Raw genomic sequence first — 59,995 nt, forward strand, 5'->3', positions numbered from 1 at the left:
TCTGTCAGTTATAACCAACAGAAAAACCAACACTACTTAAAAAATTTCCAACCAGCCAGGGCTGGCTGGCTGATTGCACGTGGCCAGCCCTTTGGCCCTTTCATATTCTGTGGGGCCCACGAGCCCTTTGGCCTAGCCTTGGTTGGAGACGGTTTTCGGGCTATTTTTGGTCCTCTGTACTCTTCGGTTGGAGATGTCCTTACATAAAAAAGTGAAGAACGAAGACTCATGTAATAAAAGATAAGTGACAGATGTTGGAGTTTTTTTAGTAGAAATCTCATTCTACTAGAAGTCAAGTTTTCCGATGTTGGGATCTTGACTTAATTAGATCGTTGAATTTTGGTGAAACGGACGTCCAACGAATTACAAGCACAAAGTAGGGACAAAATTCTGTTTTAAGAATATTGCGGTACATAAGCCTCGATCATTATTTTATCTGTTTAAAGTTAATTTCATTTTGTTCATATTATTGAGTTGCATTTATTATTAGTATATTCAAATTTATTTATATATGTAAATTGTCATCAACTGTTGATAAGCATCCAACAACAGATGCTTAGAACCTTCAGCGGCCTAGCGAGCAGTTATATAAGAAGGAATAAGATACAGCAAATCTATGCCATTGCCTTGCGGGTAAGGAGTTCTTGGAAATAGCTTCAAAACCAAATGTGAAACTGTCGTCTCGGGTAAATCTTGTCTCTTTTTTTCACTAACAATCTAATCCGATACTAAACATGTTATTGTTGTCAAGTGTAAGAAATGAAGAGCCATGAATAAGTTGAGAAAGGGAAGGCTAAGTTTGTTATTCATTCCCTTCAGTGTATGAAATATACGGTTTTTCTTCTGCTTTTCTCTTCCTTCTCTGCTTTCTTTTATGCTTAACATGGTATTTGAGATTTTATGCTTAACATGGTCTTTGAGTCACATTGATTCATGAGTGAAGTAAAGGCGAATTTATTAATGGATCCGGGTGGTCTTGAAACCTTATGAAAGCTCTGAGAAGCACCAGTGAAGATCTTTAAGGACCACCCGATGGTCTGAATATGTGCTGGTTTTAGAACTCTATAGATTGCAGCGCAACAACTAGCATAGGGTTAATGAAGAAGATGAAGAAGTCTTAATTCAAAAATGGTACTCTTACCATTGTACTATTATTTGTATCATATCTCTAATAGATATGAAACCTACATGTGTTGATGGGCCAACCCTACCTCCACTAGAAAGATGATAAAAATAAGTGCTAAGTGTAGTATTACTCGTCTTAATTTTGTTTTTAATGATTTGGCCAAAACAGCATGGTTTTGGGTAGGCCATTCTAGAAAAAAATTAAAACTCTCTTTCGTCTACAAACCCGAGGCCCAACTATTTTTCGCGCGATTCCCTCATTAATTAACACAAATCCCAAATCCACCCCTCCAAACCTAATCCCAACGGTAACCCACCACCATCAATCCAACTCTCTCCACCATCACATGAGATTTTATAATTTTTGTCTTATGTGTATTAGATGAAAATATTTATATAATTATTGTGATATGGTTTGTTATTTTTTTTACTAATTTGATCATATGCTGGTTAATTCATATATACATTTTTATGTCTTCATTAGTGAATATGATTTATTATTTTTTATTCTGAATAATTGACTTCGGTTTTATCAGTTGCAGTTGCGTTAGTGAATAGTACATTTTTCGCTATAAATATCATTAAGCATTCACTCCTCAACAAAGTAAAAAATTAATGGTTAAGTGATAGTTTAATTGTGTAGTAAGATTTTTTTTTTTCTTGTATCGATAATGAAATATAATGAAACGTTTTCGAAGTATGAAACCTTGTCGTAGACAAATTTAGTATTTGTATTATCATGGTTTAGGAATGAAAAGTATTTATTGTTAAATTTTTTTTTTTAAAAGTTAATTGTGTCTAAGTTGTATTTGAAACTTTTATATTAGAAACACCCGATATTGAAATTCTAAATCCACCACTAGCGTGAAGTTCACATGCGGTAGCGAGGGGAAGGAGAAGGCGGAGGGATCAATGGGTTCACTTGACCCCAAAAACTCTATATAATTCCAACATAATTTTTGCTACAGATCCCAATACCCTAATAAGAACTTCCAATAATTAGCTTCAGTGTAAGTTTTATGCAATAGTCTTCGTGCGTTTAAATTTCTTATTTGATTTCCATTATTTCTCAACACTCTATTCATCAATAGTCTTTCATAGTAAGTTCAATCAATTGAGAGGATTGATGAATAGACTTTCACAAAAGTTGTATTTGTTCATGTGTGGAGGGAGGCCAATATTGTGGCAAATGCATTGGCTATTTTAGGGTTAGTTTGGGGTTTGTGTGTTGTGAAAAAAAAAAAAAAGTATTGTTTTCATAAGCAAGAGTTTTCTGCTGGTTTGGATCCATGTTTTGAAAAAAAAAAAGTTTTTTTTTATTTACCAAACACAATTTTAGCTCAAACTTTTTTTAAAAACGACTTTAAAAAAAAAAAATCAGAAATGCCAAACCAGTCCTTAATGGTTGTGATTGCTTAAATGAAAATAGTCTAATTACTTAGTGAAAGTTAATATGTGATTATAATTGTTATAATTTGGTTGTATATGTTGATATAAGTGATGACATTATCAATAATGATATAGTGCAACGACAAATCCAAAATATAACAACCAATCATGAATTATAAATGTAATTTTATAAATAATATCTCATATTATTCCAACTCTAAAAGTTTACTTGTCCAATCATACTCCATATTTCACACTTCAAAATTAAATATTCCAACAAAATTCTATTTTCTAGTTCTATTTTTATTTGGGGTGTGAAATCCACACACTCCTTATTAATTTTTGTTTTTTGATCTTCTTTAATTCATTCGATCCAACAACTAAAAATTAAGAGGGTGTGTGGACATCACACCCCTTTTATTTTTGTGAAAATATTCTGCTTCATTTATAATTGCACTCACACCTCATCCTCTTTCTCATTTTATTTTTCACCTATAGGCTTAAATTAAAGATCTTAATAGAAAGTGGCTTGTAACTCAGTTGGTTAAGAGTATTCTCTCTTGCACTCATTTAACCACAAGATTTTATTAGTTTATATCTAAAGGATTAAAATATTATCCTATCGTTTGTAAAAAAAAAAATCTTTATTAGAAATTTGTAATCGTATAATTTTCTTGAGAGAAGGAATGTTTTTATTTTAAATTATGATAGAATATTAGTTAAAATGCAAAAATGATTGAAGGAAAATAAGATTTCTTTAGACCAACTCTAGGGGGGAGTTGCCAAATGCAAAATTTGGCAAACAAAAGACAAATTTTATGTTGCGAAACTGTTTTTCTCCCCCAACCCTGCAATGCTAAAATTTAGCACCTTAGCTATTTTAAATGTCAAACAAGTAGTTTAGTCTCAAATTTCTTTTGTTAACTTTTTTTTTTTCCAATAAATTTTGTTATCTTAAGTTATTTTTACGAACATTTTAACTTAAAAAATTTAAATTGTGACAAGAATTCAAAATTGCACAATTTGTGACAATATTGACTTCAATGTTGAAAATAGGAAATGTTTGCAAAAAAAAACAAGGAATATATTATATATGCTGCAATAACATGACCAATAGTTCTAAAACTTGGGTGCTCAACTCACCATACGTTTGCGCGAGCCTCTGGGTGGGCACGTGCCTCCGAGCGCATCCACATCAAGCCTAGTCACACCATTCAAGTGCTTCTGAATGGTGGGAACCGTTAGAAATAGCAACTTGAACAATAGTTCTAAAACTTGGGAATGTAGAAATTGAATTTTTAGCACCAAATGGACTTGGGTTGGGATAGGATTTGGTTGCTAAACTCTTAAGTTTAGAGTCGAGCTCTTTCAACTCCATATATGGAGCTCAAAAAAAAAAAAAACTTGTCGGACCTTGTGTGTTTTAGAGTATGACTCGAGAGCAATTTTACTCCAAAAGTCTTTGCTTGAGGAACAAGAAACTAATTTTTCTTTTAATATTTTATTTTCAGGAGAAAAAAAGAAAATCTTGTTTCGAAAACAATATGGAGAAATCAGCAATTGCTGCTAGATTATTGCTTTTGTACATTTTTGTCTTCTGCCCTCAATTAGGGGTTCACTCATTTGCCACACCTTCTAACATCCAAGGTACTAAATATATTTTTAAAGTTTCATTGGTTCTTCGAGTAACTTACATGATAATAAATTTAATAACAAACAGTTATCGTTATATAATCTTGTTTCCCTCATCTTTTTATTTATATGCTGCAGATTTTAGCTACTTGAAATTTGTACGTAACGCAACTGATCTACCATTGCAAGAAAAATATGACTACATTGTGGTTGGAGGGGGCACGGCAGGGTGCCCATTGGCAGCAACTTTATCCGCAAATTACTCCGTGCTCCTCCTAGAAAGGGGAGATATTCCCACAGCATATCCAAACGTGTTGAGTAACGCTGGGATTCTTGCAAATTTCATGCAAGAAGATGACGGTAAGACGCCGGCCCAGAGGTTCACATCAGAAGATGGTGTAGCTTTTGTAAGAGGACGGGTCCTAGGCGGGTCAAGTATGATCAATATTGGTCTTTACTCAAGAGCCGGCAGTGAATTCCTCAAGAAATCAGGAATTAAATTGGACATGAACTTAGTCAATAATTCATATGAATGGGTTGAAAACACTCTAGTGTTCCGTCCGAATTTATCACACTGGCAATCTGTTGTGAAAGATGCATTGTTAGAAGCTGGTGTTCGTCCAGACAATGGACTTACTTTGGATCACATTCAGGGAACTAAAATCACGGGTACGATCTTTGACGATCGTGGAAGAAGACATGGTGCTGTGGAACTGCTAAATAAAGGACATCCAAAAAACCTGAGAGTTGCAATTCATGCCGCAGTAGAGAGGATCATTTTCTCTTCCAAATCATCAGGTATGCTAACATTTGATATATACAATTAAAGGCCATTTAGATTTCCATCCTTCGATAACACGAATTAAGGTTTTCCTTTTTTTTTTTTTTTCATTAAATCCATTTTAGATTGGATTTTGATTGGACTTTGATTTTGATCTTGTATGTTGCGTACATATTACTGTGAATATACATACGTGTAAGTACGTTAATATGTTTCGACCGAAAAACAAAAATCAAATCTATCAGGGCGTTAAAAAAAACTCCTTGATGTATTTGAAGAATTTGAATCTATTCTATATATTTAATAACTTGTAAATTAAATATATGTTCAATTCTACTATCGGTTGAATGCAGGTTTGTCAGCTAAAGGAATCATATACACTGATTCCTATGGGAGGTCTCATCAGGCATTGATACGTGGTAAAGGTGAGGTTATATTGAGTGCAGGGGCAATTGGGAGTCCTCAACTTCTGCTACTTAGTGGTGTTGGCCCGAAGTCCTACCTTTCATCTCTTAAAATCCCAGTTGTTCACCCACAACCTTACGTTGGGCAGTTTATGCGTGACAATCCTCGTAATTACGTTACCATTTTGCCCCCATCTGAACTAGAACCTTCTACTGCACAGATTGCTGGTATCACAAGTCATTTCTATATAGAGACTGTGTCCGGCTTGCCATTTTCTACTATGGCCTTTAGTCTTTTCCCTAATCCAACTATTCCCATGACGATAAATTCAACTTTCGGGCAAATTGTTACCAAAAATCCAGCACCCTTGTCCTATGGTTCTCTTAAACTGCAATCATCCTATGATGTCAAAGTCAGCCCAAATGTCAAATTCAACTACTTTGCAAAGAAGGCAGACCTTTCTCGTTGTGTTAGTGTTGTGAGAAAAATGGGTGATTTATTAAAAACAAATGCATTGAAACCATTTAAAACTCGAGATTTGCCAGGCGAAGATGGTTTTAACCTTTTTGGACCGCCTTTACCAATGAACCAGTCAGATGTTGCATCTTTTGAAACATTCTGTCGAGATACAGTAGCCACATTTTGGCACTACCATGGTGGATGCCTCGTCGGAAAGGTAGTTGATGGAGATTTCCGGGTCAGGGGGATCAAGGCATTACGTGTTGTTGATGGATCTGTGTTCAAAAGTTTATCACCAGGGACCAATCCTCAGGCCACTCTTATGATGTTAGGCAGGTATGCATGCTCATGCATTCAAAGAAAACCATAAGAAATTACCTGTACATAATACATAATATCTACTAAATCCTCCGAAATTATTTGTTTATTTTGTTTTCCTTTTTTTATAAGAATATATTGGTGTTGTTTTCCCACTCCAAATTTTGTTCTTTGGGCAGGTATGTTGGCCTTCGATTGCTGGAAGAAAGATCAGCTAGCAAGGGGCGTTGATCATAATTGAAGATTATGGTTAATTTGTCATGCAATAAGTTGAAGATTATTGAACAAAGTTTAGTGTTATGGTTTTTACTTAAGACAAACTTAGTTAATAAGGTCATGATGTAACTCAAGACTCAAGTGGTACTGGATGGATAGAATAATTGAAAATCGAAGCTAAAGGCACATTAGTTTAGGGAAATTGGTTCAAAGACCCTATTGCAAAGCCCTCTTCCTAAAATTCAATATGTATCCATATGTTGTCCAAACGTTAAGATTTTATTAATATTTTGTTGAGATTTCATTGATATGTTGTTGATATTTTGTTGATATGGATAAACCCCAAGTAAAAGCAATTTCCTCAAAGAAAGCTCTTATTGAATACATTTTTGAAGTTAGGCTGTTTTTTATTGGTATTAGTTTAATACTGTTTAACATTGAGTACATGTTCATACAAAATATACCAAATTGAAGTTGGGAGTGACAAGATTACGATTTTACCTGAATCGAGGCCAAAATGTAGTCGAATGTGGCTGGAAAATGGCCTGGAAGTCTCTGCCTGTTTGGGCTTCTTCAAATCCATGACAGATTCGAGCATTCAAAGCTAAGATCTCGGTCCAGGGATGGTGATGAATTTTTTGGCGGTGCTAACTTCATCCAATTTAACAAGGGTTGGCCGGAAAACACATCGGGAAACCTACAACTCGTCGGGAAAATTGGAGCCGTGAGGTCCCATTCGAACAACGCATAGCTAGAGAGGGAGGGAGTACAGAGAAATAGAGACTGGAATCAATAAGGAGTTTGACCAGGAATGAGAAAGAGACATGAATTGAGAGGTCTAAGAGGAAAAAAAGAGGGAGAGGGTGGGACGATGAGAGAAGAGGAAAAGAGTGGGAAGGAAATGGTAGGAAAAAATGAAGAAAAAGATAAGATCATAATAAAATATTAATAATTTATATATTAAATAATATAATATTATAATTTGTTATTATCCAGCTTCTTAGTCCAATACTGCACCAAACGCTTCACTAAGTTAGTCCAGTTTAGTCTAGTCTAAGCCAGTCCAGCTTAGTCCTTGAAGCTAATCCAGTCCGAGATAGTCCAGCGCAACAAACGCCCCCTTAGTTTTGTCCCTTTTTTTTCTTCTTTTTAAATTGTTTTCAATCAACACTTAAAAAACTCTTTGTCAGATGAAATAATTTTTTCGGATCAAATAAGGATTAGTCGCCTAACATTTTAGCCGATGAAACAAAGTCTTTGGGTAAAGGAGCGTTCACCATCCTTGCCCGACGAATATATCTTGCTCGACGACATAGTTGCGTCAAGTTTCTAGAAATTAAATACTTTAGCCAGACGAAGGCAACTGTTTAACAAAAATAAAATAAAAATACAACAAAAGTTTCGTCAGGTAAAGCCATTATTATTTTTTATTCGAAATTAAAATTATTTAAATATATTTATATTAAGGAAGTTTTAACGAAAAGCCCACGGTACTGTTACTTTAATGAAAAACCATATTTTTACACTAAAAAGTCAATTCTGGTACTATTCATTTTACCCTTTATTTTGTTCTTATCATTAAAACCCAAAGTTTTCAAACTATTTTCATTAGTTTTTCTTTATATTACTCTAAAAATATTATATTAAAAATAAAATATTTCTTTCAATTTATGTAGCAGAAATTAAACTAAAGTACAACTAATGGGGTGGCTAGTGAAATGGTGCCTGAAGATCGCTCAAATGCTCGGGAATGCAAATGTGAGAACCTGTCATTGCTTCTCAGCAAATTGTACTATTGCTGTGGTGGCTAGTGGAATTGTGCCTGAAGATTGCTCAAATGCTCAGGAATGCGAATGCAAGAAGCTGTGATTGCTTCTCAACAAATTGTACTTTTACACTTAATGTAATGGATAGTGTTCACGGCATATTAAAAATTTTCTCGTAAGAGACAAGGTAGTTGGAAGTTTTTCTTTACAAGGTGTTTGGCTAAATTTTTCTTTTTAGGTTTGAATTTCGGAGATAAGCGAATTTCATATTTAGTATGACTTAATACACTAAGAAATCGTGTTTGTCTAAATTTTCCTTCAAATTAATTTATGTTTGTTACTATACCAATATAAGCTCTCATGTGGACCCGAATGCAAGGGATCCTCTTAGGCCATCTCCAACCGAAGGAGGGTCAGATGGCTCGTTTTAGCCCTATAGCCACTCAAGAAATTAATATTTTAATGAACAGTGACATACCATATTTCTTACCATCTCCAATTGAGGGGCCAGAGGGCCATAGGCCAAACATAGTCATGTGACAAAAAACCATCTCCAGTTGAGGGGGCCAAAGGGCTATAAGCCAAACATAATTTATTATTTTAATTTAAGAACTACATCAACTTAAATTTAAAAACTACAACAACTTAAATTTAAAGTCTATAATCATCATCATCATTATCCGCCATTGTAGGATTATAGTCTGAGGTCAACAACTCCAGTCGGGCCATAATATCCCTTTTTTTTTTTTTTATCAAAATATGCCTTACTCATTAAAGTGTAATATGAAGTGTTCCTTTGCATATTCCTATCATCCATCTTTTTTTGTATTTGTTTGGCCCGTTCTTCATGCCTACAGTTCATTTCTTCTGCGGCAATGGCATTTTGCTTCGCCATTAATCACAAAGAGGCCGCCATTTCCTATTGAAAGGCGTAACCATCCTTTGCCTTACCCTTTTCCATCAATTTTCGGGCCTTGTTTCGTCCCATAGCCCTAGGTATGGAACCTTCACCAGGAGACAGATTTTATACCCTTGTTTCTTGAATGGTAGGAGATCTATCTTCATCCCCATCTGCAGTTAAGGATGCATTTCCGAACACCGGCATAGGACCAACTCTTTGTTGAGGTGGATCTTCAAATAACACCCACCCTTTACAAATTTCCCAACAACCATGATGATTAAAGGGTTTCGAGTTGTCCTCCATATACAATTCCTCCGCTTGGCGTACCTAGAAAATACAATTACAAAAATTAAAGGAAATTAATTTACGAAATTAAATGTAATATAATTAAAAATTTAAAATAAATTGTGAAAATACTTACTTCGTCGTAGTAATTGGCGCCGCTTTCATGTCTACTTGCGGCCTTTACCAGTACTTGATGTCATTTATTCAAACTTGGATGAAGATGTTTCTTCCATCTTGAAGAACAACTCTCGTGGTTTTGGGTATTCAGTGGAGTGGTGTCTTCGTAGAACTCATAGTATTTTTTTGGACGTACGAGTTCAAACACCTTCACTTGTTTGAGAACTCCCCATCACACTATCTTTCGAGACCAATCTATAAGCCCTGAAAAGAGCTTCAACTTCTTTTCGGGTTCAAGCCCTACCTTTCATTGCAAATGTGACCATTTGAAAATTATTGAAATATTGAAGGAAAGATTATTGGAAGATGTAAGAGAACAAAATGTGAGGAATTGAAATACAATGAAGTAAGATAGTATGGAATGGTGAAAATTATGTGAGAAATGGTGTAGGAATGGCTTAGGTATTTATAGGGAAAAAAACTGGAAATTTTTAAAAAAATTTTGTTAGGAAAAAAAAAAAAAAAAAGAAATCCAACAGTCACCTGGCGTCATGTTGACGCCAGTCGTTGGATTCAAATGCTTGGGCTGGCCTGGGGCTAGCTGGCTGGCTCCTTTAGGCCAGCTAGTTGGCATGTTTTCCCTTTTTTGGCCCGATAAGGCCCACGAGCTCTTTGGTCTAGCTCTCAGTTGAAGACGGTTTCATGTCATTTCGGGCTATTTTCGACCATCTGGTCCGATTGGTTAGAGATGACCTTATGTGTGTCCTTGGAGCGGATACGACACAACTATCCTTACCCAAGACTTTCTTTAATTCCAAAACAATCTATCTTTCTTTGGACTAAAGAGAAACTCTGTCTTGGACTGATTCATATGAGAGATGATTTTCACACCCTGCTTTTAGTCTCTCACACACCGTGTTCGTTTTTTTTTTTTGCCATCAGAATGAAACAAAAATAGCGGCAATTAAACAGGCGTTTGTGAAAGGTTAAAAAGGGTTTGTTTATCATTTCCATTTTCATAAACGCTATATTTTAATATAAACATGCCAAGTAATGAGTGCAACCTGTCACTGAAAAATGAAACGATTTGGCAGAACTATGGGGTTTTCACTTCCTTTGTCGAAAAGCTCTGAGACAAAAGACCAACCTGAAGCCTATTTTTGTGGTCCAAATATGACATGCAAAGTATTGTGCTGCAACATCCAAAAACTAATACAAATTTGAATGGTAAATCTGTCCTCACCAATCTTACTATATCTGATGCTGAAATGAATTCTTAAATTTGTTCAGTCTCGCAATCTGACATTGGATGAAGCAACAAAAGAAGATTTATCAGCGGCCAATCGACACTTAGCAGTAACCGAAGCCCGCTGTGTCACCTACAAAAACCACATTCAGGTCAGAGTTAGCCGAGGAAATAAACCCATGCATAAGAAACAACAGTCGAATTACAATGTGAAACCACCATACAGCGACAAGCAACAGTTGAGTTACATGCTATGTATGATGTCATAATTTCCTAATATACAGTCTTCATACTAATCTATCAAGTTCGAAATTGATTTGTATCGTTTAAGCATATACTAAATGATTACTATTTTCAACAATGTAACTGACCTCAACATCAAATTATTAAGCAATGTTCTTGAAGGAATTCGAATATCTCGCAGTCTGAAAGCTGTGTATGATTCAAGATAGATTTGCATAGCAAGTAAAGTTTTAAATGCATGCCTTGTTTATCTTCTCCGTTTCCTAAGCGGTTTCCACTTGTTTAGCATAAATACTACTCCCTCCTTCAATGAAGCCTTCCTTCCTTCTTTGAAGTTCCACAGCTCAGGTATTATATAGCGTCCACTGGGATTATAGTCATTCAATTCCATCAAAGCAGTTGTCACTGCCTTGTATACTTCATCACCCAGCTGATTCTTCAAATCCTTCAATTTGTCATCATTTTCATCAATAATTTCCTGTACCCACATCCAGCATAACCCAGTTAATGGAAAGTAAGAGCAACAGGAATACCTCAATCGTTATAAACCACTGGCACTCATTATGAGTTGAACTGTTATGACAAGAGCAACATGTACACGATAGTCGTCAACAATGGTATTCTATGTATTTATTCATCGAAAGGAACCAACAAAGATTGCTTGATTTATTGAATGTATACCTTAGGCTTTCCTTCTTGATCCGTGATAATCTTGAAAGGATGCCAGTTTGGATGCCTAAGATACTCCTCCCACAGAGAGCAGAACTCCACGGCCTTCTCATCTGCTTCTTCATTGGAGTATTTCTCCTTGGTTGCAATTTGAAATGGCTTCTGATCAAGATCTCCCATTCTCTTCACGCCAATAGTAGCTCGGTGGGTTGAATCCCACAGTCCCTGCATATAACAAAAGTTAGACTCCCACAACACCGCAAGAGCACAGACCGCATTTGATAAACCATATTGATAAGCAAGGACCCAGATCAACAAACCATAAGCATAGATTGTGATCAGCGACCCACACTGATGAGAAAAGATCATCACATTGCTAATGTGACTTTCTAGCTTAAAAGAGAAACTAAAGCCTATGAAACTGCATAGAGCAGCATTCATCATGCTTTCAGCATGCTAATATATACATGCTATTCAAACTCATGCACTGTATAGTCCATAGTCTATAGTTTATCAAGGCATAATTGTTTCATAAAAAATTAATTCTATATCGAATGCACGGAGGTATTTAGAAGAAGAAAATAATTAATTGCCAAATTGCAGAGTTCAATTCAATAAAACCCCCAAGATCTAAACCAGAAAAATAAATGCACATACATTGATTAGTTCCTTACGAGCCTCCTGCACTTCATCATTATTCCTCCGCTCCTTAACAAGAAGTGTTTTGTAAAGTTCCTCTACATCAGTATACTCCTCCTCCTTCTCCTTTAACTGGCTTTGAATTTCCTCCACCTTCTTCTTGGCTTCCAAATCCTCATCCTCCTCCATGTGTTTCATCACCTTTACAGCACCTTTCATTCGCTCTATCTCAAGCTCCAGTACCTGTTTGGCATCAAGCTGCTTCTCCAATTCAATAATTCTCTTGCGAAGCATCTCCTTTTCTTTCTGCAATTGAAATTAAACCAGCATACAAAAATGTTCAGAGTTTCATTCATTCAATTCCCAAAGTTTCAAAATAATAATGGAAAACAAACCTTCTGTTCTTCTGCTAACCATAACATCTTCTCATCAGCTGTCTTTTGTTCCAAGGTAGCGCGCTCATTCTAAAAGCCCAAAAAAAAAAACCCTATATTACGCTGTACTGAATAATAATTGCCAAGAATATCACAAGCAAAGATAGATGCCAAATTAAGGCAAACGAAACCAGACATTCACAACGATAACTGCTATGCCATAGGTCAACTCTGTACAATCTCAACTTACCTTACTGACTCCACCAGAAGCATGTGGGACACGTGTATATAACTAGTCTGTGTTATTCCCATGGAATACCAAATACGTGGAACAGCAGAAAAATGTAAAAGGAAACTAAATGTACATGTTCTGATTTGTTAATCTTATTCTCTTTGTTCTCTCTTTCTCTCTTCTCCTCCTGAAATTCTGATTCCCAGATGTTAGTGTATCTACTTACAAGCTACATCACTTTAAATTAATACAAGTCAGTAGTCAATGCCATTGGTACATCTGCACAATATTCAAACAGAGCCTATGTTTATTAAATTTAAGATGGAAACAACTAGATTACCATTTCCCTTTCGTGATAGAGTTTCCTTCTCTCGCTATCATTTTGTGCACGGTGTTCCTGCAGTTGTTTCTCACGTTGCTGAAGCTCTTTCTTTTTAGCTTCCAACTTCAATGCGGCTTTCTTGTGGTCTAAGCATATCTTCTCCAGGTCTTCACGGGCAGCTTTTTGCATTTTTTCTCTTTCTAACAACATAATAAATATATTATAAAGTAAGCAAACACAGGAATAAAACGAGGAACTAAGACAATTTAAAGTATTTTCATAAAGCTGGGTATGTTTTGAGCGGCATACTTTCATTGATAGCTTTGAGCATCTCCTCCTTTTTATTTAAAACGCTTGCTAATTTGTTTAGATCATTGTCGGTCTTGCGGTATTTTCTTTCCAATTCCTCTACTAGTGAATTCTTCGTCTCCAGGGTGCTAGCTAGATCGGAAACCAGTTTTAAATTTTTCCTCTGTTCTTCTGCTTGTTGAGCAGAAACAGTTTTCAGATCTCCGTTCCTACGAAGATGATCACCCAGAATGCTACTCGAGCTGTAATCATCATCCCGAGCAACCCATCCATATAAGTTATCTCTTCGATTCCTAGCTAGAATATAGTCCCGTTTTCCACAGTGATCAACTTCAAAACTCTTCTCAAAGGACTTTGCATCATGGAAACCTTCCCAGCTTTTCTCGAACTCAACAATGGCATACCCAGAGTGACCCCTTCTACCCCACAAAGGATGAACCCTCACAGGGTTAAAACCTTTACTTGCCAGCTCAGTTTTGAGTTTGGTACCACTTTCCCCAACATGTCTCCCGTCCTTGAATTCGGTTTTAACATTTGCCACAACACCCATCCAAGGCCATACAAACAATTGGTCATCGTCATGTACAGTAGGGAGAACACCAGCTGAAGAAGCTGTGGTGGGTTTGGCCTTGGGATAGGGGGTGGGAAGCTTGGGGGCTAGGGGCGGGCAAGCAGTAAGATGGGATTCGGCTGGAGACTCAGAATGATTACATTTTTCTCTGATTTGGGGTTGGCTAGAGACCACCCCAGCCACTGCATCAGTCCTGTGCGATTTTCGTCCGGCATTAGGAGTTGATTCTAGCCGACTCTTCACATCAAGATATCTATCTATATACCTCTCCAAAGCCAAGTGCTTTGCTTTCTCTTTTAAAACCCTGCTGTCTCTGCCAATATCAGAAGCGTGTAGTGAAAGCTCTTTTAGTCGGTAATCACGCCTCCTCTTCTCATCACAAAATGGGCATCTGTAAGTTGAATCAGAATTTTTCACCTTATAACTGCCTTTCTTTAACAGATCGTAATAGTCATACTCATAGTCTTCTAGTTCAGACCGGCTAAAACCCTTTTCTTCTTTCAATCTGTGAGACATGTCACTTCTATCACTTCAAAGCAACCAAACAAGGCAATAAGGTACAAAAATATCCAGATGAAAAACAAACCCCAACACATGTACTATGAAATAAAGATTGGACTTTCAGTGCTTGCTAAATATTGAACATACTTTAAACGCAAACAAAATGTCTGACCAATTACTGAATAACGGTCTTCTATGATATGATCTGTTATCTTCCCTTTGTCATTAACAATAAAAACATTTTAAAATCCAAGCTTATAAAACTTCAGAAACATTTCGCTGACATATATAAACAAAGTAATCATGGTTAGGGGCAAGGGAATACACACTTCACCACTATCATTTTGTCATTTCCTTTTTCCATTATTTTACATATCTAAATTCTTCTAGCTGCATTTCACCAAGGCATGAATCGCCAAGTATAATCCATTTCCTGACATTGCATAAAGGCAATCTAGACGCACTCAATCTCTATCCCACAGCGAATATGTTTATCTCACTTAACACCTTCAGCAACCAAAATTTCTTCTACTTTCCCGGGACCAAATACCGGGGTTTGAACTCTTTAAACTACTAGTTAGAATGTCACCACCTTAGTGGCAGCATATACATTAACTTGACAAGCATCTGATTTCTCCCAATTTTTATCTGTCTGACCTCTAACCATAGACCTCCTGCTGCTGTGTGTCGTAAATGTTTGATAACACAACATAATTTACTGCACTCATGTTTCGTAATTAAACATGTTTTCAAAGATGGTTCCATCTAACTTAGTTGTAGAGTTAAACAACAATCTTTTAAATGTTGATAACTCGAAATCTAAACTACACATGGAGGGGATTCCAACTCGGGTGCCTGGGTGAGAACACAATGTTCTAGCCAAACGGTCTAACGCACATCTGCTATTTATTATATACATTCTTTTAAGAATTTTTTTTTTCTTAAAAGGCGATAATCTAAACAACTCAAATCTACGCGGGAAGAAGATCGTACTGACCATGAGCAATTTATTACTTAAAACTAACAAGCATAGCATTTGCAAGGGTAAATGTGTCAAGGTGTGTCTGGTTTAGATTTCAATAAAACCCACCTAATCAGCTCAGTAAGACTTAAACACTCATTTTCCTTTCGTTTCCCCCCAAATTTTCTCAGCAACCAAACAGTCCATTACAAAGTATAAACAACAAAAACAGCAGAATCACAAAGATCAATGCACAAAATCAGAAATATCTGAGCTAAACTCTGTTTGGTTACCCAAAAATACAGAGTCCCGACTCTGTTCTCCTCGGGAAGCCAAGCAGCGCTAAACGACATGCATTTGAGTTCGAAACTCATACCTTGGTTTCTTGGAAACAGACATTTCGAAACCCTAGCCGGTATCGGAAATCTGAAGTTCCGGACCGGCAACCAAACGACGCCGTTGATGTTGACGAAGCACTGATTTCAGCCTCGGAGCTTAAAACGACGGCGTGGCCTGAGGTACGAAGGAGATAACGACGCTCCCGTTGAAGTCGCCTACGAGAAGGCCATTCGGACGACGATCAGTGAAAAACTCAGGAAAAGGGATGAAATCGGAACCTGAAACGAAACGGTGGCCGTGCTGGCGGCCAGACGACGGCGGAAAGGACGAGACTGCGGCAGAGAAAATGGCGTTTTGGGTTTTAGAGAGAGAGAGAGAGTGCGGTGAAGAGTGAGGAGTTTGAGAGAGAAAGAGAGGAGAAGGGGTCTCTGCAAATTCAACACACCATTTTCCCTTTCGTTCCCGAAAACATCCGTTCTTGAATTTCTCTCTATTTTCCGCATTTTTGGCTTTTGCCATTTCTAGAACCATCTTTGCGAGTTTGTAATATTTTCTTGTACTCGCTACGGATTAGGCGGGATTTTAGTGACTTCTTGATCGGACGGCTAGATGTTAGCAAAAAAAGTGAGAGCGGATTTTAGGGAAACTAGTGGCGTTGGGGGTGGGTCTACCACATGCTTTGTGTGACCAACCTTGTGGGGGCATGGACGACACGTGGAGGCTAGATAATGGACAGCCTATTGGCGAGTACGGTACCAACAGTTGACCCAAGAAAAAAATTGCTGAAAATTGGATAAAATCATATTACCACCATTTTGTGTAAGAATTCTTGATCGACTTTTTAGTTAAAACGATCTTTCATATTTACATAACATCTTATTTTGATTTTTGTTAGTCAAAATTAATAGAAGTGTTTCGTAAGTTTATCAACTATAAATCAATTTAGTTCTTTCGTAAAAAATTTGTCACCATCCTCATTGTGTAAAGTTTAATACTTTTAAAAAGGATAGTGAAGATTTTTCACAAAATAATAAAATGATTTACAGTGAACAAACTTATAATTACATTTATCGATTTTCATTCTCAATGATCAAAATGAGAAGTTATGTCAATCCCAATAATCATTGTTGCTAACGCACTGCAATTTTTGTGTTGTAAAGTGTAAATTGTTATAATATGAAAATTTCAGAAAAATGGGAAATAGTTTATCATTAATCGCATTGATGCCACTTGTGCGTCTATTAAGTGTCGAGTTTTTATAAAAAATGTCAAATTGTAACTTGAAGTAGAACTATTTAATATAAATTATTATTTGTTTTATATGATGGCGGTAGAACTTTTCACATTATTTAACAATATATTGAATAATTATATTATGATCATAAAACTAATATAGTATAGAACAAAAACTAAAAGCTAATTTTTTTTTTCCACAAACTTCAACACAATTCATAATAGAAACCAAATTATGTTAGATTTTATATTTTTCATAAACAAATAAAAACACTCACTTGAAAGAGTCCATAAATTATACTCAGTTGATAGAGTACTTGAAGTCAACATGGCATGTAGGAAAGATGAACCATATTTGACAAAACGATGCAGAATATGCTCAACCATGGACTTCTCCTTTGGTGGAAATTGTATTGGAATCCTGCCGAATACTATGTTAGTTGACCAAAGTCTTTTGCACACTCAACACTCCTTTATACTCGAACTAATGGGACGTTCATATGAGTTTCTGTGTGTTGTGAGCAGGGATCTTAACCATGTATTTATATGGACATAACCCTAATGAATCTTCCCATAATAATGTCATTAGGATTCCTTGCAGTCCAAGGATAATTGATACACCAAATCTCATTCCAAATACGATAGAATTAAGCGCCTTTATTCCCCAAGGAAATCCGGAATATATTTGCTTTACTTAGGGTACAAGCTATAGCTATTAACTAAATCATAATCTTATTTATATTCCAAGTAATCCTTAAATTAACTGTGTAGACCTATTAATTGTTGGATTATGGTCCAACGTCCAACAAATTAGACATACAAATCAATGGAACAACTAAAACACAAATTTATGTTATCCCATTGCAATTGTATTGCAGAAAATACAAGAACATAATTTTCAAAAACCCTAAAGTAGAAACCAAATTAGACATACAAATCAAAGATTAAATAGAAGAACAAACGTACACGTTAGAGAAATTGACGATTTGAGCGGACCACATAAAAGATTGCACTGAATTAAATCAGAAATTTGTAATGAAAAAGAGGAGTTAAAAGAGAGGAAATCATCTCCAAATTAAAATTACCTTTAGTTTAGTAGCTCCTGGAGAGTTACTCTGCAAGGAAGTGAAGTTGACGGATGGGGAGAGAACAATGACAAATATGAGTGGAAGATGAGACCGCGTAATAAAAGCGTTGGAAATATATGTAAACTAATAACTTGATGAAGATGAGTATTTTTCAAATATAGTCAAAAATTAATTCTTAATTTTAAAAATGTCACTTTTTATAAAATCTTTCAAATATATCCAAAATTTCACCTAAATAGACACAAATACCCTCAAATTTAACAATTAAATAAATTAAAGGTTTTAAGTCAAAATGATTTGTAACATTAACATAACTCCTTAATTTGGTCCTTAACAATTAACGATAATCAATAGTAATGTTCTTGAATTTGTCTATCGTGAATCATTTTAGTCTTTCTTTGAATTTGTCCATTGTGATCATTTTAGTTTTTTCATGAAAGCTCTGTCAGTGTGATAATGTGGCGCCACGTGGATCTTACAAATACAATCATATAACGACGTGTGGATTAACTTTAAAAAATATTTTTATATTTAAAATTAAACATGATATTAGTAAGAAAAAAGCGTTGAAGGCATAATTGAAATTATGTTGTTCCCACTTACGGTACCCACGGCGGCGCTCAATGTTGGTGATGAGGGGTCAAAAGGGATAGGGTTGTGGTGGTGGAGTGTAGAAACAAATGTGAAGTTGGACTGGAGCTTGAGGCGACAATAGCTAAAAAGCCTTTAATTTATTTTGACACACCCCGATCCCAATGTCCGGGGGACGTAGGGATGGCCACGTGATGGCCGACACCTGAGGGTGACGCAAGCTATTTAATGAATGCATATGCTGATAACATGTGAAACATGCATGTAAATTTCGCGTGAACTACGCAATATAATATTCCAACATAAGCCTTATAAAAATAATATAATAATATTCAACTACCAACAATGATAATGAGAGTGATAATGCATGACATATTCAGAGCATACATATAAATAAGAATACAAGCGGAATGTGCTATTACAAGTGATGACAAGCAGACAGGATGGCACGATGTCACTGGTAGGGGAATGCCTCGTAGCTCAGATCATAAGCCTCGTTCCTGTGTCCTGAGGAGACGCAAAACAAACATGAGTGGACCAAGTTGATATATATGTAATACGAAAACAGTTATTCAACAACATACTAACCCTCAAAGTTTATGACAACTAATAGCACAATATATGATAGGTTTTCCGAAAACCCTAGCATGTCATAAAAATAAAAATAAAAACCTTTCATTAAACATATATCATATATAGTGTGCTAACTAGTGATATTATAATCGCCCGAAGGCTCTCCATCACGCGCTTGTAGGCAGAACATACATCGTAGGCAGGACCGTCACGCGCCTGTAAGCAGAACATACGCTCGTAGGCAGAACCATTGCCCGTAGGCAGGATATACGCCCGTAGGAAGAACATACACCTATAGGTAGAACATACGCCCGTAGGCAGGACAGTGATCACTAGATGCGCACAAAAACATTGAATATAATCTTTCTAGCATAAGTAAATATATCTGAAATCATCTACAGAGTATATAGTCATCCATCATATATACTACAAAGAGTGTAAAAATATGTTCATAAATAGTATATAGTCATCCATCATATATACTACAAAGAACATAAATTCGATAAAGTATGGTATTCCAAAATATTGTCAGTAAAGCATGATAATCATAAAGTGTAAATCTAATTTACTCATAAAATGTAACCATTAAATCATGTTTTTCATGTATGCATTCTATTATTAAAACATGTATTTTAGAAAGGGTCCACTCACAAATACTTCGTCTTCGATGAGCCATGAGAAATAGAAAAGACAGAATTACCGTTAATAGTCGCACTTAAGCACATAAAGAGTCCAATTAATAAAACTCTATCATAACGATTGAAAAGACAAAATCGCCGTTAATAGTCGCAAGGTGGCGATTCCGGTAGCCATTCGTCGCTGTGGGTCGCTGACGACGCGTGCGCTCCACGCGTTGACACTGGCTCGGCCTCATGCTCCCCTATGCGCGACCTAGGGTCCTGGGATCCGATTGGGTTGGGTCGGATCCGGGTCTGGGCCTAGGCTTGGGCCTATTGGATTTGGGCTGGTAACCCGTCCCAAGGGAAAATGGGTTTTGGGTTTAATGGGCTGAAGGCCCTAGGTTTAGGCCTGAAAGCCCGAGCCAAGGGTTTTTGGATTGGGTTTATATAAATGGGTTTAGGTTTGGGGTTTAACTAGCCATAGGCCCGAGCTAGCACGGCCCAAAGGCCCTGGTTAATTGGGTTAAGGGTTTCAGGTTTGGGTCAACTGACCCGTTTCCCATCGAGGAAGAAGGCCAGAGCCTCCCGAGCTCCGGTTGATGTCGATTCACCACCTAACCCTACGATCTACCTATAAAAATGAAGGTAGAAATGAAAGGGACAAATTTGTACCTTCGTAGTCCCTCGTCGTGGCTGGGAAGTGGCCGAATTTGGTGCTTGAAGTCATTGGACTCGCAGGAGATCCTCTGTGCTCCACAAAGACGAAGAAAGAGAATGAGAGAGAAAGCTAATGCGGTGATGATGATGGTGCAGCCATCGTTGTCGGGGTGTTAAGATTTAGGGTGTGGGTGTTTAGGTGTCGCCGGGAAAGAGAGAGAAAGAAAGGTCTGAGAGAGAATGTGTGAGCTGAAAAAGAGAGAAAGAGAGAGTTGACCCGGGGGAGAAGAGAGAAGAAGAGAGAGGGAGATATGAGATGGGTGTGCCACGCGGCAGGCAATGAAAAGAAGAGAGTTATGAGGAAATCCCAAAAAGAAACCAGATTGGGGACAAAAAGGTAATTTCATAATTCCCATTAAATGAAATTACAATTAGTTTAGGGCAGGGTTTCACATATTTAATTGTTAAACTTGAGGGCATTTGTGCCTATTTAAGTGAAATTTTGGATATTTTTGGAAGTTTTTATAAAAAGTGACATTTTTGAAATTAAGACTTAATTTTTGATTATATTTGGTAAATACTCAATGAAGATTTTGAAATTTCTTTAAAATTCTTAGCCCTCTTTGAGATTTTTGATTTGCACATAAACGCACTAACAAATGACTCATTTGGAAGTACTTTTAAAGGAGTAGGATTTTCTTCCCTCTTAATTCCCTCCCTTTCCCTACGGTCCACTCTCACTTTCTTTTTTTGTCTTTCTCTCTATAAATAGGAGAGGAGAGAATCCTACTCCATTTTTAAAATGACTAAAAGTGTTTTTAATGAAAATGTTTTTTCATGATTCATTTGCATTTTTACCAAAAATTGGTTTCAATGACACACCCCGACCTAGATCAGGGCGTGCTGGCCGTCACGTGGAAGTGACGTAGCCATGTGCACAGTGCGGAAGCTATAGGAAGTAATAAAAAAAAATACGAATAATTTAAAAACTAGCATATATAATGTGATAAGATAAGTGCTAGCGTAAGTAAGACACTGAATTCAGAGCATATAGGCTACAGCAGTCCAAAGAAAATGATACGACAGTAGTACACCCGAAGGTGACCCTACACTGGTGCGTGTCTGTCAGAAATGCCGAGACGCCCTCTGCGAAAACCACCGAACCCGCTAAGTTACTAGAACCTGGAGGGGCGCAAAACAAAAGCGTGAGTGGGCAAAAACAAAGCTTTTTGAAAACCATTTAGTAAAATACATTCTAACCCCTCGCCGTAAAACCTGTATACGTCCCAGAAATAAATATATATACGTATGTATAAATATGCCACTCATGTTCAAGGGTATGCCAATCATGCTCAAGAATGTGCTATGTCAAAACCTTATAATGGTATGCAAGTGCTCAGGTATAAATCACATCAATAGCAAAACGTCTGGCAGCCGGAGTCCCCTAAGTGACCTGTACGGCTGAATCTAGAGCTCAAATCTCAATCTCAATCACTAAACCTGCCCACGAGTCGGAACCACCTATAGTGGTCTGTACGACAGGCCTGGGTGTAATACATATAAACGCTCTAGTGCTACGATCACGTGAAGGCTGTGTGAATAATCGCGGGTCACCTACGAGTCGGAACCACCTATAGTGGTCTGTACGACAAGACTGTGCACCTAACTTGGATCCAAGCTGAGCGTATGGTGCGGGAGGTGAACAACACGTGAAGGACTGTGCCCTACTCTGGGCGGGAGCACTAACACCGGGGGTGCAGGTTATGAGCTCTCTAAGCACCTCTAATCACCATTTAATGCAAAGGTTAAATAACGCTTACCTGGCACTTACCTGCGCGTCCGCAGCACCTACTATGCATATGTATATATATATATACCACTAATAATGTAACTAACAATGCACAAATAACGATAATCTAATGCATGGCATATGGCAAATGACAATTTAAATCAATTTCTGGGAAATTATAAGTATATAGGTATATACGGAAAACCAAAAGCCCACTCACTAGTATGTGGAAGAGTCGTAGCCCCCCTGCATTGCGTGAGCACGCTCGTCCTCGGGATACGTGTCACCTATATGCGAAAATACTATAAAAACGTTAATTTTAAAGCACATAACCTTCCGTTCAAAATAACTTCTCATACATTGCTCAAAATGGACAATTGAATATACCAACGTGCTCTACACAACCTCAGGATCACAACCATATTTTTAGAAAAAATTTCCACCGCCGCACGCGCCGCTACGCGCCGGCCAAGGCACGGCCACACGCGCCGGCCACGCGCAGGCACGCTGACGGCATCAACTGACGCCGTTAGGAATATTCCGTCAAAACTGACAGATTCCGTTAACGGCGTCAGGAATATTCCGTCAGAATTGACGGAATATTCCGTCTCCTTCTCCGTTCAATCTCCGACGCCGTCGCCGGCGCCGGAAACTGGAAAACCTGTAAATTACGTTTTCTCGTTCATTTTTCCACCATTTTCCATGATTCTTGCACCATTTTAACCCTTAGAACTAGTAGCACACGTCCATGTAAGTTTTAAGGACTAAAACTCACGAAAACTCACCTGTCACCAACCACCAAAAACGGTCAAACTCGAACAAGGCTAATCCGACGTCCAAACACTTCCAACGACGCACTCCGAGGCTCCTTGGGACCTCATTAAGACACCTAAGAGCTTTAAAAGTCCAAAAACTAGCTAGATTAATCTTGCATGAACAGTGACTAAAACGGACCTTATGAAATCGACGTGAAAACGTCGAAGTTCTTACCTGATATTGGTATGATCTTGCTCCCCTCGACCTCACGATCTCAACTGTGCCCTTAGTTCCTTCGATCTGTGGTGAAATAGTGTAGTTGTGTGTGTGTCCGTACGAGTTTGAAGGAAGAAGAAGAAGGATAGAGGACTCGGGAGAGAGAGAGAGAGACAGGGAAAGAGACTGAGAGAGGGATAGGGACAATGAGGGTGTGTGTGGGTGGCCCAGCACCTGCCAACACCACACCAAGTAACCAAAAACATAACAAAACAAACTAGGGGTAAAAGGGTCATTTCACCTATGCGTTTCGATAGTTTCGGGACGGGATGTCACAACCTACCCACCTTAATAGAATTTCGTCCCGAAATTCAAAACAACCAAATAACAACCCCTAGTGACCAAAGAACAATCTAGGATACAAATCCCTCATCCGATCTTCTGTCTCCCACGTAGCCTCCTCAACTGAATGATTCCTCCACAGAACTTTCACTAAGTTCACCGTCTTGTTCCTTAGAACCTTTTCCTTCCAATCTAATATCGTCACCGGCTCCTCGTCATACGTCAAATCTGGATTAATTTCCAATGGTTGCGGGGGTATCACATGAGAGGGATTAGTAACATAATGTCGGAGCATAGACACGTGAAACACATTATGCACTCTGGCTAGCTCCGGAGGTAACTTCAACCTGTAAGCTACCTCACCAACTCGCTCCGTGACCATGTAGGGTCCAATGTACTTGGGACTCAACTTGCCTTTCTTCCCAAATCTCACTACACCTCTCCACGGTGAAAGTTTCAAAAATACCCAATCTCCGACCTCGTACGCTCTGTCCGTAGCATGTCGATCTGCTATGCTCTTCTGCCTGTCCTGGGCTGCTTTCAGGTTAGACTTGATTACTTGAACATTCTGAGTAGTCTCCTCAACAATCTCCGGACCCACTAAGACTCTTTCTCCAACCTCTGACCAACACAACGATGTGCGACAAGCTCTACCATACAATGCCTCAAATGACGCCATGCCAATGCTCGAATGAAAACTGTTATTATAAGCAAATTCCATCAAATCCAACCGCTGGTGCCAAGCATCACCAAATTGCAACACCGAAGTTCGCAACATATCCTCCAAAGTCTGAATAGTCCTCTCTGACTGTCCGTCTGTCTGAGGATGATACGCCGTGCTGTAGAATAGTCTCGTACCCAAAGCTTCTTGAAAAGCCACCCAGAACTTAGATGTAAATCGTGGATCACGATCCGAGACAATACTCACCGGGACACCATGGTATTTCACAATCTTCGAAATAAACAACTCTGCTAATCGGCTCAAGGAATACTTCTCCCTCACTGGAATAAAATGTGCCGACTTAATGAGCCGATCAACGATCACCCAAATACCATCAAAACCATTATGTGTACGCGGAAGCTTGTACACGAAATCCATGGTAATATTTTCCCATTTCCACTCGGGAACGGGAAACGGCTGCAACAACCCAAACGGCTTCTTCCTTTCTGCTTTAACCTGCTGACAAACAGCACATCTACTCACGTACTCAGCTATTTCCCTCTTCATGCCCGGCCAATAATAGAATGGTCGAATGGTATGATACATTTTCGTAGCTCCTGGATGCATGGCGTAAGCCGAAATATGTGCTTCATCAAGAATTTCTTTCTTTAAATCCAGATTATTTGGCACGAACATTCTTCCCTCTTGCATCAACATGCCATCCGACTCACGTACTCTGAGGTCTCTCCTCCTTCCTTGTTCTCGAGCTTGGATTAAATCTTGAGTCAGTTCATCATCCACTTGAGCTGCAAGCACCCGATCGACTAAGATTGGCCTAACTTGAAAATTAGCAAGTAAAGCCACATCTCGATCTTCTGCTTCTAACCTCACTCCCGTAGCACGCAAGTCCGCCAAAAGAGGAATGCGACTTGCGTACAACGCATTAATGTGGCCTTGAGACTTCCGGCTAAGTGCATCAGCAACTACATTCGCACGACCAGGGTGATAATCAATCGTGCAGTCGTAATCGCTGAGCAACTCCAGCCACCTCCGCTGACGAAGATTAAGTTCCTTCTGAGTAAAAAGATACTGGAGACTCTTATGATCAGTAAAGATCCTACACTTCTCACCATAAAGGTAGTGTCTCCACAACTTCAACGCAAAAATGATAGCAGCCAACTCCAAATCATGAGTAGGGTAATTCAACTCATGGGGTTTCAACTGACGCGAAGCATAAGCAATCACCCTACCATGCTGCATCAACACACATCCCAGACCATTCAAGGAAGCATCGCTATAGACCTCGAAATCACCACTATCGTCCGGGAATGCCAAAACATGTGCATGAGTGAGACAATGCTTCAACTGTTGGAAACTCTGCTCACACTTATCATCCCACTCAAATTTTACATCTTTCCTCGTTAGTCTCGTCAAAGGTAAGGCAATCACAGAGAAATCCTTAACAAATCTCCGATAATACCCCGCCAAACCAAGGAAACTCCTCACCTCGGTGACGGTTCGCAGTTGCTCCCAATTCTCCACCGCTGCGACCTTTTGAGGGTCAACCAGAATACCCTGAGCAGAAATAACGTGCCCCAGGAACGCTACTTGGTTTAGCCAAAACTGGCACTTGCTAAACTTAGCATATAATTAGTGTTCCCTCAACCTTTTCAACACCAAAGTAAGATGTCGAACATGCTCCGCTTTCGACTTCGAATACACCAGAATATCGTCGATGAAAACAATAACGAACCTATCCAAGTATGGCTGGAAAACCCGATTCATCAAATCCATAAAAGCCGCCGGTGCATTCGTCAACCCAAATGGCATGACCAGAAACTCGTAATGACCATAACGAGTCCTGAACGCCGTCTTAGGAACGTCATCCCTATTAATCTTCAACTGATAATACCCAGACCTCAAGTCAATCTTAGAGAACATGCAAGCACCTCGAAGCTGATCAAACAAATCATCAATACGTGGCAACGGATAACAGTTTTTAATCGTCACCCGATTCAATTGCCTGTAATCAATACACAGCCTCAAAGTTTCGTCTTTCTTCCTCATAAACAATACTGGAGCTCCCCACGGAGAAGTACTAGGCTAAATGAAACCCTTATCCACTAATTCCTGCAGCTGTACCTTCAATTCCCTAAATTCAGCAGGTGTCATACGATAAGGAGTCAAAGAAATAGGATTAGTACCTGGAAGCAACTCAATAGTAAACTCCATGTCTCGATCTGGTGGTAAACCAGGCAAATCCTCGGGAAAAACATCAGGAAAGTGTCTGACCACTCTCACATCCTCAACTCTACTAGGAGGAGCCTCATCCAATACTACATGGGCTAAGTACCCCTGGCAGCCTTTAGACAACAACCTTTTCGCTCGCAAAGCCGAAATAACACCATGTCTCACCCCACTCTGTTCACCCATGAAAGTAACCACGGGTAGTCCAGGACGACGAAATGTAACTATTTTCCCGTAGCAATCAATATTGGCACGGTTAGGGTGCAACCAATCCGCGCCCAAAATCACATCAAAGTCAACAATATCTAACGGGATAAGGTCAGCTGGCATAACCACACCCTCAACTATCACTGGACACCCAGGGTACACATAATCTACAACACATCTCTCTCCTCTAGGCATAGCGAACTCTAAATCGAACCCTAGAGGTGTGGGGCGAGGTTGTGTCACTTGAGCAAAAGTATGAGAAATCACTGAATGAGTAGCTCCGCAATCAATTAATACTCTAGCAAAATAACCAAGAATGTTTAACGTACCCATGATCAGATCCGGGTTGTTCTGAGCATCCTGCAGAGAAATGTTGTGAATACGCCCCTGGGTCTGCTGTCGTCCCCCGCGACCTCTGCTCGCCTGAACACCGCGACCCTGCGTACCACGCCCCTGACTGGGCTGACCGGTCTGTCTCGAAGACCCTGCACTGCTAGTAGCAATTTCTCCTGGCTGAAATTGTCCTCCCTGATACCATTGAGAACCACCGGCTGGAGCTGGAGGATACGACATATAGCCGCCAGAATACTGAGGGTAACCACCCTGGGAATAGGGGTCCTGGGATACTGATACTGTCCCGGGGCATAAGGAACAGCATCACCCTGATAGTGATAGGCACCACCTCGACTTGCCTGCCCATAACTACTCGGACCCTGAATCTGCTGAATAGGTGCAGGTGGCGGCAAGAAAGTCTGCTGCGGCTTCTGCTGCTGACTCTGGGGGCATTGCGCGGCTCGATGTCCCATCTGTCCACAAGTAAAACAACCACTACTGCCCCGCCTACACTCGCCAGTGTGCCGATTATTACACATTCGGCAAAATGGGGCCCTACCTCGGCCACCATCACCCTGTCTCTGGCCTCGAGCGCCACCAGTAAATCTACCTCCTCGTCCCTGACCAGTGGCACTGAAACCACCACTAGAAGAGCTAGAACTATTACCACCCCGCTTGAAGTTCTGAGTCTGACGAGGCCCGAGCGACGCTTGACCTTTACCCTTGACATTTTTCTTCTGATTACCATTCTTCTCATCGTCATCACTCTCGCTCGTCATGTTCTCAGAGTCCTCAACTCTCAGCAAAACCTCGTAGAACTCCTGATAAGTATCACAATGAGTAGAGGTCGCCATCGAACGCCACTTCTTTTTAGTGCCTATGCGAAAACGACGAAGCATCTCTGCTGGATTACCAGCAATCTCAGGGTGGTAGCGAGACAAGTCGGTGAACTTCCGATAGTACTCGTTCGCTGTCATCTTCCGCTGTTTCAACTCAGTGAATTCCTGCTTCTTGCGATCGATGTACTCAGGGGGCACAAACCTCCTCTTGAATAACCTAATGAAAACATTCCAGTCAGTCTTCTCGGCTGGAGTCAAACGACGAAGCTCCTGCTCCCACCAGGATGCAGACTCCGTACCCAGAAACCATGAGGTCGTCTCGACCCATCTCTCAACAGGAAGATTCCCCTGATTATTCAATACTCGGAAAGTCTTCTCAATATGCTCTAACCAACGTTCTGCTTCCTCGTGCCCCTCATGACCGTGGAACTTATCCAATTTCAGATTGTACATAGTCTCCAGATGAGTCCTCTGGGGAGGGCGAATAACTGCCTGGATAGTGGTAGCAATAGCTTCCCCCAGCTGAGTAATATCGGGGAAACTAGACTCATCGGAGCGACGTGGTTCCCGACGAGGCGGCATAATTTTGACAGAAGGCACCAAAACCATTAGAATACTCACAAAAGACACAAGACTGCCGAACCTAGGCTCTGATACCAAACTGACACACCCCGACCGAGATCAGGGCGTGCTGGCCGTCACGTGGAAGTGACGTAGCCATGTGCACAATGCGGAAGCTATAGGAAGTAATAAAAAAAAATACGAATAATTTAAAAACTAGCATATATAATGTGATAAGATAAGTGCTAGCGTAAGTAAGACACTGAATTCAGAGCATATAGGCTACAGCAGTCCAAAGAAAATGATACGACAGTAGTACACCCGAAGGTGACCCTACACTGGTGCGTGTCTGTCTAAATGCCGAGACGCCCTCTGCGAAAACCACCGAACCCGCTAAGCTACTAGAACCTGGAGGGGCGCAAAACAAAAGCGTGAGTGGGCAAAAACAAAGCTCTTTGAAAACCATTTAGTAAAATACATTCTAACCCCTCGCCGTAAAACCTGTATACGTCCCAGAAATAAATATATATACGTATGTATAAATATGCCAATCATGCTCAAGAATGTGCTATGTCAAAGCCTTATAATGGTATGCAAGTGCTCAGGTATAAATCACATCAATAGCAAAACGTCTGGCAGCCGGAGTCCCCTAAGTGACCTGTACGGCTGAATCTAGAGCTCAAATCTCAATCTCAATCACTAAACCTGCCCACGAGTCGGAACCACCTATAGTGGTCTGTACGACAGGCCTGGGTGTAATACATATAAACGCTCTAGTGCTACGATCACGTGAAGGCTGTGCGAATAATCGCGGGTCACCTACGAGTCGGAACCACCTATAGTGGTCTGTACGACAAGACTGTGCACCTAACTTGGATCCAAGCTGAGCGTATGGTGCAGGAGGTGAACAACACGTGAAGGACTGTGCCCTACTCTGGGCAGGAGCACTAACACCGGGAGTGCAGGTTATGAGCTCTCTAAGCACCTCTAATCACCATTTAATGCAAAGGTTAAATAATGCTTACCTGGCACTTACCTGCGCGTCCACAGCACCCAATATGCATATGTATATATATATACCACTAATAATGTAACTAACAATGCACAAATAACGATAATCTAATGCATGGCATATGGCAAATGACAATTTAAATCAATTTCTGGGAAATTATAAGTATATAGGTATATACGGAAAACCAAAAGCCCACTCACTGGTATGTGGAAGGGTCGTAGCCCCCCTGCCTTGCGTGAGCACACTCGTCCTCGGGATACGTGTCACCTATATGCGAAAATACTATAAAAACGTTAATTTTAAAGCACATAACCTTCCGTTCAAAATAACTTCTCATACATTGCTCAAAATGGACAATTGAATATACCAACGTGCTCTACACAACCTCAGGATCACAACCATATTTTTAGAAAAAATTTCCACCGCCGCACGCGCCGGCCAAGGCACGGCCACACGCAGGCACGCTGACAGCGTCAACTGACGCCGTTAGGAATATTCTGTCAAAACTGACAGATTCCGTTAACGGCGTCAGGAATATTCCGTCAGAATTGACGGAATATTCCGTCTCCTTCTCCGTTCAATCTCCGACGCCGTCGCCGGCGCCGGAAACTGGAAAACCTGTAAATTACGTTTTCTCGTTCATTTTTCCACCATTTTCCATGATTCTTGCACCATTTTAACCCTTAGAACTAGTAGCACACGTCCATGTAAGTTTTAAGGACTAAAACTCACGAAAACTCACCTGTCACCAACCACCAAAAACGGTCAAACTCGAACCAGGCTAATCCGATGTCCAAACACCTCCAACGAAGCACTCCGAGGCTCCTTGGGACCTCACTAAGATACCTAAGAGCTTCAAAAGTCCAAAAACTAACTAGATTAATCTTGCATGAACAGTGACTAAAACGGACCTTGTGAAATCGACGTGAAAACGTCGAAGTTCTTACCTGATATTGGTATGATCTTGCTCCTCTCGACCTCACGATCTCAACTGTGCCCTTAGTTCCTTCGATCTGTGGTGAAATAGTGTAGTTGTGTGTGTGTCCGTACGAGTTTGAAAGAAGAAGAAGAAGGATAAAGGACTCGGGAGAGAGAGAGAGAGACAGGGAAAGAGACTGAGAGAGGGATAGGGACAATGAGGGTGTGTGTGGGTGGCCCAGCACCTGCCAACACCACACCAAGTAACCAAAAACATAACAAAACAAACTAGGGGTAAAAGGGTCATTTCACCTATGCGTTTCGATAGTTTCGGGACGGGATGTCACATTCAAAGATACTTCTGTTAAAAATAATTTCAATCATTTTAAAAGTACTTCTAAACACACCTAAAAGTTGCATTTTTGCTGCTTTTAACTCAAGCTTTAATTCGACTTTCTTCCACTACAACAAACCAAACACTATAGCAACTTAAAACTTTTGAAAAAGGAAGAAATAGCTCCAATAAAGCAGCCCCAAACAAGCACTATTTTGAAATAGCACATTCCAAAATATCTTTATCTTTGCTTTTAGTGATAAGTAAAAGTGATAATGACGCGCAACAGAATCATATTTTTTGTATTTTTCGTTAGTTTTTTTTATTTTTTATTACAATGTTACACGAGCATCAATAAATTACTTTAATTTACATAAAGAAACTTTTAAGTTCATGGTTAAAAGACGGGTTCTATATCCTTATCACAACTGTTTTAACTCACACACATCAAATATGAGAAAGAGATTCATGAAGCGAGTTTATTTTTTATTGTTACTAAATTACTTTAATAAATATTTCTTGTTTTCTATATTGCCCACTGGTTGTTCCATGTTGGGTTACAACTGAGATATAGCAATTCTATCATTTTTATTTATTTATTTTGATGTTGCTTTTAGCTTTGATTTCTTATTCGAATTGTAATCTAATTACTTAAAGTTAAAGGTCAATCTAAGCAAACATTCATATTCTTACTTGGAGGGCAAGAAATAATCTCATATAAATTAGAGGAAAACTAACGAAAAGTAAAAAAACAAAAACTTTAGTCTTAATGAAAAAAGACAAATAAAGGTGTAATAAATAGTACCATGGAAAAGTATAAATGTGATTTTTTGTTAAAATGAACAGTACCGGAAGTGTATCATTAAAACTCCCATAAATAGGGCCTTACACAGCCCTAGCTACAACATATACAACAAATAAGAGAATTAAATCTTAGAGGGAGAAAGAAAAGTTTATCAAACAAAGAGTGAGGGAGAGAGAGTTTCTGCTAGGCATCTTAACAGTATGACTAGAAGCTAAACCAATGTCAATCCCACAACTCCAAGCAAAGATGCCAAATAATTTTGAAATACTAGGAAGAACAGACTTTTATAAACCACATTTGTATCATATTTCTAATAAATGTGAGACTTACTTGTATTGTAAACCCCACCTCTGTTAGAAAAATGTGTTGAAGGTGATTTCCTTAGCATTACTGCTGACAATTTTGAAATCATTTATACTATTGGTTGTGTCCTTCGGCTAGCTATAAGTAGAATAGGGTTTTACATACTTTCCCTACAAAAGACATAACCATACTTCCTCCTGACCAACCATACTTCCTCTTCTACTCTCCCTGTCGCACATTGCCTTCAATATCTTCACCAGTCCCGTTACACGCAACAATGTCCGGAGTGTGGATATTTGACGAACACGGCGTCGTTCGGCTGATCACGAACCCAACTCGGGAGTCGTTTGAGCAAAAAGAGCCGCCGAATCCGGGCACAGCCACCGCACCTGGTGCTCGGCCCCGAGTCTTGGTCTACCTCCCAGCCAACCAGGTCATCCGCTCCTACCCCGAACTCGAGCAGCGACTCACTGAACTGGGCTGGACTCGCTATCCCAACTCGTGTCGGCCTGACCTCCTCCAGTTCCACCGCTCCGAGAACTCAGTCCATCTCATCTCGCTCCCCAAGAATTTTGCCAACCTCAAGTCCTTCCAGATGTACGACATCGTCGTCAAGAATCGCTCCTTCTTTGAAGTTCGTGACCCTGCTGCATAATATATTTGTGGTGCTTCATCCATCATCAACATGCATATTTCATTCATCATGTAAAATACCAAGTTTGCGTCACCAATTTAACAGTGACAATATGGTAATGATAAGGAGACTAATTTTGTAGACAAAATTTACAAATCAAATGATGTGTTACCAATATAAATGAGCATGTTTATCAATACTTAAGTCATAATTTAATCATCAACTTCCATGTCATTTAGTTTACAAAATTTCGTTTACCAATTTAGTCTCTTTAGCATTACTTATGACAATAATAATAAGGATAATTCTAAGTAGATTAAAATTTTAAAACTAAATTTTAAAATCAATGATGTGTCATCAATAGAAAATAAGCGCTTTAATCAACACTTAAGTAATAAACCAATCATCAACAACCACATCATTTGGTTTACAAAATTTGGTCTTTTTAGTATTACTAGTAAGTAATATTGGTGCATGTTTTTTAATTTTTTGAAGTCAAGTTTTTTAAATTTACATAACTTTGATTCCAGTTTTTTTCAGTCTTTCTTTTTCAATTTTATTATTTGGTGTTTGTGTTTTATTTTTTTAGGGTTAGTTGGTAACTATTTTATTTTATTTTTTTTTAATTTTTGTATTCATTTAAAAAAAATTGATAAATGAAAACTTGTTTGGTTACTTTGAAAATTAAAAAATGAAAAAAAAAAAACTAAAAGCTATTTTCTTGAGTTTCATAATTTAGCTTTCAGTTTTTTTTAATAGAAAAAAAAAAGTTATTAAACAAGTTTTCAGTTTAAAAAGAAAATATAAAAATTAAGTACGAAATGATTATTAAAATAGTTTTTAGTTACTTATTATCTAATTTTCTTGTAAGAATTAGGATAGGGGAAAAGCGATGTGCCACTAGGTCGACAGTGATATTACATAATGAATGTTGTAACAAAAGAAGATAATTGCTGTATGTCAGGTTCTGATATCTTAAGATAAGAAGGAGACTAACCACATACCCAGGGGTATAGGTAAGTCTTCCCCAAAGATACGGTATATCCATTTTGATGGCTTGTTTTAAGTGCTTGCATGCATGTGCCTAAAAGGTTAAAAGGAGAAGCCTTATGATCACAAGCAGTAGCATTTCTCAGACTGAGAGAGTAACAAGCGAGCCCCTGCATGCATTAATGATTGTTAATCAAAACCAAGAAAAAAATCAACTGGGATTATGAAATTTATAGTCACCAAGAACCTGTAGCTAGCTCGCTACCATTTCCTTTTGATTGTTAGTTTCAGAAGGCAGAAGTAATCAGCAGCAAGCTGTAGATTAATGCAGAAGGTATATATGGAATAGTTAAAACACAAGAATATATATGCGCGCTCGCAAAAGCTGCCTTAAGGACTAGGTAGTTGCTGACTTGCTGTGTGATGAAAATAAGGAAAACTAATGAAAAATGTTTGAAAATTTTGAGCTTTAATGATAAGGATAAAATAAAAGGTAAAATGAATAGTATCAGGATTAGATTTTTAATGTAAAAATATGATTTTTCGTTAAAATGAATAGTACTGTAAGCTTTTCGTTAAAATTCCCTTAAAAATATTGAACATAACCCATGTTAATTGTACCATGTATGATGTGGTCATCATTACTGCAAGCTCTCAGTAGTAGTAGAAAACTAGCGCTACAGCTTCGTAAACGCAGATCATATGGTGATATATCCTTTCCTTCCCTGCCTTCCAGCCCATGGGGTATCTCCCACGATGATCCTCGTCATATTCTTTTTATGAATATCCTGATAATCCTCCAATCACATTTAATTATTGTATACTGTGTGATCAGCAATTATTGTAATTTTTTTAATTTAAAATTGAATATAAATAGTATCTGACAATAACTGATCATACGATATACGATGAACAAATATAATTAGAGAATCCGGTAATGATCTTCTCTCGATATCTCTCTCTCTCTCTCTCTCACTTCAATTATCAAAGACTGTTCATCTCACTCTATGGTCAAAGAAAATCAGGTTTGTGCAAAGGTGTGTGGTTCGAATCTTGAAGTGGCCCCATTGGATATGGATCTGGTGGAATCTTCGAGGGCAGACAGCCTGGGAAATGAGATATTGGAGCAATAGAGCACGAAAGAGGAAAATAACTTACACGTTACGTACGAATATACTGTTACTAACTTACTGTTATGTTTTATATTAATAATACAGCACCATGTCTAAGTTTATTTCCACGTAACAAACTAGCTAGCTCGTGATTAGACACATCGAGCTGCTCAATTCAAGAAGGTGTCACAACCATCTGCATAACGTACAGTAATGAATATTTAGGCTCAGCTTTTGGTCAACCTTGATGATACGCTATAGTAGCCTTATTGTTCATCAATTAGATATAAGAATTTTAATGAAAAATTTTCAATGATGTTAATTTTAAAGAAAAATTAAATTTTTACATTAAAAAGTTAATTCTAGTACTATTTTCTTTACCTTTTATTTTGTCCTTATCGTTAAAACTCAAAGTTTTCAAACATTTTTTTATTAGTTTTCCTATTAAATATTGCATTTAACTCTTGTTAATTGGTTAATTATTTCTATATGTGCAAAACATGACAGATTAGTGGAAGTTAGCCAAAGATTATATATCATATCTTATGTGTATGCAATTAGAACAATTGTATACGTTTTAGAGTATGATATTACCAAGGATTAAATACGAGTTTTTATCCTTGTTTTAAATGGTTAACCATTTTGATTATTTTGCATAATTTGACATTAATCTTTTTTTTTAATTAAAAGAAACTTTATTAAGAATGGTTAAGAACTTACATTAGATACGACAAACGTGATATTTAGAGCGATCTTTAGAGCAAACCAAGAGGCCACACATGCCAAAAGAAACAACACAAATTCACAATTAAACAAATAAGAAATATTCCTCAACCATGGAGACCAAAATGCAATCAACATGACATATAACACTCATGAGGACAAAACCTTGCAAGTCGGAGAACTAACGTAAAGTTACCACGAATAAAAGACTGCAACGCCCTCTAATGACCTTGCAATCGTTGAAAAATAAGCGTTCTTATGATTTACCTCCACTAATGTTGAGCCTCCTCCTCATAGTCTTTTACCAAGCGCAAAAATAAAAAAACTACCCACCTCAACTTTGAAACATCTGAAGTTGAGCAGTGAGCCCTAACCGCTACAAATAGTTGTACTCGACAGAGTGAGAGAGTGACCACAACTGCAAAGCTCTACTTGACAAAGTGAGAGAGCAATCATTACCAGAAACGCAGATAAAAGGAGATGTGAAAAATCAAGAAGTATTTCCGTCGATCCAAGACCAAAAGTAGGGGTCGACGGCTTAGAAGTTTTCTTTGTTAGGATTTAATTTTTTTACATTAATCCATGAGTCACTTATGCGTGTGCTACGCATGCACATTGCCCGGCTAGGGGTTTTTTATTTTGACATTAATCTACTTGTGTACACTACTGCACTTATCATTAAATTATTTATTTTGACATTAATCTACTTGTGTACACTACTGCACTTATCATTAAATTAGATAGTGTGAAGACTAGAGTATCAAACTTAGCTTTCCTTTGCTATGTAATTCTGCATGAGCAAAAATGTTCACACTCCAGCAAGTTTTGGAATATTGCAGTGTTTCTTGCCCAGGTGAAGTGGTGAGAGGCGACAAGCTAGTTTTACCTTAGTTTTTTGTAACCCTAGTTTTATACTTATGCGCATAGACAATTAAGAGTTAGGGTTTTAGATGTGTGAAGGCTTGTTGTCAAATGACCCCCAACTATTCATGCTAGTCGACCAACCTACGTGCAAAGAAAAGAAACAAAGGTTAAGGCCCTAAGAGCACTTCCAACTGAAAACACACCTCCGCCCTATTTTTGGATCACAAAGGCTCATCACCCATGTTCATTTTGAGTCCATGTCCAAATCCTTGGCACTAATGTCAGCGAGTGCCTTTTAAGTTTTTTTTTGCCAGGTGTGTGCACCATACGCTCCCAGCTCAAAGAGTGGCGCGACAGATTATGTTGCATGGGTCTCGCCACAACGGTGTATTGGCTACCAACGGCCATTTGACAAAAGGCCAAATCTTAGACTTCTATTTGACACATGGCCAAATCTCAGACCTCTATTACAAATTCTTACTTTAATCCATTGGTTTTTATTATTTTTTGTAATAATAGATTTTAAAAACGTAAAAAAAAAAAAAAAAATATATATATATATATATATTGATAAACATGGACACGTGGCACAATTGTAATCACATATTCTAAATTAATCTTATATGTTCAATAATTGAATTGTACATTAGAAATAAATAAATCATTGTAATTGTCACTACTCACAATGTGTGGAGAGTGAATAGTAACTGTCATGGCAGTTTACTATTTAAATGAATGATATTTCCCAAGTCTAATCCTAGATCCAAATCCACCAAAATGGATGGAAATGCACAAAGGAAGCCCCATATATAAAATGGAGTAAGATTCTCTCCCTTGATCGTATTCTCATTCTTTTCTCTCACCCCCTATCACACTTTGCTTTTGAGAGAGATTAGAAGGAGAGGAAAGAGGAGAGAGATTAGGAGAAAAGAGAATCCTCCTCCGTATAAAATTTACAATCCAAGTTTAGTGGACTAGTTCTATTTTAGTCTTTCATATTCAGTTGTGTTTTAACAATCTTGATTATATGATGAGAGGGTGTGAATTTGGTACCATTTTCAAACAAAGCGGAAATTTATACCACTAAACTCGTATTGATGGATTTAACATAATCTTGCTCAATAAAGTCATGATGGTGTTGGTGAAAAAAAAAGAAAGTAGTGTTTAGTGAGCAAATTGTAATGCCTTCATGACGTATAATCAACTGTGAAAAAAACAGTATTGCCATTAGAATAATGTTATTTAGACTCACGAAATTAATCACACTATTGATGAACCCTCTAGTACAAGTAGGCGTCACATACAATAGCTTATGATCTAATTGACAATATTTTTGCAACGTGATCAGTTTATTAGAATGTGATTAAATTTGTATGTTTAAATAACATTGTTGCTACTTAGCAAATAGTAAAGCAAGATGTGGATTTGAATTAATTTTACAAAATATAAATATTGAAATAATAAACTGTTTATCTATCCATGAACGAATAATCTGCAAATATGACAATATTATCAAACTATGAATTCGGATACAAGTCTTCGAGGAATCGATAAGCAATTAATTGTTTTTGCATGCTCTTTCTAGTGTTATTTTCAAACTAATTTTTCATATGTACGGTTTTAAGATCCGTTGCGAATACTCGTTCTAATTCCACGTACTTTTCTTAACTTCTGGTCAAAAAAAAACCCTTGTAGTGACCTTCTTGTAGGTTTTCAATTTGACTGCTCATGAAGACTCGTTTCTGGTACCCGAGTCATCCTTCTGCTTGTGTATTAAAATTTATGATTCATTGGAAGAAAACTAAATAGAATAAATAAATAAGAAGACATTCTTGACCGCAGTTATCATTAGAAATTCTGTCTTTGACTTTTGAGTCAGCTGGAATTTATCCTCTGTGCAAGTAATTAGTCGATGACAACTTCTCCCACCCACTCCAACAATCCAAGTCTTAAAGGACGACAACATGCACACATCAGTTTGTATAAACGTTCTGGAATCTGCATAATTCCCTAACAACATTTGTTTTACTGAACCAGAGCTTAAAGTCGCTCAAGTATTTGTTGAAATATATAACTTCTCCACACACTATCGGAAGCGCAAGTGATAAAGATGTGAGACCCTATCAATCCAAGTCTCTTTGCAGGTAGGTAGGCAGTGGAAATCAATGTTCAAATTTGAGATTTCTTCCAATATCAATAGAGTATGCAGATGGAACTAATGACTAATGGTTTTGTATGTGTCTGGTTAGTGATTACTAAGAAATTTTTTTATAACCAGCAAAGATCATTTTTAATGTATGTACAGTTAGTACATTAAAATTGTAATCCATGGACTTCTGCATGTATCATTTCTCTCCATGCATACCCATGTTTATGTCAGCAATTTAAATTGTTTAAATTAATTAAAAGATAATTAAAGAAGTTAAGTAAATAAGAATGTGCTAAAATATAAATAACTGATTTAATGCCTGGAATTATGTCCCTGATCTATTAGTTTGTTTCTTATTTGGATGTATTTAAAGTCAATGACGGAGTCAAAAATTTACAATACTAGGCTATATTTCCCTCTTTTCAATCGGACAGGCAAGGGCGGAGGCACTAATAGGCCAGTATAGGCCAAGGCCTACCCTCACTCTTTCAGCCTTTCTTAATATTTAGTATTATATTTATAAAAAAAAATTAGTAGCATACTTCTTAAATGATTCACCAATAATTAAAATAGGGTGAATTGTCAATTTAGTCCTTCAATTATTACCTTTAGTGAAAAGTAGGTCTTTAAACCTTTTTTTTTTTTTTTTTTTTTTGAAAAAATCAGTCCTCAAACTAATAAAATTTGCCAATTTATTCTATGCTAACTTGGGTACAATGACCATCTCCTGGAGCCATCTTTTGAGACCTCGTGATGATATAGTTGTTAATGGTTGAACTAGTACTTTAAATCAATAAAGAATAAATCTAATAATTAACCGTCACATTATGTGGTATCTAAAATATGGCCTAAAAAACATGTCTTCCTAGCATTTTTAATTGATTTGATCATCTTTAATTTAACTACTCTCTATATTAACTAGATATTGGAAGGTTAATTTCAACATGAAAAAGTATGTAGCGCCTCAAAAATTTTAATTAGCTCAAACTCCAAGCATGTATTATACTTTCTTATAAATACTATCTTTTTTTTTTTTTTTTTTTTAACATTTACATGAGGCCCCTCCTCACGTAAAATCATGGCTCTGCCACTACGGACAGGGCGACCTTGATTGTGTGCATCACCTTAATACGAAATGAAAATCATTTGAATCACTTAAGTCATGGCTGTGTGATTTAATATGAACATTTGGACCACTAGATTAAAACTTATAATCAATTAAGAGTGGAATTGTAAATTCAGGTACAAACAAGTCATGAACAAGAAGCTTCTAAAAATTAATCATACTTTCATTTATAATTAATTGTCCATCACATGTTCTCATGTTATAGAAATGTTGTATCACAACATAATTATCAGTAAAATGAAATATATTTTTCATTGTATACAATCAAATTATCATTCAACCATTGATTTCTCGTATAACGTGAATTCTTCACAATATTAATAGTAAAAACTTCTCTATTTTGGGAAGGTTATAATTTTGGTATGTTTCAATTTAAAAAATGGTCTCTCTATTTTGTTTGCCTCATCTAGTATAGGGTCATATAAAAATTATAGGGTGAAATACATTAAGAAAACCCAGAAGCAGAAAACACCCCAACATCACAGAGGCCCCACCTGGAGCTTGGAAGAGATGGTTGATTGAGACTTTGCTGCTGAGGATGCAGCAGAAGGGAATGAGCTGGTTGGGGTCGGGGTGGGAGTGGGTGAAGGCTGAAGAAGGTCAACGAATCGGGGAAGAGGTGAGGGCTGGCGGTGGTTGGTTGCAGGGGAGGTTAGGCTGGGGAAGGAGGTGTCGTCGGGGAGGCTGGGGCTGGATTGGTGGTGGGATTGAAGGGGTGGTCTACCTTTTTTTGATTTTATGTTATTTGTTTTAATTTATTTTCTTTCTAAATTGATTTTCCTTGTGACAAAATTTTGACATTCACATCAGCGTAAATGTGAGTTCTAAGTATGTCAAATCATCATTTAACGGTCATACAAACAAATTGATTAATGAATCTATGACACTGGAACAAATTGTAAATTTGTGTATGACATTGCAATGTTTTAAAACATATGAAGTTGCAATTGTACACAAATTTGAAAATGTAAAATGTAATTTATCCAAAATTAAAACGGAGATAATTTAAATTGTTGGGATCAGTTGCAACCAATGCACCATGTTAGCTCTGCCAAAGGAGTGGGATTTAGTTACCATTGTGAGGACTAGGAGACACGATCATGATATTGCACCCCATTTTTATGGTTAATCAATGTGGGCAGTTGCTTGTAATGCTGGGAAGACGAAGACTCATGAAGAAGATAGTAAAATATCATTGGTGTACATCATCATATATGTTTTTATCCTTGTATTTGGGGCAACCTCCCCCGATATGATGCATTCAGTCACACAACTTATTATCGTTGCCTATCGAGCTGTACATCCTCATGATCAATTCATCATTGTCTGAGAGCAACTCCAACTTACTATGTCAATTGCTGTCCGGGCTATTGATTGAGCAAAAGCAATTATTACTTTAGTAGACAGTAATTGTCCGAGTACATCTTCACCGTATAATAAATTGCCCCATCAATCTGTTTCCCCTCCTTCCTCTCCCCTGCTTTTTCTCAGTGGGGCTATGGTGGCCACTTCTCTTTTGCATGCCTTTTCTTTCAAACCTCACCATCCTCATAGCTAGACGAGAAAAAGGCCAGAGCTTGGATAGTCTGATCAGTTCTTCCCGTCGTTTGTGTCGTCCGATTAGAACTAGACTCGGGGGAAGAAGACCGGAGTTTGGATCTATTGATGGAGACGAAGACATCTTAGGTTATTGTAATGACCTAGCAACTCCAAAATAATAGTCTTTCACCGAAATAATCATTCAAAAAAGATCTCGCCAAATGAATAGTTTTAATCATTTTACTAACGTTTTAAAATAAAACGTAAAAAAGAAGTAGGTAGCCTCTATATGCTCGATTAACAAAGATTAACATGTTAAATTATTAGATTATTAACCTAAATAACACAAATGCATTAAGCATGGGTATAAAAATGCATAATTTTATACCATATTTTTAAAGGAAAACTAATTAAAAGTGTTTGAAAATTTTGAGTTTTAACGATAAGGACAAAATAAAGGGTAAAGTGAATAGTAGTAGGATTGACTTTTTAGTGTAAAAATGTGATTTTTCGTTAAAATGAACAGTACTGGTAGTTTTTCGTTAAAGTTTCATATTTTCAAAGGAATGACTTTGCGCACGCATTTCTAGAAGCCATGGACAGCAGGACAAGTTTGAGGATAAAGAAAGAGAGACTTGGAGGTGACCAAACAACCGAATTCGGATTCGGATTTTTTTTGTAAGGATTTTAGGAGTTCGTGAATCATATCTGTTTATCGTACATCGTACTTTCATGAATCATTTTAAATATTTATTATTTAAAATTAAATACAAACAATACTTGATATAAACTGATTGCACTATATACAAAATAAACAAACACGATTTACGAATCACCAGAATCTTCACCAATTATCCTCATCAAAAGGATTATTGTTGGCAAACAACTTGACCTAATCAAAATTCAAAAGACCAAACCAGCAGACATGTAAAACACCTATTATACCCTTCAACGAACTAATGGGGGGCCCTCTAACAAAAGCTGACACGTCAGAGCAGCAAAATCTGCAGTCGCTCGTGATCCACTGCAAAAACGACACACAAAATACAACAAAAGAGAAAATAAATAGATAGAGAAAAAATGTGAAACACTTCCACATGGTGGAGGCTAAACTAAATCATTGTCAATTGAAACAATATTTCCAGTCTGTATGGTTACTTGGCACATCAAATATGTCGTTATGAATTTATAAAAGTATTGAGAATACGTGGGCATTTAGTGAAAAATAGAATGAGATTCGTCTTCCAAATAGAAACGATAAACGACATTTGAAAAATTTATGATAATATTTTTGAAGTGTTAATAAGAATTTTCTCGATAATTTCTTTCATTTTTTTTGTCTGAAATACATAAGCTTAAACTGAACTTATTTTTCTAGCGAGCTTAATATTTGTTCGACCCTGGCTCATTTATTTTTACAAATCCAACTTGACCAAGTCAAAAACAAAGCGGACGCGAGTCGAAGTTCAACCGATTACATCCCTACCAAAAACTAGCTTGTTTCGATTATTGTACTCCAATGTTGCCTTCATGTAAAAACAACCCACTTTTTTGTTGGCATCTGCCTTTTTTGAGAAATTTTTTATGAAAAAACGTTTCGATACATAAAATATCATAAAAAAAGTAATTGAATATTTAAAATAATTTTTTTAATTAATTATATTATAATATTTGATGTAATAGGGATGTTCGCGTCACGTCAAAAATCTCGCTTTTTTATTTTTTTCTCAACAAAATCGCGGCCCAATTTCTGAAAATTCAGCATTTTAAAATATAAAGACAAAAATACATTGTCCACCTTCGTCGGTCTGACTTGTGATCCAATTCCAAGCCCCTCTCTCTTGACGCTTTCTCTCTGCAACTTTTGAAGTTCGCCGGATTTTCTTCTGAGCTGATGAAGTGCTTCCATTTCACTAATGGGGAGGGGCGGGACAACGAGGAACCCGGCGTCGTTCCCCGGGCGACGTCGAAGGTGTCGTGGGTGCGCTCCCTCAGTGTGGCCTCCAGCAGCTACGGCACCACTCGGCGGTCCGAGTTCGACTCGGACTCGAGGGACCTGTCCGACTCTGTGGCGTTCCAGGAGCTGCTGAGTCTGCGGCGGGCCAATGCTCTGAGGGTGTTCACGTTCTCGGAGCTGAAGGCGGCGAGCAGGGGGTTCAGCAGGGCGTTACTGATTGGAGAAGGAGGTTTTGGGTGCGTTTACAGAGGAATCGTCAGAGGCTGTAATGTCGGCGACGGGAAAATGGACGTTGCTATCAAACAGTTGAATCGGAATGGCTTCCAGGCATGCTCTTTGATCCCCTTTCAATTTTTGCTTTGAATTTTTGGGTTTGTAATTGTAAAAACTGTTGATGGTTTTGTGAAAAGTTTGGAATTTTTAGTGTTTTAATAACTAGAAAAATGTTGTATGGGATTGCAGTTTTACAAATTTTTATTTGGCAATTTTGTATATTTTTATTTGAATTTCTCAAGCCTTTCACTTTAACTGTTTGGGAATCAATTTTTTTCAGTGTTCACCTTTGTGCTTTTTTTTTTCTTCTGTGGCTTTTGCTTTGTGGATTCTGCTTTGTTTTTGTTTCTTGTAAATTTGTGGGGTTGGAGTTGGAAAGTTCGCTTGAATTAGAGTTATGATTTGTATCATTTCAGCTAGTTGAATTCGGGTTGGGGGACGGCAAACTTGAGCGATAAACCATAAATTTAGAAAGGAGTCGTGATTCTAAAGTATAAAGCTTGTTAACATTGCTGGTATACTGACCGTTGTATAGATTTAGGGCTCGTTTAGAACTGCTTTTAAAATGGCTGAAAGCTTTTTCTGTGAAAATGTTTTTAATGCAAGTGAATCAATGAAAAGCACTTCGAAGTGCTTTTGGAACCTAGAAAATTATCTCTAAAAGTGTTTTATGTCATTTTAAAAGCACTTCCAAACGAGATCTTATGCTGCAAGTGTGTTTTGCTTGTAGAATAATTTGATTAGTGGTTGGTTTCGATTAAGGATTTATTTGAACGGTCTGAATGTAGCTTTACTTTACATGCTCTATATTTGAGATTGTAGGTTTTCAAGTTTTTGAGGTTGTCTAACGGGGGTTGCAGTATTTTACATTCTAGTATTCAGGGGCATAAGGAATGGATTAATGAAGTAAACTTGTTGGGCGTTGTCAAACACCCAAATCTTGTTAAGTTAGTAGGATACTGTGCAGAAGATGATGAAAGGGGGATTCAACGGCTATTGGTTTATGAACTTATGCGTAATAAAAGCTTGGAGGACCATCTATTGGTTCGATCTTCATCATCTCTCCCATGGATGACAAGACTAAGAATTGCTCAAGATGCAGCCCGCGGATTGGCATATCTACATGAAGAGATGGATTTTCAGGTACGCTATATTGTTTACTTTTTATATCAAAAATACGCTACATGAAGACACTGTTCTCACGTTATATACATTGTCTGTAGTGCATTTCTAACTAACTTAGCCTAAATCCCTTGGCACTTGCAAATCCCTCCTCCAAACAGTCTTTTATGCCTAAATTTTCCCATTTATATAGCAGATGATATCTGCAAGTAAATGCTTCCCATTACTTTTCTTATATCCGGTAGCCTGTATTTTGTTTAGGTTACTTAGCTGTTCGCTGATATGATTTGGATCTTCCTTGTAACTGGTGCAGCTAATATTCCGCGACTTTAAACCATCAAATATTCTGCTAGATGAGGACTTCATTGCAAAGCTTTCAGACTTTGGACTAGCCAGGCAGGGACCTCCGGAGGGGACAAGTCACGTTTCAACAACAGTAAGTTGTATTATCTTTTGGGTAGAGCAGTTTGTCTTTCTGGAATGTATTTGGGCAGATCGTGCTCTTTAGGTGTTGGGAGTTTGGGACACAAGTCACTCGTTTCAGTGTTTCACCAAGGAGATATTAGTGATAAAAGTAAAAGTAAATGGTTGTCTGAAGATTCTAGGCCCTCTTTGCCACTTCCAAAATTTCTTGAAAAACTTAACCCATGGCTACCCTCTTGTGAAATGGGACCTGTTAATGGTGGAAACCAACTTCTTTACTTGTTTCTGGTGAATTATAAGTCCTACATCCTGGGAAATGCATTACTTACCATGAATATTTGCTTTTATAGGTTGTGGGAACAGTAGGTTATGCGGCTCCTGAATATGTACATACGGGGAAGCTGACTGCTAAAAGTGATGTGTGGAGCTTCGGAGTGGTTCTGTATGAGCTCATCACAGGAAGGAGGGCGGTGGAGAGAAATTTGCCCCGCAGTGAGCAAAAGCTTTTGGAATGGGTCAAGCCCTATGTTCCAGACTCAAAGAAATTCCACCTTATTTTGGACCCTCGGCTTGAAGGACAGTATTGCATCAAATCAGCTCAAAACCTTGCATCATTAGCTAACCGGTGTCTATCAAAACAACCAAAGTCTCGCCCAAAAATGAGTGAGGTGGTTGGGGTTTTGGGATGCATCATAGATGAGCTGTCACCTCAAGACGAAGTAGTCCCTGAACCTGTGATTGAAACAGAAGAATCAAATGAAGAAACCGTGGAGGAGACTGAGATCGAGTCTAACAAACAAGGAAACAAAAAGAGGGTTTTCGACATAAAAGACATGGTTAACTTTAGAAACAAATCTATTGGGAAGTTGGATTGGAGAAACTGGACCCCGGGTTTGATAAGAACTTGGTGATCAAGCATTCAGCCAGCCTGTAGCAGAAAAGAACCAACAGGCGCATTTCGACCTTGACATTGAGAACAACAGATACTTGTTGTTCAAATCTTACGGAGGTACAGGATTCCAATCCATTCTTTTTCTTTTTCAGTAGATGGTTGTAAATATAATTTGTAGAAGGACGCTGCACATTTGAGGCACGCGTCCGTTTCATTAATGCACAAAATGTGTGGCACAAGTTCATTCTCTCTTCCGTGTAACAAGGACTCACCGTCGTAGAGGTGAGCGGGAACGATGGCAGTCCAATGTCAAATGAGTTTTGTAATCCAAATGTGAAATCTTTCATTATAGATGTCTCTACGTTCAAAGAAGAATTCAAATTACAGCAAGCTCACTGCACTCCCGTATATGGTTTCTTTGAACCATTACAAGGAGGCCTTGAGGCCCAAGCCCAAAAACGATAGAATATCCCTGGGCCTAATTAAGCCCAAGGAAACATCCCTGACCAAGCAGGACCTCATTTTCTTACCGAATGACATGACCAGTAGTACTGCTACACATGTCCATTTTCGATGTCGTCCGTGAGCTTTTGCTCTAGGGTTCTCCTCGGCAGCTCTCCTTGGGTTCCCTCATTTGAGATTCCTGTGGAACAAGATCAAGGGCCATCCTGGAACGCAATGAGTTGAAAAGAAAGATCCTAATTCCTAACCAGTTGAGCAATGCTTGCATACTTGTTTACTGTTTATTATTGTTGATTACTTGAGTTTTCATGCTTTTGAGAAAAATATGGAAATAAAGAGAAGGTTAAAAAAAATGCAGCTATGCAGGAAATGGAACAGCTAAAGTTACAATTTGGTGATTAAGAAGATACAGCATCGTTACAAGCTCACCTAATTTGGCAAGAAAAGGCTGAAATTTGAATAACATTTAGCCGGAATAAACTGTACGATCACGGACAAACATTCGTATATTGCAGCAGCGTTTTCCATTTACTTCGACTCTATTGTGAAGCGTAAAGTGGGGAAGCAGAGGGCCGAGGATAGGCGACAGTATTCGTTGCCTTGTTAGCTGCCCTTAAGGCATCATCTGCTGGTGCTGCTGCGCGCTTGGTTTTTGCTAGCATCGTCTGCACTTCGTCTGCGCATCCTTTGACCATTACTCTGAGTGCCTCCGGTGGCATTAGAATCTTGTAGTTGTTCGAGTGCAGTTACAACCTCGTCCATGTTTGGCCTGAGCTTGGATTCTGTGGATATGCATCGTGCTGCAAGGGTTGCCGCCTTGTGAGCTCCGTCCATTGAATACTGACCTTCCAGACGGTTGTCAATGACGCGAAAGATCTTACCCTTGTCTGCCAAGAAGGGTTTAGCCCACTCCACCAGATTGTGCTCTCCGGATGGCCGATTCTTGTCAACTGTTCTCTGGCCGGATAAAATCTCCAATAAAACGACTCCGAAACTATATATGTTGCTCTTGGCAGTTAGATGACCTGGAATTAGTGAAAAGTGGAGCCGTTACACGGGCATCGATTTTGATATACGCTAATCAGGAATATGAACCAAAGCACATGGCAAGATTCCAAGTTGAATTGTCAAAAAAAACTAGAGATTCTAAGTCAGTTGACCACTTAAAATTAACATAAAACTCTCGGATCGGAGATGCCAACGGGCGGAATCGAAGTATAATACCTGTGGCTAGATATTCTGGAGCACCGTATCCGTAGGTACCCATGACCCTCGTAGAGACATGGCTTTTATCACCCGTTGGCCCGTCCTTGGCCAAACCAAAGTCGGAAAGTTTTGCATTGTAGTTCTGGAATCATATCACAAATCAAAGACATTCTCAAGGATATCACAAATCAAAAATATTGCAATGAACACATTCGATAGTCACATACCGAATCAAGCAGGATGTTTGACGTCTTGAAATCTCGGTATATCACTTTTGTTTCAGCACTGTGAAGAAAAGCAAGCCCCTTTGCAGCACCAAGGGCAACCTTCATGCGGAGGTTCCAAGAAAGAGGTTGGAAATAAGAGCCTCCTGGTACAATATCAGTTCAAGACTTGTCAACACATTAATTTCTCAAAACAATCTCGTTTCAAAGGCATCCAGACATGTTGCTAAACGAACTTACTCCTGAACAAATGGTTTTCCAAGCTGCCTCCGGGCATGAACTCGTACACCAGAAGTCGGTGTTCATCCTCCAAGCAGTAGCCGATTAGTTTCACGAGATTCGGATGATAGAGCTGTCCTAGATAATTCACTTCTGCCTATAAAACCCAAATGGAAGCAAACCGTAAGTCATAACTGCGCAAGTTTTCGTTCTGTGAGAAGTATACAGTCGGGAAAAGAACTCACCAACCACTCTCGGTGACCCTGAAAACTTTCTTGGTTAAGCCGTTTCACAGCCAAATCTATGCCACTCCCGGGCTTTGCAGCAGTGAACGAATTTTCATCAATCCACCCCTTGAAAACTGAACCGAATCCACCTTCTCCCAACACACTATCAGGACGGAAATTCCTGGTGGCCAATTTGAGGTCATTGTAACTAAAGCTCTTCAGATTGGGAGACTTCAAGATCTCGCCCTCACTCCGAGGAGTTGGAGGTGCCGAAAATGATGAGACCTTACTGCTTGTGCTGCTGAGGTCCCCATCATTGCTAACACATTTTGAACCTGCACAAGTAAACGTGAAGCGGAAATCAATTTACAGCCCCCGCCAAGGCATCGATAAGAAAACACACAACTGAACCGAAATCAAGCAAGCTCGCAAGTGATGGATTGCCCTGGCGGATAAGGCCTTCTTCAATCCACTGTTTCCCGGGTTCAAACATCCCCATGGAGTAATAATATCGATTGTAATAAAAATAAAAAATAAAGCAAGTACCAGTATTAACAGAGCTCTCAACTTTGATTCGGGCGCTCAGGCAGATCCCCATGAAACCTAACTCTAGAAAAACCAACCAGCTTTTTTCAAATTCTCCACCTGCAGATCACACAAATTTTGTTTCAGCTGAAAGCACTTCAGATGAACTTCAAAACTGACAGATCTAGAGTGAAAGCAGTAACTTTTCAACCCGAAAAAAAGGAAAATAACAGAAAAAGTTGGTATCAAAGCTTTCAAAATTGACTGGTTTTAACTGAAAATTCAATTTGTTTCTCTCCGAAACAAGAAAGAAACTTACTTTCTAAATCTAAATAAAAAATTAACAAAAACCCATGAACTACAACACCATGAACCCAAAAAGCAACCTCTTTATTTTTTTTTCGAAAACTGGAATGGAATCAGAGAGATAGAGAACAGAGAGGGAGGTGGGCTGTTTATGCTTTTTAGTGTGCTGGTTTCTACTTTCCAATGCGCAGAGACGCAGAAAAGAAAGAGGTTTTTTGTTCTGAGTAGGCGCAAGTTGACTTAAAGCTTTTGGTTTGATGGAGCGAGGATTGGGCTGTGAAGGAAGGTGGGGAGCAATGCATTGATGGCGAGCTGGTCCCGCTAGCTCTTCAGCTCAACGTTTTCTACTGCTCTGTTTTTTGGTTTTGCTCTCTCGCTCTCTCTTTCTCTCGCCTCTCTCTCTCTCCTCCTCTTGCTCTGTATTATTCAGTCGATGCAGTGCAGATAAGGCTGCTCATATCTGCTTAATCTTTCTTTTAGCCGTTTGATTGGGTTTTCAAAGATCCCAATCTTCCAAGCATGAGAAATGAGTGAGATGGCTCGGCTTTAGCCTTGGAGCTTTGGCACTCTACAACTTAATTTAATTTAGCACTGAATTTTTGTGTCCTTTTCTTTTTCAAATTTGATTAAGTGTCCATTTCAAAAGAAAATTTTGGTTAATTGTCCACCTTCTATGCACATGCACGTGAGAGTTATTGGATACCGTATCGTGGGAGAGAAAAATAGAAAAAATGGTGTGCTGCAAAAGCAGAAAATGATGCATATAAAACTTAGGGTAGTGCACTCGTTCTTATCTCTTCACTCATGTTTTAATAAAAATTTAATTGCAAGTTTGTCTATTCGTAAAATAATTAATAAAGACTTTAAAAGATATAATTAATAATATGTTGGGTGCGAAAAGGTAATAGGAGTCAGGAGCCCTAAACTTACATTAAGCTGTGAAAGGAATGGACAATATATAAGCAGAATTCACAAAAAAGACATAAAGAACGAGGATAGAAGAAATTCCAGAATGAAAAAATGTGGATGCCTTTTCTAATGAAAGGGTAAGAAGCTAACAACTAATAATGATTGGATATTGATGGTAGTTAGTAGGGTGCTTAATCACAAAACAGCAAAACATTTGGAGAGTCATTCATTTGCTGGTAGATATTTGTCGAAAAAAACTTCGTTGTTGAGGAAATAACATTTCAATTTTTTGGGAACAGTAGTGGATGGGGCATTTTAATGGTTGAGAGTTAAACAATAACGATATTAAGTTAGATATTATATTAGTATGTTGAGAGTTGAATTAGTACTCCATTGTTTTTAGCTTTAATGGTTGGTGGCAAAATATATGGAGGGGGCAGATAAGAAAAGACTGGTGGGCATGGTAGCACTTCTCTTTTAAGCTAAAATATTGTCGTACAAAAGAAAACCACTTTATAATTAACAAAATATTATCAAAATTTAATAGTAGTATAAACCTAGCACCCAACAAGAAAATATGTTAAAGTAGCCTCATATTATCTGCAAAACATGTTCTATTCTTGCATCATGAATTAAAATATGTTAATATAATTCAAGTGGGCAAACATACCATCACTTGCAATCCATCCATCAATAAGTTCATCAATTTCTTTTGACCCATTTTTGTTTGTTTGCATATTACACGTGTATATAACGTTTTGCTTATAAAAATCGGTTAGTAATTATCATTGAAAGAAATGATTATGAAGGGAAAATAGTTTGCGGTTTGTTTGATTAAGATTGTATATATGCAATTATATGTGGTTAAGAAGGGTTAATTATGTTTTGAACCCTCTTGATTGGTGTTAGTGATAGTTTTGTCATTGTCTTTCAAAAGTCGGCAAAAAAACTGAAACCTAATCACTGTCCCCATCTCCTAGTCCCAAGTGAATTTGCTATGTCTACCGACATGCCTTATAAACAACAAATAAGAACTTTCCTTTTAAAGGAAACCTTAACCTTCTGAGAGATAAATAAAAATGTGCATCCATCTTTGGCGCCATGACACATATTAACTATGGATGTGTCCAGAAGACACAGAAACAGAGGGTACCACTCTCCCATCCAAAGCAAAAAATAGGGTCACCGAGTGTTCCATTCAAGAGTAACGTTAATTTGACAAAGAAAACTTTTAAACGTCATGATCGCATTTAGGGGTGGTTCGGTATGGGATACCATACCGAAACTAGTATCCCGAATCCCAAACCGAAAATTTTCGGGATGGGAATTTGAAGACCAATCCCAAACCAAATTTTCGGGAATCCCAAATTTCGGGAATCCCGAAATATTTTCGGGATTTTGGGACAAATTGGGAATCCCAAATTGAAATATGAAATTATGAATTGTTCTTCAAATATATAATTCAAGAACACATTCATGAACTAGGAATTTCATTTCATTCACACTACCATTTAATTGAACACTGGCATGCTTGACTATTTTTATCATAGTCAAAATTCAAATTAATTAAATCCTTTTTGCAATCTGTTGAGAGACAAAAGAATCAAGCATTCTGAAATCATCAGCCCTAGTAGCAGCAATAATAATATCCACATGAATATCAAACAGAATATGAAAAATATGCAAGGTGTAGGGCATTCCAGGTTGCCGAGTATGAATTAGAAACTACTAGCATCAATTATAAAAGAATAATATATATATGTATAAATATATATATATATATATATATATATATAAAATAATAATTAATATTATATATTTTCGGTTTGGTATGGGATTCCCGAAATATCGAGAAGCCAATCCCGAATCCCATACCGAAATTTTGGGATTGGTTTGGGATAGCATCCCGAAAATTTCGGGAATTTCGGTTTGGGAAATTTTTGGTTTGGGATCGGGATTTTTTCGGTTCGGTTCGGGATTTTCGGGAATTTTTTCCACCCCTAATCGCATTGTCATGTAATAGTACTTATCTATGTATTATATAATATGATATAATACTAATAAATAGAGATATACATATTACAATATGACCAGCTTAGTAATATCACATCACAATATAACGATCATATTAAAAAACTTATCAGTTGATAGTTTCATGGACGAGAACCAATAATGATATAACCACTTAAAGGATTGTTTTTACCAATGTTTATAGGACATTGTAATTACGTGCCCTAAACTATATGAATGCACATTGTAATTGACCCAAAAAGAAATATATATATATATATATATATATATATATAATATGAAGGAAAATGTATACTCTTACGGCCTTGCTTGCCCTACAAAAGAGTATTTTACTTTAGGCGTGAGCCCCATAACATTCGTTTTTCAAACAGAATGATTGGTTCCTGGGACCATCTTTGAACCTTCTCATACTCTCCCTCCCTCCCTCTCTCCACATCTTTTTATAATTTCTAGTTTTCTGGATTTTACTGGCCCTTCATGTCGTTTCACCAAATATAAGCAAAGCAGAGTATTGCCAATGGAGGAAGGTTCCCTCGTGAAAGTTGCCTCACCACCCATTAATGCGATTCTTGTGAGACACCATGATCAGTGTCGATCAAAAGTTGAAAAACCATCTGCCTCACTTACCAAGAAAACGTAGAGAAAATCACTTAGCTGTAAAGTGCTGAAAGGATCACGTATAGTTACGTGACTCCATGTGTTTTTCCCTTCCTTTTACCTCAATCATTCCAAAAGTTTCCAACATTATTGATCCATATTTGATAGATCTCCTAACCAGTTTGACTATTCATATACTCAATACTTAACTTTTTGGAAGTGTCGTATTAATGAATACAGTCGTTCATGTTAGCTATTAAAAACGGTTTATTGATGAATACCATGTATATGAGATCCATGCACATTAACAAATTGTCGTTTGTGATCATCTCTATTGTTTAAAGCAGTTTGCCTAACTAATTCATGCATGCACATATTACGTTATATGATCAATCTGAATTATTAGTTGAGTGAACTTCCATTATCTTTCCGTTATTAAATCAACATATCCAACACCAGTAAATATCATCTACATATAGCATCTTCCAAGACAACGTCAATCTACCACTGCACATCATAAACGGGCAACGGGGCAAGAAAAGTTATAGCCTACCTCAGTAAAAAAATTTGGTTGTGCTCTTGCATGCATGTACACGAAAAATGGCATGGATGACTCGTGGCTCATATTGCTATCTTTGTAAAGCAAGAAATTCCTAGTTGCTGGCATAAAGGCCTACAAAAATTGAGGGGAGAAAAGCCCTAGCTATGCTTTCTCTTCCCGACTTTTGGAAACCCTAAATCCCGTGAGGCAGTGGCATATACCAAAACCAACTAAACACATTGATTTTTTTTTTTTTTGGGTAAACGATAGATTTTGTTAGTTCAAATGTTAAATTAGCTACCGACGGAATTCGAACACACGCCCTCATGCAAGAGCTCAACACTATTTCACTATTATGGTAAAAGGCTACTTGCTAAATACATTGATTTTTAGGTTCTCCAAAAATATTTACTTTTTCAATCTCCACGGAAAAAGTGGATAAAATATAACATTGAAAGATCTGTCAATGTTTCAAAAAACATGACTTAATACATCAAATGTCATAATACAATAATTAAATATGTGAAATAAAAATATTATAGCACTTAGGTACCGTTTGGTACGTGGGACGGGACGGAACAGAGTGGGACAAGGCGTTTCGTCCTGCGTTGCGTCCCACGTTTGGTGCGCCTAAAATGGGTGGAACGAGCTGCTTCACGGGACGAGTTTTGAGTGAATTTTCATTCCACCTCACCTCCTTGGAACGACTCGTTCCACATCCGTGGAACCCAAAATTATAATCTCTCCGTCTCCTTCTTCTTCCTCCTTGTTTCCATCCGAGGGCATCTTTGCTCCCGCTCCGTTCCGTTCCGTTCCGTCATGTCCCGTCCCATTCTGTTCCGTCCTGTCCTGTCCAGTCTGCATGCTAAACGATACCTTAGTGCACCGACTGCGTTCCAACACAATCAAATTTTTCCCAACTATTGCCTTGTGCGGTGGCTCACCTTTAAGCTGACAAGTGACGTATTTCCATTGGTATGCCTTACGTATTCCTCCTCTACGCATGACGTCACACTTATTTTGACAAAATTACAGTCGTCCAAAATGCCCATTTTTCCCATTTGTGATCATCATGAACCTTAGCTGTGATCGTCCGACCACAACTTTCGGATTACGCACGAAAAGTCTTGTATTAGGACCCACTTGGCCAGGGTCCCACGCAGGGGCATGTCTGCCAAGTGGCGTACCAGCGGAACTGTGGAACGTGGCCCAGAAGTCGGCTGGAGGGAGCGAGCCGAGAGTAAGCCGTGGGAGCTGAGCTGGCTGTCTGGAACGGTGCCGTCAAGACGACTTCGAGAACTTGCGTAGTAAATTAGAAGAGTAGCGAGAAAGCAATTTTACGTTGGCCACAAATTATTAATTCACGTATCCATAATTATCCTTGTCGAAAAATAAAATAATTAACAAACAAAATAATTACTTGATTTTTTTTTTTTTGAAAAAAGATCAAGAAGACTCACCGAGTCATTTTAACTTTCTCCTGACATTTTAAACAATAATTACTTGATTCGGTGAGGGTTTCTTTGTTTTAAAAAATCTTTTTATGAAAAAAAAAAAATCTCTTTTTCATTTGTTAATTTTTTATTGATTAGTAAGGGGATAGATAAGACGAGTCAGCATCGGTTTTTGTTTCACAAATGAGTTGAAGGAGAAAGAAAAACAAGAGTTGAAATAAGAAATGAATTGGAAGGGTAGATTACAGGTAAACACTCTTTTATGGTGATTTTTTTATAAGGGAATTGTTTTTAACACTTTAAAAATCTCATTTGGCTCTCCAAACTTTTATAATTAGAAAGAAAAACATGCTTATTAAGAGTGTATAATGAGATTTTTAGAGTATTAATAACAGTTTCATTTTCTAGAGATGAATATATAATAACTTATTTGAAGTGACTTTTTTTTTCTTCAGTAAATATTACGTAAACCTTCCCTCTTCTCGTAATATTATTAATGTATTTATGAAAGCAAAGTCCAATGGATGTGTTAAAATGAACAACCCCAATTTAAGAGAGATGGATAAAAGGCAATGATGTGACATCCCGTCCTGGAATTATTGAAACGTACGTGTGAAATTACCATTTTACCCCTAGTTTGTTTTTGTTATGTTTTGGTTGTTTTGTGTGGTGTTGGCCAGAGTTGGACCACACACACACACACCTTGTCCCTATCCCTTTCTCAGTCTCTTTCCCTATCCCTCTCTCTCTCTCTCCCGAGTCTCTATCCTTCCTCTTCCCTTTGAAAGTGTACAGACACACACACAACTACCCTAAAACATCACAGATCGAGGGATCCAAGACCACCATCGTGCTTGTGAGCCTGAGAGGAGTCCAGTGGTGCCATTTTCAGGTAAGAACTTCGACGTTTTCACGTCGAAATTGCCATGTCCGTTTTAGCTACTGTTCATGCAAGATTAATTTAGTGAGTTTTTGGACATTTGAAGCTTATAGTTGTGTTTGTGAGGTTCCCAGGAGCTTGGGAGTGCTTCGTTGGACAAATTTGGACGTCGGGAAAGCTTGGTTCGAAGTTGGCCGAGTTTTGGAGTTTTGGACAGGTATAATCTTGTAGTTTTAGGCCTTAAAACTTGTAGGATCGTGTTCTACTAGCTCTAAGGTTGATTTTGGTGCAAGAAACGTGAAAAAAGGTGGAAAAACGAGCGAGTTATGGCGAGTTGCAGGTTTTCCAGTGACGGCGCCGGCGAGAGGGACTGGCCGGAGAAGAAAGGGGAATATTCCGTTGAGTTTAACAGAATATTCCTAACGGACGTTGACGGCGTCAGTTTAGGGTTAACGAAATATTCCGTCAGTTCAACGGAATATTCCTGACGGCATCACTTGACGCCGTCAGTGTGCCTGGCACGTGACCGCGCGTGGGGGCGCGTGGGTCCGTGCCTGTTTTGGCGCGTGAGGGCGCGTGGGAGGTCCAAAAATTATTTTAAAAATATGGGTGTGATCGTGAGGTTGTGTAGATCACGTTGGTATATTCATTTGTCCATTTTGAGCAATGTATGAGAAGTTATTTTGAACGGACGGTTATGTGCTTGAAAGTTAACGTTTTTATAGTTAATTCGCATATAGGTGACACGTTTCCCGAGGACGAGCGTGCACACTCGAGGCAAGGGGGCTACGACCCTTCCACATACCAGTGAGTGGGCTTTTGTTTTCCGTATATACCTATATACATATTATTTCCCAGAAATTAGTATAAATGCTTCGTTTTATGCCATTCTTTTTATATGATTGATGGTTATGCATGATTAGTGGCATATACGTTTAATTATATATTTGATTATGCATATGTCATATATATAATTGTTGGTGCTGTGGAGGCATAGGTAAGTGCCAGGTAAGCGTTATTTAACGATTGCATTAAATAGTGGTTAGAGATGCTTAGAGAGCTCATAACCTGCACCCCCGGTGTTAGTGCTCCTGCCCAGAGTAGGGCACAGTCCTTCACGTGTTGTTCACCTCCCGCACCACACGCTCAGCTTGAATCCAAGTTAGGTGCACAGTCCTGTCGTACATACCACTATCGGTGGTTCCGACTCGTAGGTGACCCGCGATTATTCGCACAGCCTTCACGTGATTGTAGCACTAGAGCGTTCATATGTATTACACCCAGGCCTGTCGTACAGACCACTATAGGTGGTTCCGACTCGTGGGCAGGTTTAGTGATTTAGTGGAGATTTGAGCTCTAGATCAGCCGTACAGGTCACTTAGGGGACTCCGGCTGCCAGTTTATTATGCTATTGATGTGATTTATACCTGAGCACATGCATGATATTATGAGGTTTTGTGATTGGCCTACCCTTGAGCATGACTTGGCATATTTACGTATATGTGTTTATTTTCTGGGAAGTATACAGGTTTTACGGCGAGGGGTTAGAATGTATTTTATGAATTGGTTTTCAAAGAATTTGTTTTTGCCCACTCACGCTTTTGTTTTGCGCCCCTCCAGGTTCTAGTAGCTTAGCGGGTTTGGTGGTTTTCCCGGAGGACGTCCCGGCATTCTGACAGACACTCACCTACATAGGGTCACCTTCGGGTGCACTATTGTTGTATCGTTTCTTTTGGACTGCTGTAGGCTTAAAACTCTGAATTCAGCGTCTTACTTTTGCTAGCACATACTTTATCACATTATATTTGCTAGTTTTAAATTATTCGTACTTTTACATTACTGTTTTTAGCTTCCGCACTATGCACATGGCTACGTCACTTCCACGTGACGGCCAGCATGCCCTGATCTCGGTTGGGGTGTGTCAAATGATATTATATAACGTAAGGCCAGAACTGTGAGGAACCAGTCAAAAGGTGATGCCAAATACGTAGACTCGAAAACGAGATTGACGGGGAACTAAAGTCAGATTCCGTACATTCTCATTGCATTACTTTTAAGTCGCCACGCACATGACAGTGTATTTATTCAAGGAGGATATAAGGTGGCTAAATAATGGGATTAGGGCTGTGGATGCATAATAATACACATGATTGAGGAATGGAAAACCTCGAGTCAAGGCTTACAATCCTAAACCCTAAACCAAAACAATAACCAAGTGACATGTAAAAAAATTCATTTTAATGCTCATATCACAAAGAGAAATTATATGATACATACAAAAATGGATGAACTGTTAATTTAGTCTTTGAATGATCACTTGAGTGAATAAAGTCTCTAAACTATTTTTTCAGAAAAATCAGTTATTGAATTATAAAAATCAGCCAATTACATCCCTAATATTATAATCGAAGCTAATATATTCAATTTTTTGTCAATTTCAGTCACGTTACTTGCATGTGATACATATTAGATGATAGATTGATAATTTTTCAGAAAGTAGTGTATGAAGTTAACTTTGGAGGCAGTGGCGAAGCTACGTGAGCGCCTTCGTTGTCTTGGTCAAATTTATAGAGGAAGGGCGCTAATTTGGTTGGATTTGCAGAGGAATGACGAAGACGGAGGAGAGAGGTTGGGGCCCCTGAGGGGGGGGCCGGAAGAAGATGGAGGAAATAAGATTGGCTGAAGAAGAAACCATAGCCATGGCATGGAGATTAGTAGACATTGGAGAAGAAGAGTTATGTTTGGTATTGGGTTTGAAGGGGTTGGTTTGCGTTTGGTTACGAAGATAGAAAAATTTGAGATTGTTTTAAATTTTGTATTGGGTTTAAAGTTGGTTTACGTCGCCCCACCTTTTTTTTTTTTGATGGTTTATTAATCCATTTCTTTCATTTATTATTATTATTACTATTTTATTCTTGTATGTATTTTTATTTTCTCTTTTAAGACTTCCATCCGTATTTATCGTAAACTCTCATATTATTTATAAATATTGTATTACTTTTTAAAAACAATGTAAATATTATTTAATATTTTACAATAATTTAAATCCATCTAAACTCCTGCCTAGATCTCGCCTAGGCACCTAGCTACTAGGTGCCAGTCCGTTTTTTGACTAGCGCCTAATATTTTAAGAGGATCTAATCCTAGCCAACTTAAGCTTCTTACATTGGTTTTGATATTATTGCTTACAACCGTTTTGATGGGGAGACTATTTTCTACTATGAATATTGACTCAAAACTTTGCACTCTTCAATATGAAAGCAACTGCTTCGATTGAACGTTACACTCTTTTGAATTTCGCCCCTCCCCTTGGAAAATCATGGCTTCGCCACTGTTTGGAGGGTAAATTAGATGTTAGATTCGTAACCTATGTGAAACGTTAAGGGCTTATAGGCGAGAAAGAGACGGTATTACACTCTAAAATGTGTTAAGTGATTTAAGTTGACGAAAAAATAGATAAAATAGCTTTGAATATAATAGTAGAGATGGAAGTTAGCAATTTTTAATTAATTTAAGGACTTATTTTACTTAAAAAATAATTTAAGTACCTAATAACATTGTCATATGTTTCTAAGTGAACACAAAGCAGACAACAAATCAAAATTAACACAAACTACTGAGGTAGATTTTCTTTTCTTTTTGTGTGGATCTACTTACTGAGTTTGAACCTTTTTGAACATATTCAACGTCCAATATTCTTATCTACATGCGCGAATCAAAATTTCCTTTTCACCATAGTGTGGGACAAGTACTTAGATAGACCAAACACACTGTTACAGTAGTGTTTCGATTCAATAACACAATAATATATATAGTAAAATAAATGTGATATTGTACTGAACATAGACGCTATTGTGGTGTATTCGGTACATTAATACTTTTGAACATTAAATATTAAGAAACAGGACTGCCCTATTTTTCTTTTGTTGGTTTAGCTGTTTGAATAAATAAGCAAAAGAGATTAATCTTAGCTTAAGCCAACAAACAAATAAATGTTACCGGATCTACTAAACTATACAAGTGGAACAAGCACTCAAAACTGCATGTGCTTTTAGTACTTTTTGTTGGTCTAAGCAGATATGGGTTGGTGTTAAGACTTTGACTTAAGATTAACGAGTGTCGGTCGTTATTTAGTATTGGTGTTAATCACACATATAAAGGAAAATCACATATCCACCTTAAAGTGCTCCTTCCACTTCACTGCATACGTAAATTGCCAAAAAAAGCAATAAAACCTCATTGTATTTAAGCCACAAATAAGGTAAACAAGTTGTTGACACTTCCTAAATAAAAGAGTACATATAATATTTGGAGATTTCCAACACCACTCGCGCGTGAGTGCATGATGCAATTTCACTATCACTTATTTGTACCAACATAGAACTAATACTAACACAACTCGTAGTATTTATAGACGAGTTGCATTGCTTTTACGTGTCAATCATACGAGCATAGGAGTATACGAGTGGAAGGCGAAGTTCACTCGACGATATTTAGTAACTCAGGAGAAGTCAAATGCCAAGTGACGAAACAACCCCCGGCACAAGACCTCCGATAGTCATGCTTCAAATGAATGTTTAGGGACCGTACAAAACGGTTACTACAGGCCGCTCTTATCTACAAATGAATGATTGCAATGACAAAAGTCAACCTACATCGTGCACTCAGGCTCATTAGGTCAATGCGTTTGACATTAAGCGCACTTGAAATAAATAAACTATTGCA

General features: G+C 38.1%; 5 protein-coding genes across 12 annotated transcripts; 3 read left to right on the forward strand and 2 right to left on the reverse strand.

Moving 5' to 3' along the window:
- The first annotated feature begins 3,641 nt into the window (after positions 1-3,641).
- Positions 3,642-6,340, forward strand: LOC103944905 ((R)-mandelonitrile lyase 2-like). The gene is made up of 4 exons (XM_009355375.3): positions 3,642-4,161; positions 4,285-4,944; positions 5,281-6,127; positions 6,289-6,340. The coding sequence occupies exons 1-4, from the start codon at positions 3,945-3,947 to the stop codon at positions 6,338-6,340; spliced, it is 1,776 nt and encodes a 591-aa protein (XP_009353650.2). The 5' UTR covers positions 3,642-3,944.
- Positions 6,341-10,480: 4,140 nt separating this feature from the next.
- Positions 10,481-16,278, reverse strand: LOC103944909 (factor of DNA methylation 4). 4 transcript variants are annotated; one of them, XR_007251022.1, is made up of 8 exons: positions 15,838-16,278; positions 13,429-14,528; positions 13,138-13,319; positions 12,587-12,655; positions 12,210-12,497; positions 11,565-11,777; positions 11,012-11,361; positions 10,481-10,773 (listed from the first exon to the last, which is right to left on the reverse strand). XR_007251022.1 is itself a non-coding variant. In XM_048564768.1 (7 exons), exons 1-7 carry the CDS (start codon positions 15,858-15,860, stop codon positions 11,131-11,133), a joined length of 2,106 nt encoding a protein of 701 aa, XP_048420725.1. In that variant the 5' UTR covers positions 15,861-16,278; the 3' UTR covers positions 10,831-11,130. The 4 variants fall into 4 exon arrangements, 3 of the variants coding, with proteins under 3 accessions (XP_048420725.1, XP_048420728.1, XP_048420727.1); XM_048564768.1 differs by lacking the exon at positions 10,481-10,773 and having other exon boundaries at positions 10,831-11,361; XM_048564771.1 differs by lacking the exon at positions 10,481-10,773 and having other exon boundaries at positions 10,832-11,361; positions 13,429-14,504.
- A 15,666-nt stretch (positions 16,279-31,944) lies between these two features.
- Positions 31,945-32,673, forward strand: LOC103945028 (flowering-promoting factor 1-like). The gene has a single exon (XM_009355532.2). The coding sequence runs from the start codon at positions 32,163-32,165 to the stop codon at positions 32,538-32,540; it is 378 nt and encodes a 125-aa protein (XP_009353807.1). The 5' UTR covers positions 31,945-32,162; the 3' UTR covers positions 32,541-32,673.
- Positions 32,674-42,808: 10,135 nt separating this feature from the next.
- On the forward strand, positions 42,809-46,042 carry LOC103944910 (serine/threonine-protein kinase PCRK1-like). Its single transcript, XM_048564631.1, has 4 exons — positions 42,809-43,306; positions 44,135-44,395; positions 44,688-44,810; positions 45,148-46,042. Exons 1-4 carry the CDS (start codon positions 42,917-42,919, stop codon positions 45,706-45,708), a joined length of 1,335 nt encoding a protein of 444 aa, XP_048420588.1. The 5' UTR covers positions 42,809-42,916; the 3' UTR covers positions 45,709-46,042.
- Positions 46,043-46,494: 452 nt separating this feature from the next.
- LOC125468612 (probable serine/threonine-protein kinase PBL9) lies at positions 46,495-49,402 on the reverse strand. Of its 5 annotated transcripts, none has more exons than XM_048564640.1 (7): positions 48,939-49,402; positions 48,595-48,672; positions 48,046-48,362; positions 47,822-47,957; positions 47,585-47,727; positions 47,376-47,499; positions 46,495-47,176 (listed from the first exon to the last, which is right to left on the reverse strand). In XM_048564640.1, exons 2-7 carry the CDS (start codon positions 48,623-48,625, stop codon positions 46,773-46,775), a joined length of 1,155 nt encoding a protein of 384 aa, XP_048420597.1. In that variant the 5' UTR covers positions 48,626-48,672; positions 48,939-49,402; the 3' UTR covers positions 46,495-46,772. The 5 variants fall into 5 exon arrangements, with proteins under 5 accessions (XP_048420597.1, XP_048420595.1, XP_048420599.1 ...); XM_048564638.1 differs by having other exon boundaries at positions 48,574-48,672; XM_048564642.1 differs by having other exon boundaries at positions 48,872-49,402.
- Positions 49,403-59,995: the final 10,593 nt, after the last annotated feature.

Source organism: the organism of the source record quoted next, unplaced genomic scaffold (genome assembly GCF_019419815.1).
Source record: "Pyrus x bretschneideri cultivar Hongxiangsu unplaced genomic scaffold, Pyrus_bretschneideri_v1 Contig39, whole genome shotgun sequence".
Lineage (NCBI taxonomy): Eukaryota > Viridiplantae > Streptophyta > Magnoliopsida > Rosales > Rosaceae > Pyrus > Pyrus x bretschneideri.

Bases quoted from the DNA above. Each gene is read 5' to 3' on its own strand.
- LOC103944905 (XM_009355375.3), top strand. From the start codon at position 3,945: ATGACTCGAGAGCAATTTTACTCCAAAAGTCTTTGCTTGAGGAACAAG. The intron at 4,162-4,284 runs GTACTAAATATA...TATATGCTGCAG, and splicing joins CACACCTTCTAACATCCAAG to ATTTTAGCTACTTGAAATTT. The intron at 6,128-6,288 runs GTATGCATGCTC...TTCTTTGGGCAG, and splicing joins ACTCTTATGATGTTAGGCAG to GTATGTTGGCCTTCGATTGC.
- LOC103944909 (XM_048564768.1), bottom strand. From the start codon at position 15,860: ATGTCTGTTTCCAAGAAACCAAG. The intron at 14,529-15,837 runs GTATGAGTTTCG...GTTGCTTTGAAG, and splicing joins TCTGTTTCCAAGAAACCAAG to TGATAGAAGTGACATGTCTC. The intron at 11,362-11,564 runs GTATACATTCAA...ATGTGGGTACAG, and splicing joins ATCAAGAAGGAAAGCCTAAG to GAAATTATTGATGAAAATGA.
- LOC103945028 (XM_009355532.2), top strand. From the start codon at position 32,163: ATGTCCGGAGTGTGGATATTTGACGAACACGGCGTCGTTCGGCTGATC.
- LOC103944910 (XM_048564631.1), top strand. From the start codon at position 42,917: ATGAAGTGCTTCCATTTCACTAATGGGGAGGGGCGGGACAACGAGGAA. The intron at 44,396-44,687 runs GTACGCTATATT...TAACTGGTGCAG, and splicing joins ATGAAGAGATGGATTTTCAG to CTAATATTCCGCGACTTTAA. The intron at 44,811-45,147 runs GTAAGTTGTATT...TTGCTTTTATAG, and splicing joins CAAGTCACGTTTCAACAACA to GTTGTGGGAACAGTAGGTTA.
- LOC125468612 (XM_048564638.1), bottom strand. From the start codon at position 48,625: ATGGGGATCTGCCTGAGCGCCCGAATCAAAGTTGAGAGCTCTGTTAAT. The intron at 48,363-48,573 runs GTACTTGCTTTA...TTACTTGTGCAG, and splicing joins TGAGAGCTCTGTTAATACTG to GTTCAAAATGTGTTAGCAAT. The intron at 47,177-47,375 runs GTATTATACTTC...CACTAATTCCAG, and splicing joins TCCAGAATATCTAGCCACAG to GTCATCTAACTGCCAAGAGC.